The sequence below is a fragment of the Topomyia yanbarensis genome, chromosome 2 (genome assembly GCF_030247195.1).
Source record: "Topomyia yanbarensis strain Yona2022 chromosome 2, ASM3024719v1, whole genome shotgun sequence".
NCBI classification, from domain to species: Eukaryota; Metazoa; Arthropoda; class Insecta; order Diptera; family Culicidae; genus Topomyia; species Topomyia yanbarensis.
The window spans coordinates 444,193,379-444,265,467 of NC_080671.1; the positions used below are offsets into that span (position 1 = coordinate 444,193,379).

At 39.2% G+C, this 72,089-nt stretch overlaps 3 protein-coding genes across 3 annotated transcripts; 1 reads left to right on the forward strand and 2 right to left on the reverse strand.

Annotated features, from left to right (window-relative positions):
- Positions 1 to 9,580: 9,580 nt before the first annotated feature.
- On the reverse strand, positions 9,581 to 45,611 carry LOC131685684 (rab3 GTPase-activating protein non-catalytic subunit). Its single transcript, XM_058969567.1, has 6 exons — positions 45,405 to 45,611; positions 44,309 to 45,089; positions 21,495 to 24,333; positions 20,956 to 21,153; positions 20,372 to 20,664; positions 9,581 to 9,790 (listed from the first exon to the last, which is right to left on the reverse strand). Exons 1-6 carry the CDS (start codon positions 45,478 to 45,480, stop codon positions 9,679 to 9,681), a joined length of 4,299 nt encoding a protein of 1,432 aa, XP_058825550.1. The 5' UTR covers positions 45,481 to 45,611; the 3' UTR covers positions 9,581 to 9,678.
- Positions 45,612 to 59,831: 14,220 nt separating this feature from the next.
- Positions 59,832 to 66,409, forward strand: LOC131682105 (putative nuclease HARBI1). The gene is made up of 4 exons (XM_058963327.1): positions 59,832 to 60,053; positions 60,105 to 60,244; positions 60,302 to 60,479; positions 65,708 to 66,409. The coding sequence occupies exons 1-4, from the start codon at positions 59,850 to 59,852 to the stop codon at positions 66,296 to 66,298; spliced, it is 1,113 nt and encodes a 370-aa protein (XP_058819310.1). The 5' UTR covers positions 59,832 to 59,849; the 3' UTR covers positions 66,299 to 66,409.
- Positions 66,410 to 66,489: 80 nt separating this feature from the next.
- On the reverse strand, positions 66,490 to 67,666 carry LOC131682106 (uncharacterized). The gene is made up of 2 exons (XM_058963328.1): positions 67,407 to 67,666; positions 66,490 to 67,343 (listed from the first exon to the last, which is right to left on the reverse strand). Exons 1-2 carry the CDS (start codon positions 67,508 to 67,510, stop codon positions 66,593 to 66,595), a joined length of 855 nt encoding a protein of 284 aa, XP_058819311.1. The 5' UTR covers positions 67,511 to 67,666; the 3' UTR covers positions 66,490 to 66,592.
- Between the last annotated feature and the right edge of the window lie 4,423 nt (positions 67,667 to 72,089).

Sequence of the window (72,089 nt, forward strand, 5' to 3'; positions counted from 1 at the left end):
ACCAAATAAACAATAGTAACGATAAATTTATTTGATTAATAATTAGAATTATTGCAAAACTCTCAAAAACGCTAATTTAGTTATTTTACAAGTAAAAAGTCATTTAGTACACTTAACTAAAAGATATTTGTACATACATCGAAAGGAAATTTTCTTAGCTTTCCAATAAAGCCTTGCAAACAATGATATAAAACATATTTTTTTAGATTAGAGTCTTTTAAGCATTTGCAAGTCGATTACAGGAAAAGTTTAGTAATGAAATTACAAAGAAAAGAGAAGTGATAGGAATATGATGTTGAAGAACAAATTGTGAATCGTTTTAAAATTCAACTTTTGGAGAATAGATATTGCTATAATCATAATTCATTATATTGAGAAAATTAACAAAAACCTCATCAAAAACACCAAATTTTAACTACTTTAAGCTAAAAAATCATTAAAACTGTTTAACTGAAAGATATGAGAACACCATTCGATAGGAAATTTTCTCACCTTTCCAATAAAAGATTTAAAATACAAAGTATACTTTTTGAGTTAGAGGCATTTTAAGATAAATAAGTTTTTCACACAATAAGTTCAATAACTCTGTAACGGTTGAGATTTGATGGTATGTGATGAACTTTTTTTTTCTCCAAATATGACAGTAAATCACCCCTCGGTAGGTTCTTAATCATGAACCAAACACCCTGTATACTCTATCAAAATATTTAGCTTAAGTGAAATGCATGCCAGAATCTAAAATGTTATATTTTTACTCTGGAAATGGAAATATATTCGCAAATAAATTTCATGCAAGGCTAATGATACATGAAGGCGACCTCAGAATGTACGTGTAAGACCAGTCGTTTTTGAAATGGGTCCTTCGATGTATAATAGAGCTATCACCTTTCATCTCCAGGGCTACAAATGTTGGCATCTTTAGATAATGGGGGTTATTCCGAACAGTCACTTTAGGTGAGGTGACACTCTTTCTCACTCGCGCGATCACCGAAGTCACCTAAGGTGAGACGAGTCACTCACATGACTCTCTGTCACGCTATTCTGGTGTGTCACCGCATTCTGTTAGTCGTTTCAGGTGACAGCAAAGTGAAGAAAAAAAATGAGGGATGACGATGGTAAAAATAAACATTAAATACGGAATCGTTGTCCGTTTAAATTTTGATCAACTGGTATTCGCCGTATTTGTTACTTTTTCAAGCAATTGCATAACATATTACAACTGTTCGTAGTAGCGTTGTTAATTTAAAAAAAAAATAATACGGAAAAGCTGACTAATAAGTTTGTATTTGTAAAAATCACTGGCAGCATTATCAAAAGGCGGCATGAATTTTTAAAAAGTATAAAGTTAAACAAGCTTATTGTGTATTACAAAGATTTGATTTTTTAATCGAATGCGGTTCGATTGAATCCGACTTGTGTCGTCGTTATATTGAGAATGCAAATTGAAAGTCATGCGTCGTAATGCAGAATAAGCTTAATAATAATGATATGACTAATATGACTAATCTACTCTACCATGAAGCTATTTTTCACAGGTTTCGTAGATACTGTTTCATTGGACACAGAAACTCGGGAATAGATTTTTCTGCGTTCTTAAGTATATTTAAATATTATTTTATTCACAGTTCCATGTACACTAGGATGATATGTAATAACTACACTTTTTTGCTTTGATGTTACTAATGTGGTCGTTAGCCTGACATCCGGTATGATTTCTTCGACGATAGTTTGTTCTCATGTAGCTTAAATTCTATTTGGTAGAGTGATTGAACACGGGATGCCATTCAATGAGGGTAAGGTTTTACTGCGTGAGAATTCTATTGATTGGGGATCTGTTTTTTCATCGGGAAAACACCGTCTGGTCTGTTATGTTGAACGACAGACTAGATTTTTTTGGTGAGACCGAAAACAGTTTATCTAGAACCGTATAATAATGCCCAATTTTCATTAATTGGTCGGTGTTAGGTCAGACCGGACTAAGTGACAGTGCATTGAATTCGAGAAAAACGCGTTTAAAGTTTGAATCCCAGCATCCTTTACATTATAATAGGAAAATAATTTTTACCATAATTCTTGTTTATTGTTTCATATTTCAAATCTGGTAAAAGTAGAATGTAAACGAAGAAATTCTTTATCCAGTGCTATCATTAACTCATTTTTTGATGTTTTGCGACTTGGTCCGGTCTGACATAACACCGACCAATTGTGAATAGAGAACCGCTCTAATCTAGGTCGTGATGTGTGATTGAGGGCTTTAAATTAGCAATTGGTTTTGAATTTGATCATACAATGGACAGTGGTTCAGAATGACAATTTAAGGGAAAAATGTATTTTCCGCAAAAGCTTTTCAATCAAATTTTTCATTTTCAAAAGAATTTTGATACACGATTTGAATTTCATTTTATTGTTCCATTCCATCAAACACCGAACTCAATACATTTTGCATGTGTGTCTGCAAACTTAAACTTTTTTTTTATAAAATGATAGCTGTTAAACTGTTTCCGTGAGTGAATGGAGAACAATTAGTCAATTTATGTAAGCAATCCAACCTAGGCTCAATGGAACTATCCAAGTCAGTTTTGGACAGCCCGGGGACAACTTGACAGCTCCCATATATTGAACTTATAAGCAAATTTTGTGGTGGTTTGGTGATGTCATGGCGGCTCGAATAGAGCAAAATTTGAAAAAGGCGCATCCCATTTATTATTTTCCATATCTGTAAAAAATAAACGATTTAAGTATTTCTATCATCAACTTTATTTCGCTGTTCAAATTAGAAGCTGTTCTCACTTCTCCATACCTAAACAGAAACAAAGATTCCATTTTGAATTTAAAAAATCCAAAATAAAATAAATTCGATTTTCGAAAATATAAGATGACTTTTAAAATCAAGCCACTTCCACTTACATTGGCATTTCCGAAAATCTTCCGGATCGAATCAACATTTTCCCAGACATGAAATCTTCGGGTAGATGCCATTCTTCTATATTTCTACCAGACTGGAGTAAAATGCCAGAATAATTCTTAAGGGATCCGTACCAAAACCATCGCAATATCTGCCGGACAGAATAATTGCAAAAGTCGAACAAAACTCTGGCAGGAGTCGAACAAAATTGTACATTCCTGGCAGCATTCTTGCTGAAACCGAACACTACCGGTTTGCTGCCACAATTCTGATATAAGCACACAAATTCTATTCAAAGAGAATTTTGCCAAATAGGTAGAAAATCCTACATATGTATATTGTTTATTTTCCCGATCAAAATACTAGAATTCTTGACGTTCTTAACGAACTTGAAACAAGATGTCGTAGGTTACGAACTGTTAAACTTGGTGATTTACTTCCATTTGCCAAAATGTTTTTCATTTATATTTCTCGAGAAAAAAGCACCAATGATTTATCGATTACAAACTTCACACAATAAGAAAAGCAAAACCTTTTAGGAAGGAAGCGATCCGGTTGCTAAAAACGACTTCCAGCTAAATTTATGATAAAATTTATGTAACTGTGCTGACGGTTTCCAGTTAGGGATAACTTTATTCTTTAATAATGGTTTTCTTTATTCACATTTTGGAATACGCTTTTTCTAAATGTTGTTCTAGCCGCATTAACGACGTTCACAACACACGTAACGAAACACGCTTTTCTCTTGAAACTTTTTCGTTTCGTTGTTCGTGGTAGTCATACAGAGAAGGCATACTAGCGCCACCATCGAATCGGTGGTACATATATGAAACAAGCACTATCTGTCAAGTTGTCCCAGGGTTGGTTTTGGATTACATATATTTGGAAGAACATCAGATGTTGCTTCAAGCTGTCCTCAACCCGTATTCGGCAGTTTTCACTCCGTTGTCTGACGTATTCTTGATGGTCACAACATTAGCATTTCTGCATTAGAATCGGTAGACAGCCTTTGTCGATTATAGGATTAAGGAATATATTAAGGTTGCACAGAGAAAGCGCAAAATTCGCAAACGAAAAAAGCAGTTTTTTTCCACATCGTATGTTAGATCTTCATAAAAATCAATCAGCGTATGTAGAATGTTGTTACAGTACTGCTGATTGATTTTTATGAAGATCTGACCTACGGTGTGGAAAAAAAACTGCTTTTTTCGTTTGCGAATTTTGCGCATTCTCTGTGCAACCTTAAAAGTGATAAATAATGCCTTTTTCGCGCCAGCAAAGTTCCTTGAGCGTCTCATATGCGAATTCCGAAGGAAATTGAGGTTTCGATAAAACGCAGGAAGAGATGAGGAGCGGTAAGCGAGTTTTACAAGAGGGACTAAGACACTTGCTACCAATGAAATGAAATCTGTAAGTGCACTAAAACATACAATTTGACGACCTGTACAGGATGCGCACGGGCGCTGGGCCTGTGATGATCCTACTCGCAAGTGGATAGATTAATTCCAGGCATTGTAATTCTCTCTCACTCACGCGAGAAGAGGCTTACCGATGTCCAACTTTTCCGAGATAAGATGAGTCGCAATATTCCCGTCTCCACAATTAGCGTGAGAATAAATTTTCCGGATAAAGTTTATTTGATTTTTTCCTTCTCACCGGAGAAGGTGATAATATTTTAATTTCGTTGAAATAAATGAAAGCGTCAAAATATAAACTTAATTTCAAAGGAATTTTTTTTCGTGTTTTGGAATATCGACAGCAAGCCAGCGAGCACAAAAAGGATACCATGATAAACTCATTCTCCGGCGGTTTTCTTTATCCGGAGAAATAACATGTTGTATTTATCCGGTGAAGTTGTGTGAGTGCCAATAACTTTTCGTGTGAAAATGTGAGTTTTTGTTGTCGCAGTAGCAAATTATCCGGACTCATTTACTCATATGAGCGATAAATGCAATACCTGATTAATTCACTTGGGTTGGGGACATATGGATTCTGCTAGTTGTCGACTCTTTTGACCTTTGGTATGAAGCTAATTCAGAAAAGGAGTGCAGGACTGGCACCTAAGAGATAGGTCAGTATTCAGGAAATTGTTTTATGGTTATTTAGCTCGACCAAGTACAGCAGCTTCTAGAAATGCTGTGTAGCCTTTTTGGGTCGGAGTGATTTCTTCGAGCCGAACCAGAATGACATTCGGTTCGAGAAAACTTTATGGGGAATCGCGGATAAATATTACCCAAATTCTTTATGGGCTGAGATTCTTTTTGTGAAACTTTGAAGTGTCTTAAACCGTCCAGTTAGTCAAAATAATGATAATAGAAAAATGAAGATTTGCCTGATCCATATCCTAATAATCACTGATATTGACTAGAACAGGGATAATCGAATTCTGTTTTAAGATGAAGGTGAAACAGCACAGTTGTACGAAAAAGTATTCGCAAGTAAGTACTAACACTGCTAGTATTTTACCGCATCCATAAATAGTTGATTGACCTAGGAGACAAAAAGGAAATTAGGAAGAGACAGAAGCGGATTTAATGAAAAATTCTCACTATTGTTTGTTTTTGCCTTTCTCATATAGAAAGGTTGTGCAATTGCCTCAAAAACCGAATTTCTAACCGAGGCTCGGAGGGCCGAGTGTCATATACCATTCAACTCAGCTCGTCGAGATCAGAAAATGTCTGTGTGTATGTATGTGTATGTATTAAGTATATATATATATGTGTGTATGTGCAGATAGGTTAACAAAATGCCCACATCGGTTTCTCGGAGATGGCTGAGCCGATTTTCACAAACTTAGAAGCAAATGAAAGGTGCAATAGTCCCATCGGCTATTGAATTTCATTTTAATCCGACTTCCGGTTCCGGAGTTACGAATTGAAAAGTACAATCACATAGAAAAGCAAGTTATAGTTTGTCCACATCGGTTTCTCGAAGTTTTCTGCACCGATTTACACAAACTTAGTCTTAAATGAAAGGTGCAACGTTCTCATCGGTTGCTAATGAATTTTGTGTGAATCCTACTTCTAGTTACTAAATTAAAGGGTGATGAGTACGATCACGCCGAAAATCCCGATTTAAACGGAGACTGCGATGAATGTATAATAGACCTCTCCACATTTTGAAAAAGTTTTTAAATATACATGGGTCAGCTCAGATTTTTGTTCTACGTGTGAATTTAAGAAGTTTCGTCAAAAATTACTTAATTTGGACATGATTTAGAGGTGTCTCCAATCAAAAATCATGTTTTTGCTATGTTTCCATAGTAACATCACTTACACTCTGATTCAATAGGCCCTACATGCCCACATATCATCAAATGTTGTTCCTTAGACATATCTTAACATGTTTTAACAGATGAACATAGCTCAAATCGCAAGAGAAAACTTGTTAACTGGATTTTTATATAGAAAAGTATATCAAAATCAAGAAAAATTAGTAGTATTTTTTCTTGGTTTTGAATTTTTTTCAATATAAAAATTTAGGTAACAATTTTTCTATTGCGATTAAAGCTATGTTCACCTGTTAAAACATGTTAAGATATGTCTAAGGAACAACATTTGATGATATGTGGGCATGTAGGGCCTATTGAATCAGTGTAAGTGATCTTACTATGGAAACATAGCAAAAACATTATTTTTGACACCTCTAAATCATGTCCAAATTAAGTCATTTTTGGCGAAACTTCTTAAATTCACATGTAGAACAAAAATCTGGGCTGACCCATGTATATTTCAAAACTTTTTTAAAATGTGGAGAGGTCTAATGTATAAAGGTGTATTTTATTTTAAATATGACCACAGCTGCTTGGATTTGTAGTTCTAGATCCTAGGGTAGTCATCCAAAGAGGGGCACATTGACCACCATCGACGATTCCGGCAGAATTATCCAAATTTATAATAACCATTACATCGGTTTCTCGGAGATGGCTAGACCGATTGTATCAGTCTCAAATGAAAGCTTTGATAACTCCGTAAATCGCAATTAAATTTCATTCCAATTCGACTTACGGTTTCGGAGTTACGGGTTGTGGATCATATAGAAAATTCCGATTCCAAGCGATACCGCGATGAATGCACAAAAGTAAAAATTTGACTAGAATGTGTGTCAAACTACTTGTGTTGTTCTAGGTCACTGGCGGCCAACCGAAGTCTTCCGGTCACATATAAAATTCCCATATAACCCGGAGCTAAATTTTTTCAAAGGCATGATCCCATGAAACTTCGGAAATCGAATTCATATTTTTGATGCCCAATATCTCTAAAATGAAAAAAACGTCGAGATTGTCTCGAAAACATTTTTTTTAACAAAAATCAACTTTTTGGCCGGATATAAAATATCCGTCCTACACAAGGGACCATTCATAAAATACGTGACGCTTTTAGAGGGGGGGGGGGGTACGACAAATTGTGACACGTTGTGACATATGGGGAAGGGGGAGTAAGCTAGATCGTTACGTAACATATTTTTACTGATGGAAAAAAAATCCTGGAATTTGTTACGTAATAAGGAAGGGGGGTATAGAGAAATTTGTGACATTTTGTTACATGGGGAGAGGGAGGAGTCAATTTTTAGCAATTTTTGCGTTACGTAATTTATGAATGGTCCCCAAGGTGCAAACATTACCCTTCTTCTCCCACCAGCCGATCAAGACAACAAAACTATGTCTTAAACCGCCCATTGCTGGTTATGATGATTTAAGTTTTCGATTTGGTCTTTTTTCTTTTACAAAATTTTAGTAATCGCATACGATTTTTTTATACAGTTGTCATGTCGTATACATTAACCAATTTATGCTAAACATAACCAACCATGAAATCCTTGTGTTCATGCTTGAGAAAGGCACAATTGCACCGCTAGGTGGATTAAAACAGTTTTTTTGTATTGACTACACCAAAATATGCAGTTAAGTAAAATATGCAAAACGAAAAACTTGTTGCTACTGAAATATGCCAACAAAGATATACTTACAGCCGCGAACCCACAAACAGTAACACAAATAGCCAACATCTTACATGTAACGAATAAGAACAAAAGTATACGATTATGATCCATGCAGTAATGGAACATGCTGTTAGATCCCATCAATACATCACTTCAATTGACTTTCAATGTCAAAAAGTAAAGACGCTTTACCAATCATCTATATTGGATTGATGGCCTAAACAAAATGTATGTTACAAAATGAAACCGATTCCATGTTCCAATCACATTGTGAAAATTGAAATCAAAAGTTTCATTTTCAACTGGCAAATACTATCCACAGACCAACAGGAGTGCAAACAAAGCTTATCTTCAACAACCATTTAATTGTAACGAACTGTTTCAAGGTTATCCTGAAACTGTCACTTTCCTTATTTCCCGTTATTTCTATACCCCATGTCTAATAAAAATGACTTTTTGTTTGACAATTATTACTTATAAAAAACAACAGTTATGTTGTTGTCAACTTTTATTTCATCAGTGCTTTTGTGGTCGTTATCATAGCTAAGAATAATATAATGGAGGAGGATAACGTCCAAACCTTTAACACATTCCCTCTGGTAATATTAATTAATAATTAATATAAAATATAAAAATATTAAATATAAAAATATAATATAAAAAAATCGCCGTGCAGCAGATAGTTCCATTAGTCTCACCAATCTCGAAAGTATTTCATATGCCAGAGTCACTAAAAAACTGGTTAAATTCATTTCAATTGGTTAGCGAAATTATAGAAACTAATACTTCATTACAAATTTCTAACAGATTTACAATATTTTTGTAGAGCTTCCACTGCTAAAATGTAAAAAATAAAATCAACCATTAAAATTAAAATTAGTTGCATCGTTTTTCTTATTCCAAAAGTCACCTCATTGAAGTCACTTTCCATATTCTCTTAGTCACCTAATGTGACAAAATTTGTCACTTCAGTGACATCTCTCACTTTAAGTGAGGTGACTCGAAAATTTCCGATCACCTTAGTCACGTGAGATTTGTGTCACCTCACCGAAAGTGACCGTCAGAATAACCCCCAATAACAAATACGTATATCACTGCATAAGAACTGCCAGTCAGTGGGAGGTAGATTTTATACACACACACTAGATGAATAGACAAAGATTGAGAAACTTAATCATCCTCCGAAACAGAACCATGATAACGATTACGAGGGGAGTTGGAAAGAATGATCAAGAATTTTATATTAAAATGATGAGAATCTTGAATAACGACAAACCAACTTGCGGGACAGGCGGAATTCAACATTCATGGATCCAAATCGTTAAATACACATATTGTGCGGAACGTAGAGCGGGTGAATTTACATCCAGAAATCTCGATTGCTAATGTATGACTAATACATTTTGACTGATGATGAGACAATCTTTTGATGGATGGTAAATGTCACTATGTTTGCTATACATTCAGCATCAAATCGCTTGAGCTTCTATTACTTCTTGTACGCACGCAAGCGTTTGATGTTGATGTTCATATTTACTTACGTCTAATTTAAATTCTTACCCGTATCGCTTTATTTACAAAGTTGAGTACTTACCGTTACAAAGTATGTACGGGCAACTAGAAACATATTGGACAGAAAATTTAGCTGCTGTCATCATTTTGAGTCCGTCCCCAAAAGCGGCCTTCTTTCATCCTATTCCATCCGGTATAGTTGCAAGCAATCACTCAATTAAATAACAGGATAATACATGTACATATATTCAATTCTTGATGTGCCTGATCTGCAAAGCATGCTATGCATCTAGCAACGTCTGTATTTAGTTAGTGAAACTTTAAGCTAAGCTTAATTTCGTCTTCTTCTGGTTGGGTGTGGTTTCGAAATCCTCCCTATTATTGGTACGTTTCATATTGCTGCTGTTGCCGTTGCTGCTTTCGTTGCCTGTACTGCCCATTTGCGGGAGGTAAATAAAAACTTAAATTGAAATTAACGAGCCGTGAACCACTGAAGGATTAAGGACTTGAATCGTGGGTACTGTGATTGGTTTTCTGGGTTTGTGCTATTTATACTATTTTTTGTATCACTGTTTTATTTAGCCTTCGGGTTGTTTTCTTCGTTTTGCTGTGTAGATTTATATAGAGTACCAACAAATGTAGGTACAAATAAAATTCTTACAGAACTGACTCAGCTGACTGAGAATGAAAAGCATACGCTTCCCGATCCCTGCTGCGGTCATGCGATTGTGTTCTTCTGCTATGATCCTTTATTTGACTAACAATTCAAGACGTCGCTCTCTTGCGTAGGATGAAACCGGCCTACTTTGATATTGCTTGTTTATTTACATTAGTTGCACAGATAACAGATGTTGTTCTGCTGTAATTTTTATGCATTGGACATATTCGGTCTATCCACTTATTGAATGCTTACTAGGAGTATATGCATGAAAAGGCATAAAAATCACAGCAGAAGAAAAGAGACGGGAATAGAAAGTATTCTAACTATGCATATTTTTGTTTCTCAGTGTAGCTGGACGGATTGCGCTTCAATTGTATTGAAATATCTGACGTTTAAAACACGTTTAGATCCCACGTTTTTATACAATTTTATGCTATCCCAGAAGTGGTTTGTTTGTCTCCAAAACCATCGATTTGTGCTCCTCAAATTCAAACGTCAAAACGGCTCAATACTAATGCAAGTAGATAGGTCTATAGAAGGTATAACATCTATCGCTGCGCCACCTACTCGCTGAATGTGTTAAGGTCGCTCGCTTTATTTGATATGGTAGGCGTTAACACACATTTCACATGCGACTCTAAACGTCTGTTATCTATGGTTGGAGCTTCATCCTGTTCTAATTTCGAAAATTCAATATTGAATAGCACTCGGTATGTGTAACTTCAGTTTTAATCATTGAACATATTTCTAGAAGAGATATAATCACTTTACGATTTCATCGAGACAGAAACAAATTATCCAATCTTAATAAAGTCAATTTGTATAGCTGGCTCAACAAATACAGTGTCGAACAAAATGAGAAAATTTTCGTGGTATTAGAATTCCCATTTGCTTCAATTCGCAGGATATGGTTCAGTTGATGCCAACTTTGTGGTATGAACGACATTGTGATTCCAACCGACATGAGTTTTAACGCTTTGCAATGCGATTTTTTTTCATTGCTAATAGTGGCATTGAAATAGAATACTTCTAACGTTTCAATATGGGGGTCCCGTTTCAAAATATTGGCTGTGGCAGTCGCGTCAGATTTTGAACGTTAATAACTTCCATCGTACTTAATAGAATGATTTGAGGTATAAGGCAATTTTATCGAAAATATGTTGCACAATGTAGTATTGAAATTTGGAGTATGTATAACATGCATTAATACCAAAAATACTGTGTTTTAAAAAATCTTTCAAAAACTACCAAAAATCGAGAAAATTTTAGGCTCATCTCGGTCAGAGCCGTCAATATGGCGCACCAACCGAACACTTAAATGATGAAAAGCGAACGGATGGCTGCACCATACCGAGAAATATTTGTGAGCTGTACACGATTGGTCGATAGTGCTACTAGCAGAGGCCATCATTTTCATTTCTGATGAATGTAAGATAGCACCGAGCCGCAAATCTTGATCAGAAAGAATTGTCATTTCAGTCGGTTTCAGCAAGTCCACTTGTCAGATGTCCGCAAACTATATGTCAACACCGGGAGAGAAGGAAGGATTATTAGGATTCATCTCCGTGGATTAATTTGTGCAGCTCCGTGTTAGAAAGTAGGAACAATTGTAACAAAAATCTCCCACCCGGAGAATATTTTTGAACGTGAATATCTGCCATTGTACTGAATGGAAAAATAAGATTATTGCGATATCTGATTGAAATTATGTACAACAATTTTGTATCCAATTCTGTAGGATGTACAATTACCAAAAATAACGGAAATAATGGATTGCTGATATTATGATTTTTGTTGATGATTTGATACAAGTTACTACTCGGTTTTACGTATCATCATGCTATAAACACAGTTAAATAACGATCCATAAAACCAGATTAATTGTATCCACATTAAGCCCGGCTTATTTTATGTGCGGCTAAATGATTTAATGTGAATTTTACTTATTTTGTTTGTGAATATCGCGAATACACAAGTGAAAAGCTCCATAAAAAGTCATGTTCTGGTACTGAATTCGTTGTCGATTATCATACGTGACAATTGCAGGGTTATTGTGAAAATTCCATTCTAAGATACCTGCTTGGTTAAGGTTTGAGTATACTAATATTTATGAAAACATGGGGTAAAACGTGCCCTCTAGGAAATATGATCATAGTTTAGATATAGAACATTAATTGGGAATATCTAATAAATATCATTCAACCAGCATTTCCCCTGTAATCGCCATCATAACGCTTTGCAAAATGTTCAAAAACATGTAAAATTTGCAATGCTTCAAAATAACTACATTATGAAAAATGGGCAAGGCAAAAGGCACTTTTGCGGGAGGTAAACTTCACCACATCAAGGGGGCATAATTCACTACAACAACGAAGCTCGTTGGACAAAGACGTAATTTTGTTTTTTGTCGGGATTTCACAAAAGTGTAGCTTTAAATCGCCTTAGGTTATTTAATTTCTCCGGGGAATTTGGGTAAAATCAAAACTCCGCTGCGGTTTTCTCAAATTAAGTAGGCTCCACTTTTCAAAAGTCGTATATTCACGCTTCAACTGTAGGTGTAATTCAAGTTAGGACAATTCATTAAATTTAATAAGAAAAACTTACAATTTAGTGCGCCTTACTCTTAGCCTTATCCTCAAGACTTAAATTAATCGTTTAATTTTAATACATACGACCAAAATCAACCACGTTTTATTTCTTCTCCCTTCAACCTGACAGTTCCTGCTTTATGCTGTGCCTGACAGACTGACTCGTATGTATGAGTATCGTCATGCCGGCAGGGTTGCCGAACCATCGGCTGCGTCAACATCCTCCCCCGGGTGTATCTTGCCACCAGTCAAGACTGCACGTTCACTTCCTTCGACATCCAGTAGCGCTAACTTGGATACAGGACGACGCAGCTGCCCATTCGGCGTTTGTACGATCGCCTGGCGCACTCTACCCTCGCTGTCCTTCATAACGGTAACCACACGACCAAGGATCCATCCGTTTCGCTTCGTTTCTTCGACGATCAGCACCAAATCTCCTTCGGCAACAGCCTTTACTTCACCGAACCATTTTGACTGTCTGCGAATCACCGGCAGATATTCCGGCACCCATCGTTTCCAGAAAACGCCCAGATTCTGTTGGATTTGAACACATGTATCTCGTAAGATTCTAGTCTGAGAAGCTACGGGCACTACCGGCTGCTTGACCCCGCTCGAGTTTCAGAGCAGAAAGTGATTTTGCGTGAACGCCTCCGATTCCTCAGAGTCAATCGGCAAGTACGTTAGAGGCCTAGAATTTACCAGCCCTTTCGCCTCCACGACCATCGTAGGCAGTCCTTTATCGTCAAAATTCCTGCCCAAGTACGCATGCCCCATCGCGTTTTTTACCGATCGTACTAAGCGCTCCCACGCACCACCCATGTGAGGAGTCCCTGGCGGAATAAACGTCCATTTTGTTGATGCATTAGTAAATGTTGCTGACACTCCCTCACTGATCTGCTCTCGTAGAATGCGCTCCGCTCCCTGGAAATTGGTCCCGTTATCGGTGAAAAATTCAATCGGTGAACCTTGTCGAGACACAAATCTTCGAACGCAGGAAATACAGGACACGGTGGATAAGCTGTAGGCTATCTCCAGATGTACTGCACGAATTGTGAGACAGGTGAAGAGAGCGATCCATCTCTTTACGCTCGACCTCCCGACTCTCACCAGCATTGGTCCGAAATAATCAAGTCCTGTATATGTGAAGGGACGATCATGGGCAGCAAGCCGGGCTGCAGGTAACGGAGCCATCAGGGGTATTTGGCGGTGAGCTCTTCGGATTTTACAGACTTGGCACACCCGGGAAATTTTCCTCACCACAGTCCGGAGCCTCGAGATCATATACACCTGCCGCATCTCGTTGAGTACCGTTTCATGATTGGCGTGATAATATGCGCGATGGTACCAGTCGATCAGAAGCAGTTTTACAGGATGATCCTTTGGCAATATTATAGGGTACCGCGCATCAACAGGCAGTTGTTTAGCCTTCCTGACCCGACTACATTGACGAAGCAATCCGCGATCGTCCAACACCGGCACGTATTGGTACAGGTCACTACCGGTATCTAACGACTTCCTTTGCTCCAGTGGTAGAGCTGTGTTTCTTGTTAGCGTTATCACTTCATCCGTGTACACCAGTTGTCCAGAATACTTACGTCCTGTGCCTCGGGCGTTGTTCCAGAAACGGTTCACGTTAGCTATCGTTCGATGCAATCTCTCCCAACGGGAAAAGCGGTTGTAATCGATCAAAGGTCCGGCCTCCACGTGAAGAAATACCGAAGGACGCATTTCCTCGGTGGTTGTTACCGACGGTTTCACTGACTTCGGCCAGTTGTCTTCTGAAAGATGCAAGAAACGCGTTCAGTTGCTGCAGTCCCGGTTAGACAGAGGGTATTGCAGTCCTCGGTTCTGGGCTCGCCCAGACGATCAAGGATATTTTCGTTGTTTGATCGCCATCCACGCAACGTGAAGCCGCAATTTCGATGTACTAGTCGAACTTCTGCTGCTACCTGCCGTGCTTCTTCTTCACTTCCAAAGCTTTCAAGATAATCATCGACATAATGGCTGTCGACAATACCCTGCACTGCTCTCGGAAACATCTCGGAGTGCTCCTTCGCGTTGAGGTCCTTTATATATTGAGCTGAGGCCGGTAAACATGTGGAGCCGAACGTAGCAACATCCATAAGGTAGATTACGGGATCTTTAGGAGAATCGAAACGCCATAAGAATCGCTGCGAGTGCTTATCGACTTCTCGTGTTGCGCACTTGGTGAAACATTTCTTGAATGTCGGCGCTCACGGCCACTTGGTACAATCGGAAACGGTAGAGAATGTCGGGCAATGATGCTAGTCTATCCGGACCCTTCAATAGCACGGAATAGAGCGATACGCCGTCTACCTTGGCTGCCGCATCCCAGACAACACGAACCTTTCCGTGTTTTTTCGCATTGGTTACCGCCCCCAGAGGAAGGTACCATACTCTGTACGGGTCCGCTCTCGATAACTCATCTTCTGTCGCTCGATGTGCATAACCCTTCTCGCCATACTCTCGAATCTGACGATGAAGATTCTCTTTCAATACAGGGTTGCGCTCCATCTGTCGTTCAAGGCACTTCAAACGGCGCACCGCCCGTTTGGTGGTAGTCTCTAAGAGATATTGTGCGCGTTGATCTTCATCCGATATCATTGAATCCGGTACCTTAACACTCGCTTGCTCGAACGCAAAAAACTGCTTCATTGCTTCATGCAACTCACCGTTAGAAGTACATTCACATATATGAAAACTATGAATCTTATCGGGTTCGTCCACCTGGCGACGGAATACACACCACCCAAGTCTCGTTTTTACTGCTACAGGTCCAGTGCCGTCTCCTTCCTTCACCTTCAAAGGCAGGGCTAGTCGTAGGTTATCGATTGCAATTAAAAGTTTTGGTACGACGCTCGCGTAACTCTGCAGTGGTATTCCTTTCAGGTACTTGAATCTACTTTCCGCTACTTCTAGGTGGAAACTCTGGCTGGGCAGGTTAAGGCGATCGACAGTTCGTGCTTCTGCTATTTTGAACTTTTGGCTGTGTCCTGTTCCTGCGATCTTGAAACAAACCTTTTTCGAATCCGTCTCCCTTCGAGACACGTCGCCAGTCCAATGAAGGCAAAGTGGCTGCGGACTTCCATCAAGACCAAGCTGCATTGCTAACTCGTCTTGAATTAGCGTCTGTGTAGATCCCTCATCTAAAAAGGCAAACACATCGATGGCTTTAGAGTTTCCGTAAACTGTAACAGGAACGATCCGAAATAGCGAGCTTGAATCTAGGTAACAGTGAGCGTGGTTTTCTGCAAGTTCCACCGTCGGAACTCTCCCGGCCTTCCTCGTCGAACGTAGGAGAGGATGGTGGCGATATTGACAGCCATCGACAGTGCACCGACTGTTGCTACGACAGCTTCGTCGCCCATGCCTGAAGAGGCAAATCTGACATAATCGTAGTTCACGAACTTTTCGCCATCGATCATCCTCGCTGAGGCCTTTGAACTCGTTGCACTCTCGAAGACAGTGACCCTGCTTACTACAATAATGACATCCAGGCGATGTTGTGTCCTTACTGCCGGCCGTGTGCAAGTTCACGTACCCTTTGCTTCTCGACTTGTCTCTGCTCGCTGTTTTTCCCGCATCAGGTTCGTAGAGTACAACACTCGATGCGTCGCGAACGATGTCAACCATATGGTCGCAGAATGTTCGCAGATTCACATTCCCTACGCCACGTTTGTATCCAGCCCACAACAGTTTTTGATCTGCTGGTAGCTTTCCCACAAGCTCCTGTAAAAGCGTGGGATTCGCCAAATGCGCTTGTTCGTTCGCAGCTTCTATGTGATCACACAATGCTTGCACCGCCATCCCATATTCAATTAATCCTTCTAGTTTGTCCGAGCTGGGAGCTGGAATCGATCGCACCTCTCGCAGCAGCGAGTTTATCAGCACCTCTGATCGCCCATACCGCATGCGAAGCGTTTCGATGACGTGCGGCACCGCCTGTGGCAACACCAAACGACTGCGGTTGGTCTCGAGCGCGTGTCCTTTGAGGCACCGTTGAAGCCGAATCATATTCTCACCATATGTATAACCGCAAGCTTCCGTAGTGTAATTGTAGTTGGACATGAACATTGGCCACTCCGACGGATTTCCGGAAAAGCATGGGAGATCACGAGCCAGGGACTGTCGCGCAGCAAGCTGCTGCGGAGTTGGATGCTGTGTTGGGGGAAAATTCACTTGTGTTTTGGGCGGAAGAAAGGACTGATTGTGCTGATTCGCAGTTTTATACAAATTATGCGTGCCGGCAGGTGCGAATATGTGACCCTGCTACACGCGACGAGACTGATTATGAAGCATATTAGTATTGGTCGTGCGGAGATTTGTTAAAAAGGTCTGGTAACTAAAGTTATTTTCAAAGGCATAACGGTTTTCTATTTCAGGGGCTTTCGGACGGGATTTGGCAATAGCACCTGAAGAGTTTACCTGTATACTTGATGTCAGTTGCAGTCCAGTGAGTAGCTTCTTGCATTGCTCCAGCTGTTCCTGTAAATCAGCTATTTGCTGCTCAGCTAGTTTGTGTTTATCAGCATCTAGATTCTCCTCCAGTTGCTGCGGCTTCCCTAACGTTGGTTGTTCCTGGAGAATACTCTGGCCCTCTTGCCATTGCATCGATGGGTTTACTACAATGTCCGCTACTCTCCCTGGTGGCCCGAGTTCGGTGTGGGTGGATGCTAGTGGTACGCGGTTTCCTCCCACTGCGCCTTCTGCTGTTGAACCCAGCCATTCGTTCACCCGATTTTGGGTAGAGCGGCGACTCACACGGCTCTTCTGGGACCTTATCTCATCCTCTACGGTGGCATTGAATAGCTTTTGTTGCTCATCCAGAAACTTCCTTTGAAGCTCTAATTCGACGCGGATCCAAAATGGCGACTGTGTTTGACTAAATTTCATGTTTTTTATATTGGCCTAAAACGGATTACAAGGGGGTTTTCGGGGTCGCTGATTCTGACATCAGAATCGTAATCAGCGACCCCATCAACTCTCGTAAATCGAGTTTTATGCCCATTGTAACAAAATTCGCAAATTTCCGTCTCTTCGAGGTTTTGAAACTCATTATTCTTTTGTGTGTGTACGTTAGCCATTATTCAACCAGTAGAGCTGTGGCAGTGTTTGTCATCCTGTGAGCTGCCTGGATATCGTTAGAAAAGATAAGTGGCGCTATTCTATTACGTTCTTATTTCTCCGTTAACCCACTAAAGTGCACTGGGCAGGAGGCCCGTGCAAAAATGACTTTCCCTGACGATGGTTCGCCTCAAGATGAGATGGATGTCGAAAAAATCGACTCCCCGGTTCCAAAAAACGGAGACACAATTTGCGTTCCTGAGCAAACCTCTAGTCAAGCGTAATGTCCCGCAAGAAAAAAAGCTCATTTTAAGCTGATGAGAACTAATGAAATCGAAACATTTGGTTGGACTTGGCAGGCCAATGCAATATGCACTATGCAATATTTCTCCATAAAGGAGAACAAAGAAAAGAAAAAAAATAGTTTTTACCAAAATTGTTCTCTACTAAGGAGAGCGTAGTACATTAGAGTGACAGGAAAAAAATTGGCCCACCCCTGGCCCACCCCTGATTCGATTCCTAGTCCCACCATAACCTGTGCGTACACACAAATTCGTGGCACCAGTTTTCTCTTTCTCACTCTCATCACCACTAGCGTTGACCCCGGTTGCCTTGTGCGAATTATTCTCGTGTACGCACCCGGGGTTCGTACATGGATGTTTGAACTAGAGTTCGCTTGGGTTCGATGTTCGAGACGAACCTGTACATCGAGACGAAGCATGTTTGAGGTTGAACACGTGCACGAAATTTTGTACAAAGGTACAAACTTGTCGACGTTCATGAGAAGTCTGGCTAATAGTATTCTGTGCTGCAGTGGTAACCATTAGATGTTTAAGATACCGGCTTACACCTAGGGGCGACCAGCCCCAACAGCACTGGGAAAGGCGAGTACTTCCATGGCAGTGGAGATTGGAGAGTCGGATCTCGAACAAACGTGCCGGATGTTACGCGAACCACGCTTATTGCCGGATTTCATCACCCGTGATACCACAACTCTCCTCCCCATGGACAGCAACACGTCCAACCCATCAAACTGCAGACCAATTACCTGTCTAGCAATGTGTCAACAAAACCTTAATATAGCCAAGGTTTTGGAGATGTAATAAGTTGATCCTGTAGTCATGGGGTTCCCGCGGCAAAAGATGGAGAGGTGTACGACTACACTGTAGCTCAGAAGTGAGGAAGACGTGTTGCGGTCTAGAACGCTCCGCATCTGCCAGGACATCCCAAGGATTCCTTTAACCCGCTTTGGTTTTGTTTGACGATGTACCAGCTCAATGGGACACTCAATCGAAACGGGCATGGTTATCAGATAAAGTATAGAGAACACTCACCGAATGAGGTAACCCATACCTTCTACATGGACGATCTCAAGATCTATGCTGACTCTGAGGAACGGCTGGGTGTAGTAATTAAATTAGTCGAAAGGAGTAGTGGCGATATCGGCATGAAGTTTGGTTCGGAGAAATGCCGATATGTGGCTAGAAGATCGACGAAGCAAGATGATTGGTGGCGAATCGTATAAGTATCTTGGATTACGGCAGATCCTCGGGATTAGCCACACCGACCTCAAGCTTGAGCTCCGCTATGAGTAGCGCAGGTGCGATGACTGCAAGAATACTTTGTGAAAAATGTCAACCGACATTGAGTATATTATGCAGTTTGTGCTGTGGACAGTAGCAAAAGCGCACTTCACCTAGCACAAGCAAACTACAACCTTAACCTTGACTGAGGAGGAGAAGATTGCAGAGTTGGAGCAGAAAGCTGTGTATGGTGGCCACTCCTACCAGTTGAAGTAGACGTACGTCGACAAGGCGGCATCGAACCTGTGGCTTAAGCGAGGTGAACTCTCCTTAATAATCTTTAATGAGGCAAAGACCTTGGATTACTGTCATTACCTCATAAAATAAAAAAAAACATATACCAAACACCCCCACTGTTTTTTTTAAATCCTGTTGACCTAATTAAAAAATTCAGATAAATTCGCAATCGACCCAGTTTGCAGTTTCGTTAATTGCCGCCCTTAACCTCTCATTATTATGCCGGACCACGTTCCACGAAAATTAAATGTTCATTTGGGCACTTTACAGTGGTCATTCGCTGAATTGGTCATCGTTTTTCGTGTTGCCTTATCGGCATACTAATTTGAGGGAACGTTGATGCTCAAGCCAGCCTTTTGTTCAATGTCACGAGTTGAATTTAAAGACTTCCCGGTGTTCGTTTTCTGCCATCCTGAGGAATATTATGACCCTTTTCAAAATTTTGTTATGTACAATGTATACACGAACAACATCGAACATGATAACAATTCTACCTAGTTGTAGCATGACTGATTAGCGTAAACAACGGGTAATATCCTAGTTTGGACAGACGTGATGCAACATCAACATTGGCGAATGAGCTTACATCCCAGGCAGCGTATGTGAAATTCAGTTCCTTTTTCAGGGTGTGTTAAATGATGTACCTATTTTGAGAAGGTTTCGCCCAATGTAATTAAACACGAAACATTACTTTCTCCTTACAACTTAATTGTTTCGAAAGTTTACCTATTACAAACCCGAAGACTAAATTGCGTGAAGTGTCAATTGTTCCCACGATCAAAATCAAATTTGCCACCGCTGTCACTTATACAGATTAATCTGTTGCTACACTAAGAGCAAACAGTCCCGACAAAATTACCTCAGCTCTTTAATGGTGGCACAGGCATCGAACAGCAGACCAGCTATCCGGAGTTCTTTGGTTTTATTTGAGCTACTGTTTCGGTTCGATGATGCAGTGGGTGGTGCGGCCGTTCCCGCCGTCATCGCTGTCGCCGTTGTCATCGTTGCCGCCGCTGTAGAAGAAGAGGTCAGACAGCGAAATGCTTTTTCCACCAGTTTCGACAGCTTGCCAATGGAAATCTCTCCAGATGCGTTGGCAGCATCGTTACCTTCAGCAAATCGCAACTGTGGGCCATGATTTTCCGACGAGATCTTTGCGCGGATGGAATGGAAGAAAGCGGGGGAAATGTCAGAACAAAGATTAGAGGTTGGTCCACGAGGGTCTAATTAGTGAAGAAAGATATTAAATTAAGCGGCTAATGCGTTAGATTGAATGATTTTCATCATCTGGCGAAAATGGGTGGTAAAATCAGTGTGACAACTTCCCACTGATTTTGCCACCAAGGTCAAAAAAAAACGCAAAATTCCTTACCCCTAGGGTACACAATCGAAACGGTGCGCCTCGTGCTACTTGTTAACATAATAAACTTTGCCAACACTTACGAGGGTATCCAGGTAGTCAGTCAGCAGGGGACCGACGGCTGCCACTTGACTCCACACGCGAGGGTTGGCCTTGGTGTAAATGGCCAACCGGCGACCGGCGATTGCGAGCAGCAAATTCCCGAGAGCCTGATCCGGAACGATGTTCTCCAGTAGCTCTTCGGCGTACGTGTCCCATCCGTGGGAGTACAGTTCCACAATCTGGAGGAGGGGGAGAAAAAATATATTGGGTGTTATTTACATGAGTGCTTCGTCGTTTGGCATACAAATTGTTCGGCTATTCTGTCATTTTTTGAGCCTTATTGCCTAAAAGTTTTGCGGAACGTTTGTCAACTACAACTGCGAAATTTCATTAGTAGGAAAAAATGATATTCGTGTGTCCTCGTAAGTAGCTTTCAGCTGATTGTGCCACCAAATCCGAAAATGATACACCGAACCTGTGTACAGTTGAAACGACTAGTCGGGTCTGATTGTTAAAGGAGCTTTGATTGTATATTGACAAAGACCAAACTGAATCGAAACACAAATTAATTATCGCTCACCTGATGTTTTTTCAGCTCCGTCGTACTAATCTCCCACACCTCGGACAGCTGCTCGATCCGTTCCATCCAGGCGATATGCTCGGTGTAGAACACATTCTCCAAATCCTCCCGGATCAGGTCCATCGATGCGGTTATGGTTTTGCACAGAAACTCAAACCGGGCCCGCTTCAGGAGCAGATCGGCCTTCGGCAATGTGTACGGTAGCTGTCGGTTGATTTCAGCAAAAAAGGACTGGTTAGCCATTCCGTCGAAGAACTGCTGAATCGGTTTCTGGTACTTTACGTTGAACGAGGTGAGAATTAGCAGTACAGTAGCCAACTCGTGATGTAGTTTTAGAAGGGCCATATTGGCGGCATTCTGTTGGATTGCCAGCGCTGTCAGAGGGATAGGTCCATCCTGAAGTAGTTCCTCGAAGCGTAGCTCCAGCTTGTCGTGGTCAATCGATTGGGAAAAATGGTCGAGGAACTCGAGACAGTTTTCAAGAAACTGCGGAACCAAAGCATCGGATATTCCAATGTCTTGGAGACACAGTTTTTCCTTCGGCAGACGACCGACTTTGTTGACGAGCTTTCTCGTTGCTTCTAGTGGAATTTTTAGGTGGGCGTTCCAAATCATACAACACAGACCATGCTTCATAGAGTGCTGGAGTCGCGGTACGGCCTTGAGGCAGGCCAGACCAGCCGACAGGCAGCTGATGTTTGCCATGTTTTTACTCCAGTCGCAAATGTATTCCCATGCTAGGTGACAGAGAAGTGTGCCACTGTCCAAACTGAACGGGAAATGTCGTCGAAGAATGCTCAAATTGTACAGCAACGGATCCAATTCGGATTCAATGCTTCCGCCGTACTCGCTAGTCTGCAACAAGTCCTGTTTGATCATCTGAAGACGTTTTCGTTCTTTTCTTTCACTGGCAGCAGGTTCCTGAACTCCAGCTTGTTCGTTTTCGACAGCTTCGTCGGGAATTTCGATCACCAACTTCTCCGGATCGATTCCACTAGCGGCGACCCACTTCGCAACCATTTCGGCAACAATTCCCTGACCACCTTTTAATATCTCCTTTAGACTGACATCCGGTTTTTGATACTTTAAACATGGGTATATGACGTTTGAACACTTTAGGCACTCGGAAAGTATCGTTCCCAGGACAGCAACATCGTCCAGCTCTCCTATCAGCAGGGTCCACTGGCAAGCCTCCTGAGAAACTTCTTCGAACTGATAATCTTCTTCGTCGCTACTCTCTTCATATTTCAGCGCTTCGTTGCGACACATAATCGCCGCCAAAAGGCCCCGAAGAGCACACGGAGACTCCAACAAATATTCTCGGGCATTTTGCCACCAGAGACAGATTGTGTTATTTTCGTACCTTATCTTATCCTTCGCCAGTTGACAAATTCTTCGCAGAACTTGGTTGAATTTGTTCAAACCTTCGACTAACTCGGCAATGTCACGGTAGGCGAACGGAAGTCGCAACCAAAATGCTAGAAATAGTTTCAACAAATCTTCATGAATGATTTCGGACGCGGAAGCAGCTAAAACAAATCCAGCCAGCCGTGCTTGACTGCTTTGATACACTTCTTCGAAGATGATCTTCCCCAGTGAACTGTACAGACTAGTGGAGTTTTCTTTGAGCAAAATAAGGCCTTCATTAGAAACATTAAAATATGACAGATATTCTTGGAACGTATTGCTTTTGGCTGTGGAATCCTCAAAAGTAACTCGCGTTGGTACTGGTCCTTCGAGCGATCCGTTCATTGCTAACAGTTTCTCGATCGAGGCCAGTTCCAGTTCGGATAATTTGACTACCTCTTCGGCTGTGTCTACCGCAGAGTTTTTCAGACTGATCTCTTCACTATCTTTCCTTTCTTCGCCTTCACCGGATTCAGTTGTTTCCTCCGATGGCACGGATTTTTCACATGCAATTTCCGGTTCACTAACATCCCTCTCACCAGTCAGGAATAGGTAAAACATTGTTAATTTCCTATAATTTTCACACACTGACCTCAAGTGACTTACTCGGTGTTCTTCTTCCGACACTAACGTTTCCACTTCCTCATCAAAACCTCCGAATATTTCAACTGCTCTAAGAAACAACCTTGCCCTAATCTTCCGATGCTTGGCCAACATCTCCACGCACTGCAACTTAATCTCATCCGTCTCGAAACTCCTAAACATCTCGATCTCTTCCTGCTGCTCTTCCAACTCACTTCCATCACCAGATTTCAAACAAATCTTCAGTCTCTTCAATAAATGCAAATCTTTCGCCGTCTTCGACTTGGAATCGCTTAGCGCACAATGAAACGGTATACTAATCTCCTTCAGCGAAAAATCACTCGGATCAAAAAACGTACAACCCTGTCCGCCGTACTTCACCTTGCTGTTTCCCGAACTGACCCCCATAAAACTATGCGTATTGTAGATCAACTGTCCGTTCTTTGCGGCAGCAAATGCCGCCACCTTCGGTCCATTCTGCAGTGACCAAACTTCCAGCATGGACCTCCGGGGTGCATAGATCACCAGAAACATTGCCTTCCGTCGATCCTGCTTCGTCGTCGTCGTCGTGCCCGAATCCTTCGCCAATTTTTCGGTCACTTCAACGAAACCACACTGAGCATCGCGGTAGCCCTTCCAGATGCGCAGTGCGATTCCTTTGGTGCAATCGACCAGAATCACCCGTCCCAGATTGTCGGCTACGGCTGCGAGGATGAAATTTGGTGCGACCCACACGGAGTAGGCCGTACGTTGCAGATCGCACAGTCCGAATCGGCACACCAGTGGTTCCGAAGGGGGTAGTTGTGGTTCTGCTGGGGCTTGCGGGGTCGATGATCCGCCGAACCACGATCTGTAAGATAGAAGTTAAAAAATCGATTACTTTCGCTGTCAAAATCACTCATTACAATTGCAGACGAGACGGGAAATGTCATTCACTAAAACACAGCTCAAGGCATTCGTGTCTGTACGCTCATCGCGTCCGGCCGACTTTAAAGGAGTTTGATCGGTCAACATAAACACTACCACGACCAACTCATTGGACCTGTTTCAATCTCCACCTAACTCAACCCCGGATGTTCGTGGCACCCAGTCATCTCCGGACCTCGACGTACACCAAGCGACAACCGAAGCAACGATTTCCACCTTTTCCTCAGCACAAAGTCACTAAAAACGACAATCGTTCACGCAGGGAAAAAGCCCTCTCCTGTACCGGCCCTAACCGTACCGGACCTCTGCGATGAACCTTCGGTGGCTGCCAGGTACAGGAGGCCCTGCTTCCACTAGGTACACTCAACCACATTCTTACCCAACCATAAACAGACGACGAACTTTTTCAAAAAGCCCGCGCGATACCTCCAGCAACAACGACTCAGAGCACCCCACCGACACAGCGCGGGTTGACCTCTTGCCATACCCATCGCGGTCACTGCAAGGGCAGTACGTCAGTCCATCCAACAACAATGTCAACACTAGACTGCCCAGAAAAATAAAGAATTTTTGAAAACATAATCGGCCCACCCCTGAGTCGCTAGTCCCACCAGGAGTACTTGCACCAAATTTGAAGCAAATCGGACAAGTCTAACTACCGGACCAACGTGCCTGAAGTTTGTATGGGATTTTTCAATAATTTACATGAAGAAAACCCACTAGTTCGTATTTTCGCTACTAGGTGGCACTGTATGCATCGTATTATCACTATAAGTCTACAATTGTCTACAACTTTGTAGAAGACTGCTAGTCAATCCGGCTTTATTAAAATAAGTTATTAAGGGACCACTTCAAATTTTTTTATTTTTTTTTTTATTTTGATTATAGAGGTTTTAACCTTAGGGTCATTCGCCTCTTTGTCGGGTTAGAGAAATCTCTTTCAGAAAAATCTCTAACCCTATGTGCGGGGTTGGGAATTTAACCCAGGTGATCTGCGTACAAGGCAATTGATTTACCAACTACGCTATCTCCACCCCATCGTACCACTTCAATGGAAAAAAATATGTTGACAGCGAAAATATTCTAGGAACACTGTTGGTTACTATAGGTCTGTTCCAGTACCAGGAGAAACTGGAAGTACTCCGGAGAAAATCGTTCCTGTACTCTCTTCTTCTCTTTTTTCTTCTTCTGGTAGCAAACCGGAGTAAAAAGGAGCAACGATTTTTTGCTCATGTTTACTCCGGAGTGACTTCCGTGTACTGGAACAAACCTTATGATTATTTTGACAAAACATGCTAGGCAAAAATCTAGCGTTTCATTTGAATAAGTCGTTTTTGACAAATGTTTATACAATGTTCAGCAACAAACACGGCACGAAAAATAATTTGAGTACTGCGTAGCTGACACCGAACGAAGCATCATGTGGCTCATACTTTGTTACTTATTTTGTTGGATTTATACAAGGCAAAGTAAAAGATAACGGTATACTGAAGAGAGACAGAGAGTTCCATCAGTACACGCAAAGAGACAGTAGAACTTTTTCTAGAAGGGCAAAGTAATACTAAATACCAAAAATACAACCTTTATTTTATTACTATACGAAATCTGTAGTAAGTTTGTATTTTTCTACGTAGATGAATTTAAAAATCAATCACTCAAAAGTGACTAATCTATTAAATTCATTTCCTCCATTCAATTCATTTGATCCTGGTGGCCTTTTCATTTTTTCTGCTGTCAATTGTTTCCATTTTCGGCATTCATCTACCATATTCTACTATTCTCGCAAAGTCATCGTATTTTCACATTTGTCTGCAAAACTATTCGTTTTGTATTTTACAAGAAAAGGGAGTGAAAATTATAACTCGTTTACCTATGACACGGTGAATTGCTGATGAAGTTTTTTTTATATTCAAGGCTCGAGAAATTCAATAAAAACCTAAAGAATAAAAGATTCGCGATTCGAAAGCATATTTTTGTAACTGTTTTTCCACAAATTTCAAAGATTTCATTTTACAAACCCTAAAAAATTTGAAAGTCAAAAGTGGCTGATCAAATAATGTTGTTTTGTTTTGATTCGATTGCTGCCACAGCGTTTTCAGTGCTAGTGCCTGTTCTAGTTATATCGCTATAGAACTGAGCACCGGGCGAGGCTCTAGTATATTATCACTATCGCCCTTTTTGCAAGGACCTAATTTTGTTTCATGGAACACTTATTTTAAGAAACTGTCATGGTTTTGTTTGGCGTTTTTGCTTGACCCCGAACCTGAGTCAGGTTCTAACACCAACTGTTGTCAGTGCATACATTTTGACAGCAGTTGTGTATAGACACTGACTCAGTTTGGTGGTAAATTTTGACAAATTTTACGTTTACCACCCGTTAGTTAAAAAACTCAACTCGTTCAAATAAGTATAACATACATGTAATTTATCAAAGATATCGTAATAATAATCAAAGATATGATAAAATCAGTAATATACTTGGAATACATAGAATCACAAACATGATAGAGAAGAAGTGTGAAGAACGTAAACGTAAATCATGAATCCTAATATATTAGGCACGATTCAATATCAGTGCTAGTTCACAAAATCAACAAATATTATTCATGTATTCATGAACTGGTTCATGATTCCTAGTATAATAGATAAATCGTGAACATAAATCACGCTACTCTGCCAGAAAAATCCGATAGTGAACTCATGAGTAAAATATCTCGGCAATGTTATGAGAAATTGCGAAAATCGCGACTAAGCTCCTGAAATCATGAACATTGTTCACCTGTCGGCTCTTTTAGTTGATGTAGTGTATCTCCAAATTTTGAACAAGAATCATCACAAAAACTAAACATGCCCAAGAAACAATCATAGTTACCCAACTAAACGTTCGAATGTTACGTCGTTTATATATTCGGAGCGAACTAGTTTTTTGGAAACACAATTAGTTTCATGAGTACGAGGTTTATTACTCATAATTTAATCAACTTGGTCACAGTATTCGTAATTGTTCAGCTCTGCACAAATCCTTGCCTAGGAACGATAGTAAGATCATAATCCTTGTTCGTCGTTTTCAACCCGTTATTAGATTCGGTGTAGACTGCCACCCTCTATTTATTTATTATTGGATATCAACAATTTTGAGCAGACTGAATAGTCAACTATTTTCATTGAAGTAGTACCTTTAGGACCAATTTATTGTCGTTACAGATGAAAACTATAAAATCCAACTAGCAGGTGCGTAGTAGTGATTTGATTGCATAGAGTATAAAAAATACGATTGTCACTAGTTGGATTTCACAGTTTTCAACAGCAACGATTATACTTATATCTGAATGAAGTACTTTGATTATTTGCCCCCATTAGATACGGGCGCTACCAAAATCTGAAATATCGTCTAATGCATTTATTCATTTTTATTCGTATCGGTTCCCTGAAATTGAAATTTTTCAATTAGCTAGCTAAATAAAATGCATGACAGCAATGCAAGTGATGCTATTAGTGTCAACAAACACGAGAAAAACTAGCTAGATGGCCATGGAATCAAATTTTAGGCAAAACGTTTTCACAATGTAATAAATGATCTACCATAAATGGCCAGAAACGCAAGTATATTTCACTCAATTATTGAGCGATAATTAAAATGAATGTGTGTCAAAGCAGTTTTGTTCAATATAAAGCATGCTGTCTAGGTTGTAGTATACAAAAATACTTAATTATGCTCTAATAATCATGTCTTGACGTATTCAATATGGAGCTCTGACCAAATTACTACAAAATACACACAGTGCATGCACATTTCATGGTGTTGCCGATATAAAGGTAAACATTGAAATATTTTCATAATTTTCTCGGATAGGAAAAGCCGACTCTAATGCCGTTTTTGTAGTTTCTATAAATTGGAAAAGCTTTCATCGGTTGTCACGAAGGGATCAAGGTGAGTTGAGTGCTTTCTCTAGGGTACTAGTGAAGATAACCTGTCTAGAAAATAGCAGCGCACGATAACGTCATACTATATGAACCTGTCATAGGTCTCCAATGTTCTCGACAGGATATCTTCCGTACGAATGAATATACTTATTTTATATTCATTCTAAAATATTTGTTATGCTTTGCTTTAGGGTATGAAGCGAATTGAAGGTTGCATCTATCATATGCACGGTGAAAAAAATCGTTCTCTACACTAAGGTAATATCCACAGTTGACTCTGAAGTGGTCCGTTAAACATTTAACGAAGTGATGTCTGAGTCAGTTTTGCATGGGGCCTAGCAGTGCATGGTTGTGTATCAGTACTCGAGTCCCGCGAACTATACATTTTTGTCAAATATTGGTACGATTTAGCTGAATAGTATGTTTAAAACAATTGTAGTAAATAATACGTGTTATGTTTTGATTAGAAAATTTTAGCTCCACTTGTGACCGCATAGAGAGCGCCACCACTAACTTTTTATAGAAGAGAGATAGAGTATTAAGATGTTTGGAAGAAATACTGAAAAATGCCTGTTCTATAACTTTGTAGAATACACCAAATTTCTATCTCTCTTCATTGAAAAGTTAGTGTTGGCGCCCTCTATGCGGTAATATGTGGAACTAAAATTTTCTAATCAAAACATGACTCGTACTATTTACTATAATTCTTCTGAACATACCATTGAGCTATACCTAATGATTATTTCACATAAAGGTTTAGTTCGTACGAATCGAGTACTGATACTTTTAGGCCCCATGCAAAACTGACTCAGACATCACTTCGTTAAAAGTTTAATAACTTCTTTTAACAAAGCCGGATTAACTAGCAGTCTTCGACAAAGTTGTATGCAATTAAATTTTCTTTCTTATTTTGACATACAGTGATGAGACGATGCATACAGTACCACCTAGCGGTAAAAATACGAGCTAGAGGGGTTTCTCCATGTAAATTGTTGAAAAATCCCATACAAACTTCAGGCACGTTGGTCCGGTAGTTAGACTTGTCCGATTTGCTTCAAATTTGGTGCAAGAACTCCTGGTGGGGCTAGGAATCGACTCAGGGGTTTGCCGATAGGGGTCATTTTTTTCCTGTCACTCTAGTCAACACCAACACACCCAGAAATCTTCCGAATCAGGAGACCCTGGAGAAAGTCCTATCTTCTGCACCGGCCCCACTGACGAGCCTGCCAAACAACAGCAACGGCTCCCGGGACCATTTCGTCGAGCAGTCTCTAGACCTGGCCGTGAAATACCAACGGGCTGAGACAGAACCTAGGGAACCTCCAGCCAGGCTATCATCGCCCGATACAACCCCTTCGTACTTGCCATCCAAGAACCTCATATTCCCTAGGGCACCAACGTCCGATGACTCGGAAACCGCGACACGTGAGAGTCCCTAACCGGAGTAAACATCTTCCATACCGTCGGATTGGCCAGTCGAGCCGAGAGCTCCGGGGAAGATTAGGGACACCCAGCTACTGGAGTTCGCTAGAAGAATCCGTACATCCATCCCGTGCACAGTAGAGTCAGTGGACATACCCCAGGAGGTCCAGGAAGTTGGAAAGAAAATAGACTAACTGATACGACAAAGCCCGGCTCCTTTTCTTATCATAAGCGATTTCAACGCACACCACCCTGCCTGGGGATCATGCCGACCCGGCATCGAAATACTAAAAAGCGTCACGAACCACGGAGCCATCATCCTCACCGACGGAAGCACGACCTTCTGGCCCAGTTTCCTGGTGATCGACTGACTCTGGTCTGTGTTCCTGTAGCAGCGATCACTCCCCCCCCTTTCCTGGTTACACACAAATCTGCTCCCCACTGCCACTGTCGAGGAATTTCGGTTCATCCTTTCAACTCTCACCAGCATTGGTCCGAAATAATCAAGTACTGTATATGTGAAGGGAAGAACATGGGCAGCAAGCCGAGCTGCAGATAACGGAGCCAACAGTGGTATTTTAGGGTGTGCTTTTCGGATTTTACACAATTGGCACGACCGGAAAATTTTTCTCACCACGGTCCGGAGCCTCGAGATCATATACACCTGCCGCATTTCGTTCAGTACCGTTTCATGATTGGCGTGATGTTACCAGTCGATCAGAAGCAGTGTTACAGGATGATCCTTTGGCAATATTATAGGGTACCGCGCATCAACAGGCAGTTGTTTAGCCTTCCTGGCCAGACTGCATTGACGAAGCAATCCGCGATCGTCCAACACCGGTACGTGTTGGTACAAGCCACTACCGGTATCTAACGACTTCTATTGCTCCAGTGGTAGAGATGTGTTTCTTGTCAGCGTTATCACTTCATCCGACTACACCTCATACTGAACTTGTTTGAAAATAATTTCCTGGGCAGTCAGTAATTCTTCTTACTCGTGTTGTCCAGAATACTTACGTCCTGCGCCGCGGGCGTTGTTCAAGAAACAGTTGACGTAAGCTATCGCACGATGCAATCTCTTCCAACGGGAAAAGTAGTCGATCATAGGCCCGGTCTCCACTTGAAGAAGTACCTAAGGACGCATTTCCTCGGTGGTTGTTACCGACGGTTTCACTGAATTCGGCCAGTTGTCTTCTGAAAGACGCAAGAAGCTCGGTCCTCCAAACCAGTTACTCACCTTACTAAAATAAGGGCCACTTCCCCACTTGGTTGCTTCATCTGCAGAGTTTAGCTTCGACGGGACCCACCTCCACTCGCTAGCTTTAGTTGGCTCCAGAATTTCCCCTACTCAACGCGCTATAAAGGGTCGATAATTGCGTGGATCCGCTAGAATCCAGGGCAACGCAGTTGTAGAGTCGGTTCACAGTACCTGTCTGGAAATGAGAATACGAAGGTTCTCCAGAGTACAGAGTAAACTTCAATAACCGTGTTCCAAGCACACATACCGACAACTCCAGTCTTAGCACGGACATTGGTTTCAGCAACGAGCACGAATTGGGCGTTGCCTCCGAAGTCTACCGTTCGTAAGTACACAGCACAGGAATAAGCGGTTTCACTAGCATCCATAAACAAAAGGAGTTGGATTTCAGCGCACGTCTCCTTTGAGGCGCGAGGAAAGTAACAACGTGAGATATACACGGTCGAGATAAATTCGATCATCTTTGTCTATCTTCGCCACGTCACGTGAATTGTCGTCGACTTTATCATCCCAATCTGCGTCAGTTCTCCAGAGGTTCTGTATAAGCACCTTGCCGTGGATCAAGAATGGTGCCAATAATCCTAAGGGGTCAAAAAGTGATATAACACACCTCCAGTGATCAAGGATAGCACGTCTTCACCCAGTTGTGTAGAGAAGCTCAACTCATCCGTACGGAAAATCCACAGCATTCCTAGTACGCGTTCGGTTGCCGCAGTTTCGGTTGGGCAAAGGGTTTTACAGTCTTTGCTTCTGGGCTCGCCTAGATGATCAAGAATATTTTCGTTGTTTGATCGCCATCCACGCAAAGTAAAGCCGCCATTTCGATGTACTAGTCGAACTTCTGCTGCTACCTGCCGTGCGTTTTCTTCAGTTCCAAAGCTGTCAAGATAATCATCGACATAATGGCTGTCGACAATACCCTGCACTGCTCTCGGAAACTTCTCGAAGTGCTTCTTCGCGTTGGGGCCCTTTATATATTGAGCTGAGGCCGCTGAACATGTGGAACCGAACGTAGGTAGGTTAAGGCTCTTCAGAAGAATCGAAACGCCATAGGAATCGCTGCGAGTGCTTATGGACTTCTCGTGTTGCGAACATGGTGAAACATTTCTTAAATGACGGCACACACGGCTACTCGGTATCGGAAACGGAAAAGAATGCCGGGCAATGATGCTAGCATATCCGGACCTTTCAATAGCACGGAATTGAGCGATATGCCGTCTACCTTGGCTGCCACATCCCAGATAACACGAACTTTGCCGGGTTTTTTCGCATCGGTTACCGCCTCCAGAGTACCATACTCTGTGCGGGCCCGCTTTCGATAACTTATCTTCTATCACTCGATATGCGTATTCCTTCTCACCATACTCTCGAATCTGACGATGAAGAGTATCTTTCAATACAGGATTGCATTTGAGGCACCGCCATCGGATAGCTGTTTGGAAGTACGATATCATCTTGCCTCCATAGAAGTCCTATCTCAAATCTGTTCCCGTTGGGTGGTACTCCCTAAAAGATATTGTGTGCGTTGATCTTTGATCTTGCTCGAACGCAAAAAACTGCTTCATTGCTTCATGCAACTCACCGTTAGAATTACATTCACAGATATGGAAACAATGAACCTTGTCGGGTTCGTCCAGTTGTCGACCGTATACACACCACCCAAGTCTCATTTTTACTGCTACCGGACCAGTGCCGTCTCCTTCCTTCACCTTCAAAGGCAGGACTAATCGTAGGTTAGCGATTCCAATAAAAAAAATTCGGTACGACGCTCGCGTAACTATACAACGGTATTCCCTTCAGGTACTTAAATCTCCTTTCCACTACTTCTAGGTGAAAACTCTGGCTAGGCAGGTTAAGGCGATCGACAGTTCGTGCTTCTGCTATTTTGAACATTCAACAGTGTCCTGTTCCTGCGATCTCGAAGCAAACCTTTCTCGAATCCGTCCAATGAAGGCAAAGACCAAGCTGCATTGCTAACTCGTCTTCAATCAGCATCAGTATAGATCCCTCATCTAAAAAGGTAAAGACATCGATGGCTTTAGACTTTCCGTAAACTGTAACCGGAACAATCCGAAATAGCGAGCTTGAATCTAGGTAACGGTGAGCGTGGTTTTCTGCAAGTTCCACCGCCGGAACTCCCCCGGTCTTCCTCGTCGAATGTAGGAGAGGATTACGCTTCGACTGTGGATGTAATTCAAATTAGGACAATTCATTATATAGAATTAGAAAAAAATTACTATTTAGTGCGTAATCATTTAATTTTAATACATTCGACCAAAATCAATCACGTTTTATTTTCTTCTCCTTCAACCTGACAGTTCCTGCTTTATGCTCGTATGCATGAGTATCGTCATGCAGGCAGGGTTGCCGAACCTTTGGCTGCGTCCACAACCACCTCTCGCTGGCGATGATGGTTCTACAAAGAAACCGATTGGACCCACTTCGACGAAGTCTTCAAGGACTACTTCAACCTACAAGAGGCATACACGCCCAAAGAATCCCCCCCGATCATCCACCACGCCACCGAAACCAGCATGCCCGGAACCACCGCCACCCCCATCCGCTGAGAGCAATCCACAGGTGATGCACTGAGCTATTGCCGAAGCCAAATCGATCGTTTCTAGACGGAATCCACCCCGACTCGTCCACCGACGAAATCTGACGAGTAAATGCACTCAGTGGGCACAACACCCGGTTCTCGCAGGCTCTCGAAGGCGTCACAACCTTAGAACCTCGCCAGATCGCTGACGAACTGGAATAGTGCTTCCCCTTTCCCTCTCCGCAACAGCTTCGCTTCCCCAGAGTTTTAGCTCGGGAAAATCCTATTCAAGGCCGCCCCATGATATTCTCCCCCGATTTGTCGCCAAAGTGGAATCAGCCTTTCTCCAGATCAGAGATTCCGGATCTCCTCACCCAGGGGCGAGTAAAAGCCACTGGGATGGACAACATCGGATACCTGCTACTGAGGAACCTGCAACCGTCAAGGAAATAAAACTCACCTTCAGTACTACAAACGGCCCTGGTTATCTCGATCTCCAAAAGAGTCCAGAGGACTGGCAGAAGATTTCCGGCTCATCAGCCTTCTCCTGTGCATCGGAAAAATCTACGAGCAAATGGTCAACATAAGGCTAACCACAATCGTCGAGGAACACCAGCTACTGGACAGTTGGTAACTTCCGGAAAGGCAAGGGCACCGGGTCCTACCTGGCATCTATGGGGGAAACCCTAGACCAGCCAAAAGGGACGGCCTACATACCGACATCGCCGCACTGGATATTGACAAGGCATACAGCACCATATAGCGAGAGGGCGTACTCCGGCGTGCCCTAGCGGTCCTCCGAGGAAACCTTGCTTTTGCATACAACGTTTTCTTCAAAACTGTCAATTCCAGGTCGGAGTCGGCGGCAGCGAATCCGAAACTTTCACTGAGGAAAACGGAGTACCCCAGGGATCCATCCTGGTGGTCACCATTTCCCTGATCAGCAAGGAATCTATATTTGCCACCATCCCCAAGGCTATATTCATCTTTGTCTACGTCGATGACATCGAGCTGGTTGTTACGGGAAGGACCAAGGGCCGAACCCGCATAAAGCTACAAGCAGCAGTCAACGCCGTTCTCAGGTTGCCTCTGTCGGCTTCCGGCGCTCGTACCTCTAAAAGCTATTACACCCACCTCAGCTCCACCTTCCATCGAGCCACCGACCGCCCGATCCAAATAGCCGACTCCCCAATACCCTACGAAAAGGAACCGATTATTCTCGGAGTCACAGTGGATCTTATAACTACTTTCGCTCCACACTTCCGGAGGCTGAAGATCGACTACGCCAACCGCAAAAGACCATATTGTTTCCGAAGTGTAACCGGAACACCGCACTGAAAATAAGCGAAGTCCTGTTCCATAGCTGGATTTATTACAGAATCGAGATCACCGAACAAAATGTGAAAGTGATAAACCATATCCTGGCCCCACTTTATCACAAATCAATCCGTAGAGCATCAAAGTAACTGCCCAGCACACCGGCGGAAAGCGCCTGCGTCGAGGTCTGCGTCCTTCCATTCCGGAAAAAAATCGCCCTATCAACCCTCCGGTGTGCGCTGAGGCTCCTTGTACGGACATCCGGAGATTACGAATCGGCAACGATGAGAACAGCTCGAGAAGTATACGCGGAATTCGCAGGATCCGCGCAACTCCCTCGCCCGACTACATCGGATGTGGCCCCCTTCTTGGAACACGAAACCTCCCCACATTGACATATCTCTGTCCCAAACCCTTCAGGCTGGTCCGAAGTCGTACGGTCAGCCTACAATCAGCGACGCTTCCCGAACCATACCCGCACGAACGGATTCAGGATCGATGGCGAAGTAGGAAGTCAGTGACGGCGGAACAGGCTTCCCTCCGTTACCCGCCAGTGCGTTCGGTATTTTCCTGCGGTAAGCCGCAGCCATCGGCCCGGCTCTGTCTCAGAAGCCAGAAGACGCTGAAACTACGATTCTCACCGATTCCATCTCGGTACTCCGCACACTTGGCAGCAGCCAGTCCCGCTACTCATTCGTCCAGGCCGCCAAGATAAACGTCGATCCCCTCGCCACAATTAGCTGGATCCTGGTTGAAGCAGATACCCTGGCAGCCCGCGATCGGGGAGCCAAGAGGACCCTTACCAAGGAAGTGCCGCGGGCATCCTCCGGCATTTTGCTGAAGCCCTTAACCACAATTCCATCGGCTACTGGCAGACGTCCTAGCGACACCTGCAGAAAATCAAAATACTCTTCGTAAAATGGGACGCCAGGACTGGAGAGAACAAAGTCCTTCCCAGACTGCGGACAAGACATGATAAAACATCACATGCACATACAATCTCCAACCTGTACCACATGCGGGACCCGAAAAACAGTAGAACACCTCCTCTTCAACTGCCTGGAGCTCCAGGATCTTCACGACCAGATAAGGCACGAACTGGTTAACGACCCCTTAAGATCATCCCAAACTGCACCCTTCGGTCTCTTCGACAACATTCAAACTGGGGCCCACCACGACCATTCCCGCAATGGGCCCTCTGCCACACTACCTACCGGTGCTGGAGAGGGCGCCTACGGCCCAGCAGGACCATCATACAAGAGGAGCCCCAATCCAAGACCATGAGCTGACCTTCCGCCACACTTTTCTCGAGGATGGAGGCCGCCTGTCGCCAACCCTCATTTTGCACCAATAAACACCAGTAATTAACGCAACCAAAGCATCAGCAAACGAACGCGGGACCCCGCCACACGCCCTAGATTCGTGGATTGATCCCCCGTGGGCCACCCCAAGCCAGAACTACAAGACTGCGTCAAGGCCACAAGAACCACCACCACCAAGCTCCACCAATGGATCCCGGCGTGGAAGAGGTCGCCCATGGCCCAGTACAACAATATCAACACCAAGCCAGACAACCCCCAATACCGCACCTGAACGACCAACCCGGTTAGCATACCCGCACTCAACCCCTCAACCGTGGGTCATCTGCCACTTCCGGATCTGGTGTTAGAGAGGTTTTCTGCGGCCCCAAACAACCGTACATCAACCAACTCCCAGTATAACCATCACGAACTAAAAAACTTCTCATATGTCATTACCACAATTACATGTGATCATAATTTTTTGTAGTTACCTTTTACTTCCGATGGGCGAATGACCTTTAAGGTTGAAGTCCACAAAAAACAGCTTAATGCAATATTAATTCCCAAAAGGGAAAATTGTATTAAACCAATTTGCGCATTAAGGGCACAGAACCTAACTTGAAATTATTTCAAATTCGAAACACAAAACAATGAAACTTTATTTTAAGTTAGGTTGTGTGCCCTTAATGCGCAAATTGGTGTACATAATCCAATTTTCCCTTCTGGGAATGAATATTGCATAATGCCAGGCGTTATGCAAATTAGAGCTTCTGAATTTCCTTCTCGGGACATCACTCGAGACAAGTCAGTTGCTTTGGACGGCTTTGTGAACTGTTTGGATTTTTTTGTGTCTAACTAGTAATTTGGGTCTTAGTTTAAATACATTGTCTAACTAGACACCCAGATGGTGGGCCGGGTTTCTGATTGTGATATTGATGCGGTTCAGATACGCGGGTATAGGGACGTCATGATCACGTGAGAATGAGCGCATTTGTTGACGCTTGAGACTACGTTAATTATATTATGAAAGCTGTACCATTCATTACATCCTCGGGACGATTTGGTGTTTGCGAATATTTGGGTTTTAGGCATCATCGCGAAGGGCGCGGACATTGAATCTCATGCTTAATTTGGGTGTACGTTTCAGATGTTACGTTTAAGTTTGTTTGCTGCTATAATCAGAACATTAGTAGTAAGAATAGAATGAGTTCCCGGTCATATCTAGTCTAGTCTCCTGAAACCAAGGATAGAAACATTCGGAAATGACCGGGTCATGATCGTGCGAGCGCGGGATTTTTTAGGTTCACTCTTAAGACCGCGTTTGAGAATTATCGTTCATCTTATCACCGTGATGTTTGCGAAATCGCAGATGTAGGTATCGTGAATGTTCGCGAAGGGATCAAGTATTTGTATGTTAACGTGTTTGTTACGCGTGTATAATTTCGATTTTATAACAACGTGGCGTGTATTCCTGAACGATCGCGCGCGTACCATAAATCTGATGGTTAATTTTTAGTGTATGATACAGATGGTAGAAGAGAGTCAGTTTCCCCAAAGCACAAGAGTTTCCGGTCATGTCGCCATGAAACGTGTGTCTAGTGAATATGAGCGTCATTTTTTGAATGGTCCAACTAAAAACATGAGTCTGACTGCTAGGACCGAGTATACTTCCGGACGTGACCGTTTTATGATCGCGCGAGTGGTGGGTTATTGCTTGAGACCGCGTTTGTAAGTTTATAAGTGCTATAACGTTTACTTAATTACCGGGGTGTCGACGAAATTGCGATCGTAAGTGTGTGTAGATGATTGGAATTGCGTGGTCGCGTTTGTGATCGCGAATGCCACGAGTGTTTATACGTTTGTACCTATATGAGTATAGACAGAATATAATATAGAGATATAGTAGTAAAAGGAATCATAACATGCCAAATAAAGAAAATAATGATGCAAAGAGATTGATTAGAAGTGTATAAATTGACCAATACTGTTTTGGTATACACGAGTAATGGAAAAGCAAACTAATAGAAGTAGAAAAACGTTTTTAATCCACCTAACAGTGTGATGAGACATTTCTTATAACTCTTTTCACTCTCTTCTGATATTATATCGATTGAGAATATTTAGAACTTTATGTTACGCGATGTTTTTGATAACACATGTAGGGAACTAAAAACTGAATTTACAGCTCTTGATATCACGCTACCTCTGAAGTGCATGCGTACATAGTTCAAACTTTATTTCGATATCGACTTTTTCCAAAAGTGACTTGCCAGTAGTATCTTTGATTGAATTATTATCGCTCATCCTAATGCCAAAAAACAAATTAAAAAATTTCGAAACCCGTCAAAGAAAATCATCATCACTGGAATTTTCGTGTCCACGAAGCTTTTCGTTAACCTTCGGTCACTAGTGTTAGTGCAGTGGGTGCACGCTGCTCTGAAAATTTAACGAAATCGTCTTAGGGCACCAGCGGGTCTCATTCCGAGCCATTTGCGCGATTTTCGGCGGGTTAAATTTGTAAAGAATTCTAAAAACTAGCTTCTATTCCATAATTTTCAATTCAGCAATTCGAGAAATCGTGCACACCGCAAGTCATGGAAAATAAACTGCGTTTTGGAGCGATGGTCACTACCCCGTTTACTAAAGCTATACATAATTCTCAAATGCTTTTTAATTTTTACAACCTTATTAGGGAAAGTTGTTTAATAAGCAACAATATTACAATATTGTGTAGGAAAAAAAGCTGAAAATTTTTGTATTTTGTTAATCCGCAACATATAAGCCCTTAAGTACACCAATTAATTTAGGAAGCCCTTTTAACAGAAACTATCGCACGAATAGGAATAGGTTCACCAAAATGTTGGAAGAAGTCGATCAAATAACCCCTTGAAAACTACCAGTAAAGACCCGTTATTATCAGCCTCATGGTGTGTTTCAAGCTGACATTGACTAAAAAGGGACATATTTATTTCCTTCTTTATAATAAACTGAAGCTGTTAAAATATTTTTCCCTTCCCTTGATCTAGTCTGATAGCTATTTCTGATTATATAATATAAAATTCTCTTAAAGGGGCCTTCTAGCGCAAATTTAAAAAAAAAACATTTTTTATTTTTGCATATTTGCATCTTTAAGGTACGAAAAATAAATTCAAGAAAGGGTTTACTCAAATTCATCCTTGTCCGTGTGCTAGAGCCCATCAAACATATTTTCATATGAGACTGACAAAATCGGGGGCTAATCAAATGGGGTCTTCACTGTATTGTAATAAATAGGCAGTATTCGAAGAAGTTTCTTGTGTACGAGTGTAAAACGACTTTGTTTCTACTTACTTAGGGTCAGCGGCGTAGCTAGAAATTCGGTTTGGTGAAAATCGAACTTAATCTCCAAATGGCATTATTCCGAAACCGTCATATTAGAAGTTTTAAAATTATGGAGAATTAATTTTTCAAAAACTAGTAACAGAATTCGTTTCATTAGCGAATTTGTTGAGACTATCATTTAAAACAACTTTATTTGCAGCAATGAATACTACGTGTAGGGAGTATATCAAGTATTAAAATGATGTTTACGAAATGTTCCTTAATCTATTTTTTTTTATCCTAAACAACTTTTTATTGCGAGCTTCACAAACTCAAGCTTTGGATAAAATGTAAAACTTATTGTTTATAAATAGTAGAAGATCATAAACAGTAAAACATAATAATTTATTTTAAAGGTGCAAATATCCTAAAATATGTTGATACCCTGTACACACGGAGCCTTTATGTTTTCAACCAAGTGGTTGGTAATAGCACTCCCCAAAATTTTTCTGAAGACATTAAGTCTAGAACTAGATTTGTTTGAAGAATAAATTCTCCACAAATACTTCTTAGGGGATATAACGCCAAAGTTATTTTATCACATGATGTGCTGTTTAACGTTTGTAAAATTCATCGAAGATAATAAAACTTCCGGAATTGGCGGTAGCAAATAATGTAATCTTGACGTTAAATTACTGTTTGCGAACATCTATTTTACCTATTCGTATAATTGGTAACACAACAAAAATTAAAAGCTCATCAAAATTGATCAGGGCCTGCTAGAGTCGAACGGAAAACACCACTTTTCATAAGTTTTACTCTTGTTTCGGAAAGTGTTATCCTCGTTATTAATCATATTACGTTTCCGTCTCAACTCTACGCATTCCCAAAATAAAGACATGTTCAGCAAATGTTGAATGCTGTGCAATCTTTCAGTGAGCAGATCTATGTTTCATGTTTCTATGTTTCCAACTTCACTTCCTATTAAAAAAGACCCTAATCCATTCAAAAGTGAGCTCAATATGATAGGAAATCTGAGGATTATGATTGATTTCAGAACTCTAAAATTTTCTATTGGAATGTTTTCAAGACCAATAGATCAGTTACAGGTCAGTATCCCATTCCCATAACTTTTCAAAAGTCCTCATGATGTTTAAAACGACAGGTTATTGATGTAGTGATTTGATAAATATTATTGTAATATTGAATGAAGTCAGTCAATCAATGAATCATTCTCATCAATCCAATTTTTTTTGGGTGGGTAGCAAGGGGTGGGGTTGAATCCTGAAGCCTTCTCTTGGCGACGCCGTTGCTTGGAGTTAATTATATATAGCTTTTCATTTTCTAAGATATGTTTCAGATCGATCCGATGTTTGTAACTTAGAAACTTTGCAGTCATCAGGTTTGCGCAAATGAAAATTGTTGCATCGATAAGTGATCAAGTTCCATGTAGACAACTTGGAATTGTTCGGCGTTTATTGCTAGCGATTGTAGATAGAAAAAGGAAATACAAAATTCGTTTTAGCGAAATATTATTTGGCTAATTTAAATGCTTTGCTACTATATTGAACAATAAATAGGCGACAAAGGGTAATCCACAAACAACAAGCTATAACTTTTAAAGTATTCAAAATAGATATTTGATGTCTTCAGTAAAGTTATTCTCAAAAGTAAGAGCTACAAATTTGCTAAAGACATCATTTCAATACAATCGCGCCCAAGAAAATTTATGAAAATATCTCACTCGTAGGTGGATTTATCAGTAAAAAAAAATAATTCCAAATGAAAGGCCATATTGCATCCATTAAATTCTCCGATACTATTGACCGAAAACTAGCCATTTTGGCGTTAAAAATAGATTGCATGTGTTTGGTCTTATTTGTAGCTATAAGAAATGATAAAAATCTTTCGTCCATATTTAATGATAAATATCTATTTTAATAATAGTCCGATTTCAGCAATCCATAGCTTGTTCGAAAGGTATTCGAATAGGCTGTTCGAAGATATATGAAGCGTTTATCTATGTCGTCAATTTCGTCAGAAAATGTAAAAAAACTGCAAACCATTTTTACGCTTTCAAACGTTCATATCTTGGAAACTAATCATTATAATCAAAAACAAATTAATAGCGTTCTGTCTGGCTGATACGTCTTTCATTTAAAATTGGTTTGAATTAGATCGGTTCAGCCATTGCTGAGATACACGAATGAGTTTTCCGTTACATACACACACCCACAGAGACAGACGTTGTCCCAAATCGTCGAGCTAAGTCGATTGATATATAAGACTCGGCCCTCCGGGCCTCGGAAAAAATCTTGAAAGTTTGAGCGAATTCTATACATTTCTTTTATAAGAAATGGAAAAAAAACGGACTAATGAAGTAGAATAAAAAAACTCATATAATACGCAATCAAACTACTTTAACTCGTTTGCAATTTCATCATGCTATGCTGACCGGGAATGGAAGTTTCACGTGCGTCGGTTAGTCCATTGTACCTTAATTTATCCAATCCGACCTTCCGGAATTAATAGAATCGAATGCACAAATTGAACACTGGAAATATTACCCACAATTCTATCATATACGCCACTTCTGCATCCACTACCTAACTCACAAATACTCAGATAAACACATGCACAGATAGACATACGATTAGCACATAACAATTGTACAACAGTTCTAAAGACTACAATTGTTACAAAACAACCAGTAATATGCTTAGGTTTTTTTTCTTTTTTTTTTATTAGCTTGTGAACGATGACGATGTCGATCGAAAAATGGAAACTATGACTGACAATGACTCCCACTATGAGCACGGTCCACCAACACTGCCGTTAAACTGTGGAACAATGTTTGCAAGCACGACCCACAGCAAACGTTAATCCACGTCGACCCGGCAGCGCACACAAGCTAGTGGTTGAGCTTAAGTCAGGGCTAGTGCAGAATATGAAAAACACAAAACATAAAAAAGGCCCAATGGCCCTTTTGGTCTCCTCGATGCATTACTATGGAGACGTAATGCAATAACTGTCTTAAAGCAATTGTCTGTCAGAGGTTCTTTGAAACTGATGTACGCAATATACTTGATGATGTTTGCAATATCGTCAAACCTCTCTACCTAGGGCAGAGAAACTGAGCTCGATATTGTCTTATTTTTCCAATGATATTGTGCATAGGTGAAATTCAGTCCAGTGTTAACCACCAATCGAATTGGTTGAAAATAAATGTTAAATGTCTGCTGTAGAATAAGTGGAATAAGAGGGAGTGCTAGGCAGAGATACGTTGAAGACATTATTGATTTGCCGTAAAGTGATGCTACCGTAGCTGTCCAGAATACAATTGGCATTGTGAATAAGCGCAGATCATAGAAATATGTCTGAACTTGCCTGTTACCATGTTAAGCCAGATTAGTTGAAGTAACCCATAATCGGGACGGCGATAGATGTCACAAAAGAAACGTAGGAAAGATGTACATCGATAATGCTACACATGAATTATATCAGGTGGGAAGTACACCACACCCGTGCATCATGGCGAACAGTGATTAGCACACCACCACCCGATATCTTATGGTTGATAAGGGCGTTGCGGTCCCAGCGGTAGACATCAGATTCACGTCTAGGTCAAAGCGATGACGCCATAACAGCAGCCCTTGATCGCGTGCAATTAGCTGTCGGTTGATGAATTTAAGCCACCGACGTTTTTAGTTGTAAACCTCGATGCTGTTAGAAGACGGATCAGGTTCGGATGGAGTGGAGTCGACTGAAGCAACAACAGTGAGCCTAGGAGTGTTGTTTTGAGCGGATTGAAAAATCCTTTCATCAATCCCACAAACAGCATCGGAGCGGATGACGGTCGCTGGTTCGATTATGGTGGGGGATTCGAGGCATCCTGTCAGTCGAGTTTTTGTGCTCCAGAATATGTCGATTGCTAGCAGGAGAAATGATTGACATCAGGTCACAAGATGTCGGAGCATAAGGCAAATTAGCCAAGCGGAGAATACATCAGCGCTTGAGGTGTTCGTAGCATATATATACTTGCCATTTGTGGCGGGTTGGTAACACTTTCACCTACGTCACGACCAAGACGACTAATGATCGCTGGCTACATTAGCTCGAATGTAGCGGGGGAGGGCTTCTATAGTACCAAATGTAGTGCGTCTCAGTATGGGATAAACGCGCCCATTCCTTTGCAATTGTCGTTGCCAATAGTCACCCCCGTTGATGGTCTGGATTGCGTAAGCAAATTACAAGCTTTTTCTGAAGGCAGAACAGCGATCGGTCGTTTGATCGGCAACAAGAAATCGTCATACTCGTGACGACGTCTCTGAGGTGCTCAAGAATTACCAGGATTTGGCCGTCTTGGAGTAGCTGTAAAAACCTGATTATTTTTGGATAACTCGCTCGTTAGTTTAGCACAGACATCATCCATTTTCCTAACGATAGCACAACCAAGTGAAGGCACGGGGCTCCGAAAATTAGAAATTAACAACTAAACTTAACACATTCATAACGTGAGAATTCTCACATTCATACATTCATAACGTGAGAATTCTCAAGAACGGTTTGTGGATTTTTTTTCCCGCATTGCTTATGTACCACATTTTTGCAAAAGCTCTAGAATTGAATTGCAGAATTGCGTTCTTTTGAACCCAAGAATTTATTAGATTTCAATTTTTGTGATAATTCAAATCCTAACATGTCTAATCACAGTCACGACATCCGTTTTCCTCATAACAATCAATCAACGGCACTGTAATAATATTCTACATAAGTAATTAACGCCGACAGGTTGTCGAAAAGTTAACAAACAAATACAAATTAAAATAATACTCACGGCAACGCCGACTTGATTTTGCTAGCAACCGCTCGCGCCACATCCGCCAGCACCGGTTGCGCGAAACCCTCCTTCGCATAGTGGAAGCCAACGTACGGCTTTGTACCTGCCGCAACGATCAGCGAATTCTGCGGTGGTGCATGACGGTACTTAGCGAAGAAACCACCCTCAACACTGGCCGTCAAAAGATGATCAAAGGTACAGGTTTTCTGCGGTCCAACAACTGCTGCGTCCTGTACCGTTATGTTCTTTCCGTAGTTCCACTTTCGACAGGCAATTCCTTCCTGCGCTTCGTTCACTCGCGCACTTCCAGGTCCGTACCGACTGATCTGTTGTTTCAGGCTTCTCAGTAACGGAAACAACTGAGAACCTTGAATCATCACAACACAGGACCCATGAAACACGTAAACTTCTTCATTGATATGTTTGCCACTTTGCGCTTTAATCGCCTGCACTGGTTCCTGGTGGAACAACTGAGAATGGACCAACGTACCATTTTCCCCGTAGAACAATACTTGACCACTATCTAGACCCACTATGATATAACTATAATCCACACTGGTTTGAGAGCTACCTTGACCAACCAAGGGCGTACAGAGTACACTAGTTATCAAACAGTTCGGATCATCGATTGCACCCTTCCAAGCGATTTTGTACACATTTAACTGACGCTGGCGATCCCATTTGGAGGTCAAAATTACAAGAATGGAACCGTGGCCGAACGCGAGGATGTCACCGGCTGGCGATAAGGAGTAGGAGACCGCGTTGAGCCAGTTTTCTTCTGTAAGAAAAAAGATGGAAAGCGGTTATATTTTAGAATAACTTTTCCTTGACCCTACAAGGTATGCAAATGTAAGCTACTAAATTACAATGATAAAACAAATTTGTAATTTTATTAGTGCTAACGAGAACCTGGTAGCGAAAACTGTTTTTCAGGTCAAGGAAAAAGAGTTAATATTAGTTTATTTTGTAAATTTACCAACATGACTTATTTTCAATTAAAATCAACGTAACAGTGTATCAAACATGCAATATATACAATATTTAATATCCACGCGATCACTATAAAATTAATCGCAATATGATGAAAACAAACCTGAACTCAGTCCAAACTGCTCCTGCACCTCGCGTAAATCGTCCACATTCGCAAGTAATTTCACTTCGCACGACATCCCGAAAATATGATACACATGGGACGCTACAATTGGTTACCGAATCACTACAAAAATCGACTAATTTAATCAAATTTTATGTAATTTCAACATGAAGAAACCGATGATCGGAAGATTTTTCACTAATGCTGATAAACATTGCCAGCAACGTCAACAAAGAAGATCCGTCAGAACAGAAATCACACGCACACACTTTTACATACGTTTCTGTCCGTCTGGTGATGTGGCAGAGGCGTCGTTTCGATGGGGTTGATACGAAACTGTTATACAAGCATTTTGCAATGTAGCACTGAATGGCAAAGAATAAAATTTATAATTTTTATAATAATTTAATTATGATTTCTATCACCTCATTTACGCAACGTTCCGAAATCCAGATTAAATTCAGTGGATTCCAGCTCAAATGCAACAATCGATTCCGACTCCGGTCTCAAAATTGGTTGTTGCATTTTTTCGGGTCATCGAGTGAAAATTTAAGTAATATAAAAAGAACTTCCAAAATTAATAGAATAAATAAAATCGATTCAAACAAACAAATTGGATGAAATGAGCAAAAAGAATGACTGAACAGAATCAATAAAATTAATAAAATGATACAACTCAATAATATATATGAACTGGAACAAAATTAAAAAAGCTAATAAAATTGATAAAATAAATAGTATGAAGAAAATGAATGAAATCTCGACAAACATAGGATAATGGCTTAAAAGACAACTGTCGAAACCAACCACAGATGTTGGGAGTAAACAATAGAGAAAAATTTTCACTTTGGCCAGAAACGGTTTGTCCGGAATTTCTTTTCAAAGACAATTTTGACAGTTGGATTTAAAGCCGTAATTATATGTTTGTCGAGAAATGAATCAAATGAATAAAATTAATGGTATAAATTAAATAAATATAAAATGAATGCGCTGAATAAAATGAATGAACTAAAAATATCAATAAAACGATTAAAATAAACATAATAAGTAAAGTAAATGGATGTGGTAAAATGTATTAAAAGAAGAAAAATTAACAGAAAGAAATGAATTCAATTGGCGATGCGGCAAAACCAAAATTAGTCATGCGACATCTATGATTCAGCTCATGAAATGGCATACAGTATGTTTTTTTTTCACCCGCAAGTGAGTCGTAGCTAACAACAAAAATGAAACGAGCAAGAAATTTAGTTTTATTTGCGATTATTCTGAAATTACAGCCATTTGCAACTATTTGGTTCATATATTTCTACGAAATGCAGTCGGGGTATTGTTGTGGTTATAAAAAATCGTTTCATAAAAAAAGTTCAAACTCGAAACCGAGAGCCAATTGGTGCCAATGTCAAACTCCTTCATATTTTGGACTACGTAGCAGATTCAGTGAAGACTATCAGAGAGAAGGGACTGTGTATGATACACTTTCCTATTAGCCTGATACATTCTTTCCTCGCGTGATCTGAAGAGTTTCATGAATTTACACAATTTCATGAAGATTTAGCTTGAGGTTGGACAGAGAATAGGCAAAAATATAAAACGAAAAAAGCAGTTTTTTCCAAACCGTCTGTTAGGTCTTCATAAAAATCTATCAGCTTATGTGGAATGTTGTGACAGTACTGCTGATTGATTTTTGTCAAGTTCTAACACACAGTATGGACACAGAGAACAGACATCCATGATCGAACAAAAATATTTAAAAAACGTGTGTAAACATTTGAATTAATATACGATAAACACTAGCGCCGCCACATCAACTTATCCTAACTACCCTTCAAATCCATTCCAGATCCGGTTCGAAATCCTGAATGGATTCAGTATGGAATCTTGCTCAAAGAAAACAACCGATTCCGACTCTATCGGTTGATGCATTTGAGCTGGTATTCATACTGGAAGTCCAAACCGGTTCAGGACTAGTTTGACTGGATAGAGGAACTGTTAAATCTGTCGAACTCAGCCACAAAAAACATGACGACAGCAGCGCACCTGGTTTGGATATCCCAACTACCTTCGAAACCGTTAGAGATTTTACACAAGCTAAATGCTGAAGATGGACGTCTGTTCTCTGTGGTATGGAGAAAAACTGCTTTTTTCGTTTTCGATTTTTTCCCATTCTCTGTTCAACCTTAATTTAGGAGGGACGGGAAATGATGTTGCGGCGGATACGGTGCTCATCAGATACCATTTCGGAACAACACACATATAGCTCAGCGAATAATATTAGAAACCACTATGTTTTACACCCTTTTCGCAAGATTTTTACCCATCATCTTATAAAATGATGGTTTTCCTTCATTTTCATAAACAATTAACAATAAATTGATCGGTGATTTGACGTTTAAAAGTTATTTTTTTACCAATGTTTACAGAAAATATAACGACGCTGAATCCCGCTGGATAAAAACTCGACACGTCAATCGTTTGTTTACCATTTATCTGTCAGTGTCATTCCAATCGAGCGCGAGACCTGTCAATGGTCCTCGTTCCAGAAGGATTTGAAGCGATTTTCTTCGGAATGAGGGCTTTTGACAGGTCTCGTGCTCGATTGGAATGACACTTACTGATAAATAATAAGATAGAGATGGCGAGTCTTTATCCAGAGCGATTCAGCGTCTTTAAGAAAATATATGCTCTATGGCAGAACAGAATCAAATCAGCAAATCCCAGCACTATCTGTGAGCGGTTTCAACGTAGAATCGCCAATTGTCACTTCTTTTGTCTTAGATCAATACCGGCGCCGGCCAGGGCCCAACGTAGATCGCCGAAGGAAAGGGAAGGAATGTTAGTCCGATACTTCCTTTTGCCAGAGGCCGTATATACCTACCTACTGCGCACTCCACAAGTATCACGGGAGGGGGAGATATTAGTAAGTATAGAAGTCGGATTTTACATCTTCTTTGCCGACGCTAGAGAGGTGACTAGATATCGATCCATCAAACTCACGAACAAAGGATAAACGGCTTCACTTCCCTTCCGAAGGAAGACGTGACCACAGATCTTTTCACCTCAGAAAAATCTCAACGACCTCGGTTGGGATTGAACCCAGATCAACTAGAACGAGTGGCGGTCACGCTTACCACTCAACCACCGGCGCTGTCATTGAATCAAACTGATAAATTGGTTAAAATGAATAAAAGGAATGACCGAACAGAATCAATAAAATGAATAAAATGATGAAACTGAATAAAGTGTGCACACAGAAAAAAATGTTGGAAAAATATAAGTTTTTTGCTCTTAGCAAAAAACAACAAACTCTTAGTTTGAAAATAAAACTTTTATTTTCATTACAATTCTTCAATATCTAAAAGGAAAACTTATTTTGACTTTTATTCCAGGTGGATTTAAAAGTTTTGCTTTTAACCAAACAGTTGGCGGAACACTTATTTTTACCAATATTTTTCTTCTTTTTGAACTGGAAAAAATTAAAATGTTAAAAAATTGATAAAAGTATGTATATGATGAATAAATGAACAAAGTAAATATAATAGAATTAACAAAATGAATGAAATAAAAAATAAATCAATAAAAAGAGTGAAATAAACAAAATAAGTAAAGTAAATAGAATTGGTAAAATTAATGAAAAGAAGAAAAAGTAAACAATAAATTTAATTCAATGATTAAAATGAATGACTGAAAAAAGTAGTCAGATTAATAATATGAAAAAAACTGAATAAAACGTATGAATTGGAGAAAATGATTAAAAAGACAACAATGAAAACGGTAAATAAAGGAAGTTAAATAGATGATATCTAGGATGATATGAATGAAATTTACAAAATAGGTCATCTAATCAAAATGAATCCAATGAATGAAACGAATAAAATAGATAAAATGAACTCAAATGAAGAAAAAGAAACTGAATGATTTAAATGAAATGATCAAATTTTTAAATTAGGCGTATATTCAAAATGAGCGAAATAAACAAAACGAATAAAATCCACGAAATGCATAAACTGAAAAAATAGAATTGAAAAAAATAATTTAAATAATTAAATGAATAAAACGAATTGTTCGAATTTGAGATCCAATGTTTCAGAACGCTTTGGAATGTTTGGTAAAATTCCAATATTTAAAGAATAATTAAGTAATTTACAATGCTAACGATTCCATTCCTTTCATTTTCTTTTCTACTTTTCTTGATGACGTCGTTTAAGAGTATTTATTGTTACTATTTTATTGATGGATCTTAATTAGTTATCAAGAAATTCGAACGTTCAATTTGTTTTTGAATTCGAAGATGTCAGCGACAGAAAGGGTATGCTATTCGCGAATAAGATATTACCTATCTTATTCGCGAATAGCGTACCCTTTCATATTTCAAAGTATCCATTTGCATTGAAGTAAATAGAAAAGAGTGTGAAGTGTCGCTATGTTGGCGATTATGTTATTGTCGATAGCATAAAGGCAGTTGATTATAATGCAATCTCTTTGCTCTCTTTCCTTATCGTTTGCAATTTTTTTATTCGGATTTCTCGTTGCGGAGATAATGAGTCCTATGTACAAACAAATACCATAAAAAAGACTACTAATTGTGATTGCTATAGAAATTTCAATTGACTCGTTCTCAGTCTCAAGTAAATATGGGCAACTGAAACCTTCGCTATAAGTAAGAAGAATCATTAGCGTTCCCCATCGAGAGTTCACGTAGTCTTTGGGAACATACAGACATTGTCCAAATTTGTCGAGCTAAGCCGATTGGTACATGAAACTCGGCTCTCCGGGCCTCGGAACAAGTTTTCAAAGTTTCAGTCACAGAGACCAGATATATAAGCTACTTTTCCCGAAAAATCTGTGTAAACATTCAAATGAAAATACGTTGAAAATCACCTTCGCATACAGGTTCGCATGCATGAATCACCATTGTATCCAATTGTGTAAGAAAAGTCAAAATGATAAAAATGATTGAAATAATTAGGCCACACATTTCATTAAATCACTTTGGCCCCTATCCTTTTGCTGGGTTAATTGTCACAGATGATAACCTATTTGTCGTGCATGATGACCAAGTCGACTAAAGGGTGTCTCACATCAAATTGCACCACGAAAAAAAGCTTTAGAAAATAACCTATTGGGTGTTTTCTGCAAAAAAATTGGGTAGAAGTAGTTTGGAGTGTATTGTTTGCACTGTATTTTTATCACTGTCAGTTTTTGGAAAATTGGAAAAAATGGCGTCGAAATAGTCCCCTAATTGCCAGTCATTTGCTAGAAAATTGAAGAGCAATTTGCACATCCGAGTTGGCAAATATTAGAGCATTTCCCCAAAATTACACGCGGCCTTTCCTGATCGAAAGGAACGACCACGCTTCACGAAACACCGCGCTTAGCCAATCTGTCATAATGTTGCAAATTTGCATAACGAAGGGCTGAATGAGTAAACAAGTTGTTCCAAAATCAGCCCTGCGTTTCAAAAAAAAAATGCGGACGAACAAGGTCAGGCGATTTAAATAGTTTGACGTTTGACTCAATTCGCCTGTGCTAATTGCCCCTAGGAACAAATACAATTTGCGAATGCGATTTAAAGGCAATTTCAACACTTAGACAAATTTTCTGGCGGCTGAAATGGACTTGGTTGTTTTCTGCGTTTTTCAAACATGGCGGATCATGTTTGGCTTAAGTTTAAGCTTAAGCTTAATTGTTTTTTTTAAATAATTGGCGTGTTCTCGCTTGTATTTTGTTTGTCTAGTGACAGTCATTTAGCCAACGAATGTGGGAAATTGTGAAATCGTATGAAAGTATATAGTGGAACAAGATCTCTGACCTAAAGTCTTAATGAAAGTCAGATTGTGGTAAGTTATGTAAGTTTATTATGGTTTTGTTACTGAACATTTCTCTTCGGGCACCAAGAAGAGAAATGTTCAGTAACAAAACCATAATTATCACTGTGACAGTACAGTAATTTTACAATAATTAACAGTAAGTTTTAGTGTTATGCTACAATACAAAAACAAACTCTAACGTTTTTGCAGTTAATTTCAATGTAAAATTGACTTTTACAGTAAAAAAGAGGGGTGGTTATGTATCTTAACATTAAAAAATTAATTTTTCTCCATGCATTTCTTTCTCGAAATCAGTAAAATTTAATGTGAATGCACTGTATCTACGGTGAGAACCAGGCATCGAACAATGTTGAAACAGTAATAACTATAATATTTATTGTTTTATGAATGTTTGTAAGGTAAATGCTATTGTAAAATTCTATCCGGGTGTGCTATACTAATTTCACCATTGATTCTTCTTATAGTTTGGTGGTGATTACCTAGTATACTGATAAGTTTATGTGAGTAGATAATGAGTCCGAAAATAAGTATTATTTGTAATTTTCATATTAAGCAATTAAGGGCGATTACATGGCGCGTTCCGTGGGCGATTTGGGGACGATTTAAGGGCGGGTTGGGCGGTAAAAAAATGACGGCGGCAAATCGCCCAAATGTTATAATTGAAAGAGCGCCCTAATTACCAGCAATTTGCTGGTAAATTGAAGGGCAATTAGTGCATCCGGGTTGTCCAATAGCCCCCCGTTAGCCAGCAACTTGCCCTTTTTGGCTGGATCGTTCGAGAAGGATTCGAAGCGATTTCTTTCGGATTGAGTGCTTTTGACAGGTCTCGTGCTCGATTGGAATGACACTGCGAGATAAACACGGAAAAGTAAAACATGCCACAGAATAACTGCTTTTAACTTAAATTTAGGTACTTTTGAGTTTTGTATCGCTTTCGCACTTCTTAGTATTGTCAAAAACAAAGCGAGAGATTCGACTCAGTCGAGGTCTTCCGTGGAATAAGGTACTTTTGAGTTCTTTGAGATATACTCAAAATTGGGTAGATTCAACTTAAATTTAAGTATATTCAACTCAAGGTTGAGAATGAAAAAACCTATCAATGAGTTGTGATTTTTGCCGTCGTTGAAGGGAAACTGCCTTCAACACGGTTTACCTAATTTTACCTTATTCCACGATACCCCGAGATTGAGTCAAGAGAGCTCAACTTTTGGTAGTTTTGCGTATCCGTGAATGGTAACAAACGATAGAGATGCCGAGTCTTTATCCAGAGGGAATCAGCGTCTTCAGTAAACATGGTTCACAGTAAAAGTAGTGGTATAAGTAAGAGTGTCCGCTCTTAGCAAAAAAACAACCAACGCCTACTATTAGGTTGAAAGTAAAACTTTTAAATTAATCAAGAATAATAATCAAAATAAAAGTTTTCCTTTTAAGCTAATGAAGAATAGTATTCAAAATAAAAATTTTATTTTCAAGCTAAGAGTGCGTTGGTTGTTTTTTGCTAAGAGTGAAAAACTCTTATTTTTGCCAACATTTTTTTTTGTGTGCGTCGACTTCGTCTAATTCTTAATTAATTGCTAAAAATGATTGTATGTCTAAGATCGGAACTGAACCGAGAAGTTGCAAACCTAACTGCTATTAACCCTAGAACGTTGCACTGCAGTACAAATGTACCCCACGCTATCTTTTGAGCCGCAGTGAATTCGACATTTACCGACCTGGGACCCTAACCATAGTTTAATTTAAAGTTCATGGTAAGAGTAGGAAAAGATAGTAACGCCAGTTTGCTTTTGGTCATCGGGAAAGCAGGAGTCAAAGTTTGTTTAGGGTGTAGTGTGTGTGTAGTGTACGGTTGCCGTTAGTGTTTCGTTCCGTCTGTGAAAATGTGTGTGACCAATGTGTTACTGGCCGGAAATATTCTTTCATTTCAATTTCCACTCCATTTCGTGGTATTTTTCAAACCCCAATTTTTCAACTTTCACTTTTCCAAATAATTGCACTTTTTCAAAAATCTCGAAATTCCATTTTACAACGTTTCTAGACCATTTTTCAACTTTTGGAATCATTTAATTTTTTTCAATTCGTTGAAAATTTGAAAAGTTATAGTAAATTTTGTAAAAAAAGTCGAAGCAACGATTTTTTTTTTGTTTTTTTTTTTAGGCCAATTTATGTATCAGTAATTCAATAAATTCCGTACTTTCACATGCTCTGCTGTTTTTGCAATTAAAAAACGAAGAAAATGATATATTGGACATTTCTTTTGTTTGCAGTTTTACCTGCGAAAATTGTGATCAAATGTGGGGTACATTAATACCCCAGTGCAACATTCTAAGGCAAGAAAAGTAAGGGTTAAAATTTAAAATCTTTGTTAACAATATAGCTATATCATCAATCAAGACTTTTATTTAATTTTTATCAAATATTCATAAAAACTACAATCGCCGTGAGTTAATAAGTAACCAAAACCTTTTGCTTTCTGAATTCTCACTTTCCAAACTAAGTATTTACTGACGAATACCTTTTTGGTACTTGATTCAATTCTTTTATCCTTGATGTTACCCAGACTAGGAATTATGCAAATCTTTATTGCCTGTTTGGAAATGTAAAATCCAAATCACGCATGCAATGCCGACAGCGAACTGCTAGAAAGTGAGGCATTGCTTGCTTTTATGTCAAACAATCCGATAAAAATTTTGCTAGCCTTGTTTAGTACACTAAACCAATCGACAAAAACATCGTCATGTAATCATATTGTTTAACTAGAAATCCTACAAACAAACCAACTAAGTGTGCAGGATTGGTCAATAAAAAAGACGCGACACATGTTTACGATATAATAAACTAGCTCCACCGTCTACTTATACTTCCAACATATCAAGCGTACGAGACGGCGCCAAAGAAACCGCAGCACATTCTCATTTTTATAATTTAATGCCGGGTAAATTATCTCCGAAGGAAAATTTTTGTAGATAGGGGAGGTCTTAGATGTTACCGGTGGAGAAAGACATCATCCTGATTTTATCCATGTTCTTCATGATTAGCAAGTTCTCATGCTTATAAATTGGTCTTTACAAGTAAGTGCCATGAGATAGACCTTGTTCATCATATACTTTTTAAGTACAAATTATACCTACATTTTCTGTCAAAGTGACTGTGCCCAAGCGTCTTTTCCAAGAAGTACGCATAAAAATTCTCTAGCAATACTTTATTTGAACGACTCAGCTATAAACCATAACAGCAATTGATTCTATTTCGTGACTTCCTGCAGTTATGAAAAAATGGTACGCCTCAGACGTCGGTACGTGACACCCCTCTCAAGAAGCAATGTGCACAGAGATTAATTAAAAGCTGGTATAGTACTAAATTATATGGCGACTGAAGCGGGTTAAAATAGGACATGATTGGGTTCAATTGAGATTCAACAGCAGACGACGACGACGACGACAGCGACCGCATCCTACATCAAAAAACTTGTCGTCATAAAACCAACCCTGGGGCCCCTAGGACAAGCTGCGGCATGTTTTCTAAACCGGAGATGAATCTGTTCTGTTTATGATCCCAATGGGAACATTTCGTCAACCGAGCAGCAGCTCATCGTTTTTTCACGGTTATAGATGTTACAGTATAAAGTAGGTACACCTACCTACATCATCGCTTTCGAAAACAACTCCGCTGCCATTTTTGCTTGAAGCGAAACTGAGTCAAGTTTTAATCCCAACTGCTGTCAAAGTGTATGAACAGATTGCTGTTGGGGCTGCAACCTGACTCAGCTTCCTGTGTCCGTTAAGTTGTAGTAGGCGAGCCTATTAGGGGAACTGATCCGACACCGGACTTTTCACAGAAACCAAATTTCAAATCAAATATTAAAGACATGAATCAGGGCCGTAGCGTGGTCTTCTGATGTCCTTGATGGATTCACCATTTTGCTTTCCTTTAGTAGTTCCTCTGGCTTTCTTTTTCAGTTCTACTATCGAACAATAATTTAATGTGTACATGGAAATGGCACACTTATCCTGATTTATTTTATGACTCATCCTCACTTAGTTTATAAAGTAGACGATCATTTCAGCGCCCTCCTAAGGCTAGTGTTCTTAGTGGGGACCAACCCGACTAAAATGGAATGAAATTGTTGGAAGCAGCGGACCTTTTTATATAAGAATTTATTTGGACGACTCAATGTGATAACTTAACTGAGCCGTGGGTCTCTTATGTTTTAACAATGTGAAACTAGAAGTAAAACAACATTTCTCTTCCAATGGATTCTGTAAACGCAGTTTGCAGCTGCGTGTTCATATTATTTTTCTCGGCGGTGAATCATTGGCTGCATTATTCACTATAACTCAGACTGTTTTTTGGCAGCCACATCCTTGTCGTCATCGCCTTCTTGTTGTTCACAGTTGGATATCCGTATGCACAACAAGTGCGACCGTTTTTTTGGGTATATATAACACCATTGGTTTTGATTCGGAGAGTCAGATAGGGGGAAGCAAGTTTTTGCCGGACAAGTTTTCACGCCACGAACAACGTTGGTAGCACCTGGGAAAAGTTCTTTCAAGAAACTTCCCTTACAGAGACCATACCTCCGCAATTTAACATAAGTTGTTCAATACAATGCAGCTTATTGTTTCCCCATTTATAGGAATTAACATCAGAAGTTTTGCAAGTAGATTCGGTGGGGATTGACGTCCCTTGCACACCCCAGGCTTATTACTTCCTTAGACAATGTGCACAGAGAACGAAATACAGCGATGGAAAATCAGTAAAATTAATTCGATAAAATTTAAAACTATTTTTATTCAATTTCGAAGTACGTATATCTTCTATCAAGGAATGTGGAAAACAATTTTCTGAAAATATCTTGAAGGCGACGCGTAAAACCGAAATTGCTAGGCCTAGAGCACTAAAGTTTTGTGATTTTTTTTTTCTTTTTTCTTTTTTTATTTCGTCACATTTTCTTTTTTTACATTTTAACGACTATCAATTAGCTATAGATTACTGGATAGGCAAAGTTATGAAACTTAGAATCATAGTACCCAAGTGAGAGCAAGGATGTGAAGTATACAGATCGGAAAACTAGAAGTGGCAGGGTCATTAGAACAGGCTTAATATCTTACGGGCTCAACTTTTGTCTTCTGCTGATGAGGGTCGAGCTTAGGCAGCATAACTACGAATCACCCGAGTTCACCGGCATGTGTCTTGGCATAGACATCGAAATCGAACGAGACATTTGCGACCTTTGATAGAATACGAGAAGTTGGGGTTCTAGAGCATTTTGCCATTCATATCAAATTTAATCATTTTCTCGTGCGTATACAGTATGTAAAATAATTGAAGACACCACCGTCCTTTTCTTTTATGATTTGTAACCACTACTCGACTACCACTCTTTACCACCGCATAGTGGGACGGAATCAAAAAAAGCCGGACATTGATATTTACGACGAAACTATTGGCTATAGCACTTTGATGTCTTCGGAAAGGTTTCTTTATTTTTTAAGTAGTTTACCAAGTGTTGAAAAATTTTGATTTAAGGGGGTATATACGCAGATGAAAAAAATAACTTTGCAAGTTGTTGCCAAAATTGAAAGTCATGTATGGAAAATTTGTAGACGAAATGATTTTATGAAACTTTGTTGAAGTAGCAAAATGGCTATCTGTTAAGCGAAAAAAGTTATTGGGTGAAATTGAAGTACAGGTTGGAATACCCCCTTAAAAAGTGTTATTTTATTGTAACTTTTTTATTTGATTTTTTACAGTTTTTAAATGTTCTAGAAAGTTGTAGATGCTTTCAAAACACACCTTTTTGTGGAAAAGGCCAACCCGCTATCTCTTCGTTTTTAGGATGTATGTTTGTTTTTTTTGGAATTTTTGGGCTAATTTTAAGGGACTATGGTTTGTAGAGTAGCAGGTTGTAGTAGCTAAATTTATTTTTTTGTTTTTCAGCAAGAAATACCCTATTGATACAAATATAAATCAAAGGGGGATCTTATGGGATCCCTGGAATAATGTGGGGTAAAATAGACTAGCGTTTCAATAAATTATTTGTATTATGAAGCATGAAAAATAAACTATTAGAAATTAGTAAACATGTGAAATATTATAGTTCATTCCATATATTCCGACATTCAAAGTTAATTTTTTGTTATTAACATGCTCATAAGTCATCAGTGTCGTACCAATTATCTTCTTCGTCATTGGATGAACAAGATATAAATATAACCGAATATTCTAAGCAACGAAACACCTTGTTCATCCAATGACGAAGAAGATAATTGGCAGGACACTGATGCAGTGGCGTAGCCAGGGGGGGGGGGGGGGTTTGGGGGTTAAAACCCCCCCAAACCAAAATTAATTGGATTGAAAAAAAAATTGATGCTGACGAATTTAATTTAATATTCCACAAAATATTTTTGGAAAAATATTCTCTGATCACTACATTGAGAACTGTGTTTAAACCGTCATGAGAACTTTTGGAAAATTGTGGGAAGGGGATCTTGTAACTTATCTCTTAGCCAAAATCCCATAGTTGTCAAATTACTTCAATGTAAAATAAAATAACTGTCTGAATTATTATGAGCTCATTTTGGAAAGATGCTTCAAAATATGGATTAGAGACAATTTTTCGAATGGGAATCTAAATTTGAATAGGTTGATTGCATATAAAACATAAGCTTGATTACCGAAAACTTACATACATTTCAACATTTGCTGAAAATGTATTTTTTTAGATTGTGTAGAATTTAGACAACAATTTAATATGGTTAACAACAAGAATAACATTTCAGAAACTAGTTGAAAGCTGATGTAATTTTGTCTCTAGCAGGTCAGAATCGGTTTTATGAGATTTGGATTTTTGTTGTATTATCAACTATATGAATAGCCTCTTAGCAGGATTCAATGAATGGCGTACTAAAATTTTGTGTGCTACGTACTAGTACTGCAAGTTGTGAGGTTGACTAATGAAGAAAAGTTAAATTAATGCTCGATAAATTTTTAACGGTCACGATCACATTCATTCGAAACTGCCAAATTTCGATGTTAAGTAACATTGAAGAATTTCAAAACGTAAAACTGTTCATCTGCTGATAGAATAATTTTGACGGTTAATCCTCCTAGAAGTAATTATAGACAAGAATTACTCTTCAACCAAATTTGGGTCGAGACTTAATGTCTCCAGCAAAGTTTTCGAAAGTGCTATTTCAAACAACTTTGTCAAAGACATAAATATCCCACATATTCAGAGTATCGAAATATAGTAGTAGAAAACCTTTACAACAAGCTATTCTGAATTTACTGTGTTTGATAAATCTCTTCTGCGGTAATTAAATAATAAATTCACATTGCGTTCAAGGTGCCTTTGAAGCTTACAAAAAAAATAAGGGAACTGGATTTAAAACAAATAATTCCCAGATATTAAAAGGACTCAAAAACACATAGAGTGATTCCATTTTCAGGAGCTAGCATCAATTCGGCGCAAGCTTAGTCCGCCCACCAAGTTAGTGTCGGATTCTGATGAGATGAAGTCGAAACGCAAGTTTCAGTTCCATCCATCCATAATTTAGTTATTGGTTTTGTGTTCTCAACTCGCAATGATTGCTTCAAACAATTTTATCCGTAGCGCAGAAAAAAATAGTTCTCGCCTAAATTTTTCTTCACTAAGAAGAAATATAGCAGGCCCAGTCCATTTACATCCCTATATGTTGAATTCATGTAGCCTTCATATTTTCAACAAAATTGTTTGAAATGACATTATCAAAAACTTTGCTGAAGGCACCATGTCTCTTAATATTTTTGAAAAATTAATTCACCATAATTACCTCTATGAGAGTTAATCACTAAAATTTCTAAATCAAAGCAGGCGCTGTTTTATGTTGATAACTTCCCGAAGTTGTCAAACCTTCAAAGTCAAGGATTATTATATTAGGTGATCTTGAACGTTGAAAATTTTTTAGATCATTTATCCCACTTTAAAAGATCGCAATTTTTGACTTCATTGACATATTATACAAGAAAATAATCTATAGAGGTTTGAAAACTGTTCCATGTTGAAACTTCTTGTTTGTAGACTGGAATGACATCTGTTAGACTACTTATGTTTTTGAGTTTTCAATAATTTATCAAACTCATATTAAATTTTAGCATTGTTTCAAAAAATTTGCGATTTTCATCAAAACCCCCTCCAAATCAAATTTCTGGCTACGCCACTGCACTGATGACTTATGAGCATGTTAATAACAAAAAATTAACTTTAGATGTCGGAATATATGGAATGAACTATAATATTTCACATGTTTACTAATTTCTAATAGTTTATTTTTCATGCTTCATAATACAAATAATTTATTGAAACGCTAGTCTATACTAGTGGCGTTTTTCATTGATTCCACTGGTGGAGTTTTTTGCACTTTTTCTGCATTTTTCGTGCAGTCGAGCATTCAAAATAAGTGCCCTATGTTTCATTGATGTGCACTGCACGAAAAAAATGCAATCCTGGTGCAATTCGCGAGCAGCAATTTTGCACTCAGTTTTTTTTCAGAGCAGCAAGCGAGCGCACTAATACCAATAAAAGATCAACAAAACAATAAATAACAACAACGTCAATTTGAGAGAATATTTTAGGATGAATACTAAAGATTTGATTGCCGAAATTTTTGATTCGTCCAGCAGTTCCGACGAAAGCTCGTGTTCCAGTGAGTCTACATCTTCATCTGAAGATTATTCTTCGGATATTGGTGCCTATTTCACTGAACGACTTGTAAGAAGCAAGCGAAAAAAGGTTGAAGATTTTGTTGGTGATGTGATTTATAAGTACTCGGATCACGAGGTAAATTGATTCTAATCTGGATTTAACTGTGAATAAGCTAATAATCCTTAGTTCAAATCTCACTTCCGGCTCACGAGAACGGCTGCATACGCGCTGATCGAAGAATTTGAATCGTCGTGTTTCTTCAAAGTTAAGAAGCGCGGTGGAAGACATGTAGTCCCTGCTGAGAAACAAATGCTGAGCTTTTTGTGGTAATTCACATTATTTGTAAATTGTAACAGCAAGTGCCCTTAATTTTACTATTAAAGGTTTGCAGCAAACAAGGACTCGTACCGAGAAGTTGCTAATTTGTTCAACATTACTCAATCAACCGTATATCGAACTTTTGGATATATTTTGGACTTTTTTTCTCAAATTGCTCAACGATATATAAAATTTCCAAATACTGAAGAGGAAAAAAATCAAACGTCAAATGATTTCCAGCAGGTAACTTTTAGCTGGGTATTTTAATTAGCAATTGATTAATTGAAATTAATATTTGAAACCAATTACTGCAAAGGTACCGTTTTGCGGTAATGAAATCAAACAACATACAACGGTAATTGTTTACTTTAGGTACTTATTTCACTGCCAACGGGATTTTTTTTCTATTAGAAAAATGTTATTTTAGTTCTGTAAAGTGTTATAGATTTATAAAAAACGGCGGAAATCGAAAATTTAGTAGTTTATTTATAAACTTAAAAAATATGTTGTATTTAGTAGCTAGCCTTGCTAATAGTGTCATTGTGCCCTCGAAAATTAAATTTTTTTGTGTAGTTAGTATGATGTGACTTGACCGAATAGCCGAGTCCAAAGAATCGCCGGACGTGGTGGATGCCTGCTCGCCGTCGGAAACGCAATAAACTGCGATCCACTCGTTTACCCGGTATACTCACACATAGGATCTAACCTTCATATAAAAGCGATGTGGCATAGCCACATTAGGTAGTGGCAATGTTTAATTTAGTTACAGTAGGACAATATTTAGTAATAACAATGAAATATTGTATCTTTTTATGTGAGTGCTAAAACTAGCCACAGTCGCTAAGTTTGTGTACACTAGGCAATCTTGCGAATTACAGGTTTGCTTGCGTTTCTGACAACGGATATGCGACCACCTCGTCCGGTGAATCCTCAGCGGTTTTACGCTGCTTCGGGTCCTTGGAGTCGACTAAACTTTTTCGAGGCCTTGAGGGCCGAGTCTCATATACCAATCGATTCAGCTCGACAAATTGAGACAATGTCTGTATGTGTGTATGTATGAATGTATGTACAATTATCTCAGCAATGGCTGAACCGATCCTAACTAGGCCTAACGTTACCATTTGACACTATTATTTTTGGTTTTTCGATGTTGTTTACTTTATGAGATATGGGTGATCTTATCAATGTAAAACGGGTTTTTAGCGAATAATTTTCGAACAGAGCAATCCTATCGCGCACTAGATAGAAGTAAAAAGCTTATGAAAATACTTTTCGAACAAGCTATAGATTGTCAAAATCCGTTCACGAGCGGCGGAAATATTAAACATTTTGTATTTTCATTCCTCGCTTACCAATTTTCACTAATTAAAAAGGAGACCTTTTCATACAGAGTATTGTTTTACTGGTGTTTAGGGGCAAAACTAAACCGCTTTTGAATATCGGTGTATGAAAACACATCTACGTGATTCAAGAAATTCGACATTAAAAAAATGTTGAATTACCTCTATAATAAATGAGCTATTTCTCAAAAAATAATATATAAGTTCATTTCAAAGACAAAATAATGTTTATAATGAATTTAAAAAAAAATTATAATTTTTTCTAGATTTCATGTATTTATCCCTTGAATTAGGCATTATGCATTCAATCGTGAGAAAAATGTTGATGGTATATTAATACGTAGATCATCAAGTAAATCACCTAGTAGTGAGATAAAAGATTTCTCATATAATTATACTCACGGCATCACCGAAAGCAACTGTATTTTTGAATCCCAAAACTCTAACGAAAATTTAGCTCTTTTGCAAGATATATGTTATTTATACTGGTTATGGCGTAAAATTACTATTTACATTATTTACAATAAGGATGTAAGGAATCAATATATCGCATATATACCTTTAAATATAAGGTCACGGCACTAAACATCATTTTCCATTTCTCACACGCCCCCTCTCCCTTTCTCACTCTCACTGACTCTCTCACTTACTCTCTCACTCTATCAAAATGTTTGTATTATGAGAAAACCATAACTATTTTCAAATGTTCGCACCCTCAAGATGAAACGTGTATCCCTCCGAAATGTGGAACTATGGGTTGGCAGGCGACCAAAATTCAAAAACTACATCAAATCCAATTTAATTTATTTCTATTCAGAGCTTTTATATACACCCTAATTAAGGGAATTCATGGCTATCTAGAAAAATATGTAACTTAACTGGGTAATATGGATATTTGAAGATGAAAATTTTAAGAAGAGACATTCCACATGCGTTATTTAAACTTTTCGTATCTGAATTGTATTTTAAATGAATCATATGCTCAAATATGTCATGTGAAAAGTAATAACATCTCTTTTGTGATGATATGATTGAAAATATATATTCATTGTATTGGTATGAACTATTATGAAGTATAACGGATCAAAGCCCAAAAATATCCACGAATTAGATCCGGGAAAAGAAGTCTCCTAAAGACCCCATTCTCGATGGGGGATACAAGTACAAGAAACATTGTAACTTATCGTTGTTCATTAGACCGGCAACTTTTTTTTAACTTTTTTCGGAACACTCCTTAATCAATTGGTAATTAGCTCTACAAACCATCTGCCAAATATGAGATGTTTCCTTTAGCTCTAGTTCACTCACAAGAGTTTAGAAGTTTCTATGGTGAAATATATGGAAAGTCAGAAATCAAAAATCAAATTCCAATAAAAAATTCCACAGTAATTCTTTATACCTCAAAACTTACGGTGGCGTAGCTTATTTTATAACGAACAGCTTTAGTGAAGCATGCATGTTGGTTGGAGGTTCCCCGACAAAGTTATTTAATTTTGAAGACAAACGGATTTTTTTTTTTGAAATTTCCTATTCTAAGCATGTGCGAGACAGAGAGGCAACGCATAACTTTATATGAGAATATCTTTTTACTGCAAAATAGGATCAATTGGCAGTCTTCGGCAATGTTGATCCTTGCACTTTAAGCTATATATTTACAGATTTTGGGATGCACAAGATGATACTGTCATTTTTTACTGAATTTATTGATTCTTTTGCCAATTTTTCATATATTTCCACATACAAACTTGAAAACTCTTGTGAGTAAACTAGAGTTATCGGAAAAAGCTCATATTTGACAAATGGTATGTGAAGCCAATTACCGTTTGATTTAACAGTGTTCCGAAAAAAAAGTCAAAATTGTTGCCGGTCTATTGTTCATTTTTGCTTTATATTAAGTAAAATTCAATTGATGTTTCAATCAGGCATGCACAAGAACGGTGCTGCTCCGTGTCCTATTGCTGTGCACTGACTCATAATGTGTCAGCGTTAAATTCATTGAGCTAGTGCTTGCGCTGGTTTCCGATGAGCTAGAGTTAGCAAGTAGCGCGAGCACCGATGAGCGAGAGCCCTCGCTAGCACGGTGATAGCTAGCACGCTGCATGGAGCAATAGCTCAGCTATAGCAAAGCAGAATAAAAAAACAACGCGTTAGTGTGAGTAATGATGCCTGCATCGTTTTTCAGCAACCTGTCGCACATTCACCAACGCATAGTTCTTGCTTTGTCCTATTCTTTCATTCCATAGCTTACACTACTGCACCGTTCTAGCTCATCGGACAAGCTTACCGTGCCAGCTCATTGAGTTAACTCGTGCTAGCTCACTGAGCTAGCTCACCGAGCTTGCTCGTGCCAGCTTACCGAGCTGGCTCATAGTGCTAGCTTATCGTGCTAACTCGTTGTGCTAGCTCTTCGAATCCTACAGCTCCAGCACGAAGGTTACCTAGCACGAGCGGGTGTCAGTGCTTATTGCTTTTGGTTCGTTCAAAGCGGCCGCTCAGCTCGTGTTAGGCTCTCGTGCTGTGCTTCATGCATCCCTGGTTTCAATGGCAGTCACAATTAGTAGAGAGGCGTTGGATGTAATGTCTTCTTTTCATGGCCAATGTAACTAGAAACATATTTATTCGCAGAAAATTAAGACTTGTAATGCCAAGCTTGCCTATCCATCAAGGGCAGTTTTATATCAAGTAACACATTCAACGGTGCTTGCGTTTCCAACAAACTAAATACTTATCCTTAAAATTTGAACCATTTCTTTTTCGTAGTATTCGTCTTGTTTGTTTTATTCATTTTGAATATTTGACTAGTTTTAAGTATATGATTTTTGCATTTTAATTATTTATTTTATTCAGAATTATTTTTATTCACTTTGTTCATTTGGGTTCATTTAATCTATTTTATTCATTTCATTCTTTGGAATCACTCTGATCAGTTTATTTTTTCGTGCATTTCATTCATACCATTAATTTAACTTATTTCTTTCGTTGTTTTCCTTCTAAGCATGCTCTTTGTTTTTTTCAGTTCATACATGTTTTTAGTTTCTTCATTTTAATAATTTGACTATTTTTCAGATTTATTCATTTCATCCATATTATTTATTTGACACAATTTATTTTTTCAATTAATTTATAACTTTTTAACATCGCCTTATTTTTCATTTTAATCAATAAAAACGGGTCTTCACTGTATTAGTAAGGTTAGTTGGTAGAATATATTGTTTAGGTTTATAAAACAAATTATTACAATTTTTACTTTCCGCCCCTATAACACTAAAATAACATATTTCTAAAAAATCCTCTTATAGAGGAAGAACCTAAACAATTACCCATACAGCTTATTCGATGGCTGCAGACAATATTAATATCAGCGCCTTGCCATTCTCTAGATAAAATCTTAATTTTGTAATTGACTGTAGAAGCTACTATAGCTCTAAACTTTTCCAAACATTTCATTTGTGTTAACGTAGGTACCATTTAAAAATCTTGACCAAATTTCCCAACATTAGTGCTTACGTTTTCTATCGTGCAAATTTTAATATGAAATGGATTGCATTATTTCAATTTATATAAATTAATTTCTCTACTTCATGAGAAATAAGAACCGCAAAAAATATTATTCAAAAATGGTTGAATTTCTTTTGGGAAAGAACTTTTTATTCCAAATTTTTAAAATAACCTCGAAACGTATAACAATATATTTAAGAATAAGTCTGAGGACTAAAACACGCTATTGCCAATTGTAGAATCTCGCGCATGGTCAACTCTACTTTTTTCTGGTTCCGCAAATTACTGGATGAGTATTCAATTTACGGCCGCGATCTTGTCAAAAATTTGAATATAATGGTGTTGTACCATTCCAAATAAACCATGAATCATGTCAATATGTAGAATAGTTTTTGAATCTGGCCTCCAAAAGCGGGATTCAAGAAAAAGCACTCGCTTCACTGAATTTATCCCTCCTTACGGGCAGATTGGGCCCCAAACCTGCTCTTTTTTCTCTCCATCTAAAAATACAATTAATTTTGTGTTACTCGGGATTGTTAGTCTTCTTTACTGAAAAACTGATAACAAGCTAATTACAGTTTAAAGTTTAGCCAAATAAACCTTTTATTCTTTGTTGGCCTATGTTACTTTCAGATTGCTCAATTCCCAAATGTACTTGGGTGCGTGGATGGCTGTTATATATCAATTAGGAAACCGGCGCGCAAAATGGCTCATACATATGTAAACAGGCACGATCAGCTATCGATAACGTTGCAAGCAGTATGTAACGCCAAGAGAGAGTTTATAGATGTCGATGTTGGTTATTCCAGTCGCATGCATGATGCACGCATTTTTGAGAATTCTTTTATAAGTGAGAAACTTCCACGAATTTGCGGTCAGCAATTTCACATTCTTGGAGACGCAGCATACCCTTTGCGCGAGTTTCTTTTGGTTCCGTTCAAGGATTACGGAAATCTTAGCAATATGCAAAGAAACTATAACTTGAAGTTTAGTCAGACGCGAGTAACAATCGAGAATGTGTTCGGTTTACTAAAGACAAGGTTTAGACAATTGATGCGACTTGATTTTCATTCTGTGGAGAGAATGGCTCTGTTTGTACTCGCTTGTTGCGTTCTGCACAATTTATGCGCAGGTGACCACATGGCTACGTCCGAAAGCAGTAATCAGTCAACAGAAAACATCCCTGAGGAAGGTGAAATAGGAGAACGAATTATCCCAGAATGATCTCGTCGAATGGACAATCGTGCTGCGGCGCTACGAAGATTGGGAGAAATTAAACGAAATGAAATTGCCAACTCACTATAGAAAAAATATAGCTGCTAGTAAACTAGTAATATTTTACCTCAAATTTTAATTATTTCAAATACAGTATCGTTGTACCTTTTATCCATTAAAGAATTACAAAATATGTCCAACATTAGAAATAATTTATTGTGAAATCATTTAAGAAAATTATAATAATCGAAACAGAAATCATATAATTCAATGGCAAATTGATTGACCTCAAAACCGATCGGTTTAAACAGTGCCAATGTCTTTGCAGGCATTTAGTTTTTCTAGGAGCATTTCCTGTAATAATATTTTCTGCCTCATCAATACAAGTTTTTCCTTTTGTATATCCATTTTTTCTTCGTGTCTTTTTTTCTTTGCTTCCATTTTCTCACGATGCATTCTCTCTCTGTCTTTTAACAACTCAGTCATGAATGAGGACTTTGAGACATTGTTGTTTCTAGATTTTGGGACTTTTGCGGACATTGAACATGTTTCCAGGGCTGGGGATTTCCTTGCAATTTGATCCTGACTGACGTGAACCTCGGGTACAATTGAATCATCTCGTTGGATTATCGCCACCATTTCATCTTGATATGGATCAACCGATCGCTGCGCTCCACTAGTTCGGTTGTTTGAAAGGGTGTTTTTGGTCCTCTTTAGCACCGTTTTGTAACGGTTCTCTGTTTGAGGTCCTGTATAACTGGTACTGCAGGTTTTATTGATATCCGCAGCCAGAGCACTCCACATGTCTTTTTTTCTCTGAAATTTTTTCATCGGACCAACTTGAGGTATTGCATGCTTGTAACCCTCCAGCAAGCACTTGGTAGCTCCGTCTGTCCATGCAGCATTTCCAACTTCTGCTTTAGAAAAACCCTGAACAGAACTCGCAACTGTCGGTAGTTCACTGTTCTCGCTGTTATCTTCATCATCCGGAACATGCAACGGTATGCCAAAAAAGTCTGCTACGTCGATCCTTCTAACGTTGATGATTTCATCACTGAAATATTTTAATTAAAATTGTATATTGAATAATACGTTCACGAATAATAACGAATTTTACCTCGTTTTGTGTTGAATGAAAACATCTTCTTTCTCAACCAATAGCTCATTGGGACTTTTATAAACTAGATCAAAATCATTCAAATTAATTGTCGCCATTTTCATAAAAATACTTTCCACTTTTTTCGAAACTGTCCAGCAACAGCATATGCCACCAAATTAAAAATTCTGCAACTGTCAGATGAGAAAAAAATCGCAGCAGGCAGAAACGCATACATCCAAATGCACTCTGAGTTGTACAAAACTGTTTCATTGGTAAAGTTACAGAGTAAAACACTGGCACCGAGTCAGAGGAATCAATGAAAAACTCCATAGGTATACATCCTAAAAACGAAGAGATAGCGAGTTGGTCTATTTCAAAAAAAGGTGTGTTTTAAAAGCATCTACAACTTTCCAGAACATCGAAAAACTGTAAAAAATCAAATAAAAAAGTTACAATAAAAAACACTTTTTAAGGGAGTATTCCGACCTGTACTTCAACTTCACCTAATATCTTTTTTCGCTTAACAGATAGCCATTTCGCTACTTCAACAAAGTTTCATAAAATCATTTCGTCTACAAACTTTCCATACATGACTATTAATATTGGCAACAACTTGCAAAGTTATTTTTTTCATCTGCGTATATACCCCCTAAAATCAAAACTTTCCAAAATTATATTAAACTACTCAAAAAATAAAGAAACCTTTCCGAAGACATCAAAGTGCCATAGACAATGGTTTCGTCGCAAATATCAATGTCCGGCTTTTTTTGATTCCGTCCCACTGTGCACCGCATCAAACTCATTTCGTTTTTTGATTTATTGGCTCTGAAATGGTAAACTAAGCCTTTGAAAATATCCCCAGTGCTGTGCATTTTCATGAAGGTGATTGAATACAAACGGTAAACGATGAATTACCATCACAAATCTCAAATGACACAGCCTGTTATTCGGATACAAAATGTATTTATCAGTCTACCATTTCTTGTGAAAACAATGCGAGAGAATGAGAGAAACTGACAGTATAAATACTGAGATATCATTCTCACTTCTCACCGTATTGCGAGAAAACCAGATACGCAGTGTTGCTAATAATTATATTGAAGTTTTCCCGAAACGAATTTAAATTGACAAATACATTTTTCGGAAATAGTAGGCCTAAGACGAGAGAATCGAAACGGAAATCCAGTTGTTCTAGATTATTTTCCTTGTTAGAATAAAACATGCTATCGTGGACGATAATGTGTTTCCAACTATAATATTGGCTTCAATAAGTCTATAATATTGTCTCAGTACTGCAATTTACTCTGGTTGCAGTTGAAAATCGACGTATTTTACTTGCGCCTTTCTATTTTTCTTCTATTTTCAGCGTGCGAAACTAAGCTGCGGCTTGTGTGCATTATTCACATGGGGGTGCGTTACACAAGATGCGCATTGCGCATGCTGAAATATGGGACAAAAAACAAAATTCACTTGTCGGTACTATATTTCGGTTTTAAATTGAAACCAGAATATATAATCATAAGTCATACGACTTGAATCGAATCACCCAGATTGTGTGATCACTTGGACATCTCTGTTCAAACTGAAATTTTGGCACCCCTGCAATCATATAATCAAAACAAATCGGCGACGTGCAAGAATATTCTGAAACCTTCAAAATTTTAAACGTGTTCCGAAACAGTGAGCGAGCCATAATGAATACAAATGCTGGTCCATCGACAAAGCCAATCGCGCAGCGGAAAAGGCGGACGTTTGCTGATATTGCGTGGGAGTTCGTGAAACAAGAAAGTGGAAGGTTCATTTGCAACATTGAACCGTTATCAAAAACTACGATAGCGGCAATTTCATCAGGCACGTCCGAGTATTGCAGCCGAATGCAGCAGTTTTGTATGGACTGATCACGGAATCGGAAAACCTTCCGCAGAAAAGGACCCGTGTTGTGGCCAAGCGATTAGTGGCAATCGATAGACAACAATTTGTCGAAGCGTGCATTCGGTTGATAACAAACCATAATCTTCCTCTTAGTGCTATGGATTGGAAAGGTTTGCGTCTGCTTACGGGTCCAATAACGCAAGCTCTTGGTATTTCGTTGAAGCGACGAAATATAAAAATCTACCTCAAAGAAATTACGGAGAAAACAGTGATGTGCATTCACCAACAAATGAAAGGGCGCCTCATATCTATTAAAATCGATTCTGCGCAGCGACACGGTCGTCACATATTGGGTGTGAATGCTCAACATGAATTGAACAGTTCGATTGTGACAAGAACACTAGGTAAGATGAATTATGGTTTTTAACAAATAATTGAACTAACTGAACTTTTTTTTTATTTAAGCCATGATAGAAGTCACCGAAAGCCAAAAGGCAAAACATCTCAAGGTCAAAATACTGGATGTATTGAAGCGCTATGAACTATCCATCGATCAAATACATTCGATTACAACGGATAATGGAACTAATATGCTTGCGGCAGTGAAGCATCTGCGACAGTTGTTTACTGAGTCAATGTTAGATGAATATTCCAGCGACGATGAGTTTCCCATGGAACTTGAAGCAGAATTAAGCGACCAATTCAATATCGTGCGATGCGCACTGCACACGCTACAACTGGCACTCAACGATGTTGTAAAGAACACTAACTCTAACATCAAAAGTATTACAGATTTTTCAAAGAATTTGAGAAAAATAAAATATAAAAGTTATATGGATTTCCATCAAGCATCATTCCCTCCCCACCAGGTGGAGCGGCAAGTACAAAATGATAAGGAGCATCATTAAGCAAGAATCGTTTTTCTCTTCGATGCAAGATCATTTTTCGGAGCTAAGTGAGTATCGATACCAAATGTTTGTTACTTTATGAGTTGTGCTGTACTAAATAGAGAAACATTCTATTTCAGAGTTAACCGAAGATGATTGGACATTCATGAAGGAATACGAAACTGCATTTCTTCCTCTACATAAAATGACTAAACTGCTACAATCGCAGCATCAAGTATTTAGTAAATTCTACATGCAATGGATACTAGCACTAAAGAATGTACGTGAGCTCAAAGACAATCGATTTTCAAAACATTTGGCAGATACACTCGAAAAAAGACTTGAAATGCTTAGAGGAACAATGTTATTCAAGGCAGCGCTTGCTTTCGACCCCAGGTTTAACTATTTAGATTCCACATTCTCCAGTTCAGATGAGAAATTCGAAATCCAGGTAATTAGTTTTATTCTGGATGCTTCAATGCACCAATACTGTTCCATGATATATTTGATGTATATATGCGAAATATATCATCCTTTTTTCAGAACTATATATCAAACGTATGTAGGAGAATGCAAATCATCGGTGGTTTTGCTAAACAGAACCATTCGTTGGAGCAGGCAAATATCTCAGTAGAGGATCAAGACATAACCGATTACCTAACGGAGCTCTTTGGAGGAAAACTGGATCCCAAAACGGAGGCTACGATCGAAATAGATATTCAAATACAACTCAAACTCCTTGAAGTTGAGCATCGACAACGACACGATTTTGATATTTGGACTCATTAGATTTCTAGAAAAACGTCACATCCTCAACTCGCAATTCTGGCAACAACAAGTAGTCAAGTATCTATGTTATATTTCACCCTAAGGAGAAAAATTTGGTAAAAACCAAAATTTCTCACTAGGGTGAAGTCAAGTAGTAGTCCATCTATGTATGATTGGAAAAATTTGAACCGATGAATTAGTGGCGATTGAAATTTATATTGATGTTATGAAAATATTGTTGTAACACTTATGAATTATACACAACAGGCTTGTATTATTACCAGATATGCTGACCCAGTCATTAAAATAGTACTCGAAAACAAACAGCATTTTTTCTTTACAAAGTATCCGAAATGAATATAACGCGAAATCACTTTTGAAATTTGATTATATATGCTGGGCATAAAATGATATCTGAACAATATGAGAATTAACATGTTCTCATCCGAAATTCAATTCATAGGAAATCTACCTGAAAGAAAGGATTGGTTGAAGGTGTTGGTTGTTATTCTGAAAATCAAAGAAAATAAATGTATGTCTAAAGGCTACCATATTGCTTCAAAGTACACGACAGTTGTAACGCTAGTTACAATCATTATAGTTACACTAATATATTTTTTCTAATTGAAAATCGAATACATGCTTATAAAATGCACGTATCATAAGTTATAGAATTTCATACTAAAATGAATATTTAATTTGATACGTTTGTCACCACTGGTTTATTGTTATTAATAATGACCGTCGTCACCGTATTCATGCTGCAAATAAAATGACGGTTGTTAACGCACATTCAAGCGTCTGTTGAGGTGTCGGATTTGTTTTTGTAGGGAAAACTGTTTCGGTAGCGGTGGAGTAAAACTCGCGGGTACGATAAACTACTATTGGTATATATTAATCACTTTCACGGACAAAATGGCGGACTGACGATAAAGAACAAACTACTTTACTTAACTTATATTAACGAATGATGAACACACAGTATTGACTAACTAACGTATAAAGTACAAACGTAAGAACGTGCTTGAACTGCTGCGAGCTAGGCTTTTATAGTCCTGCTGTACCCATTGATGACTGTAGATTGGTTCAACCGGAAACCCTTTTCTGACCGGAAACACATACTGACGACGATATATGACTGACAGAAAGGCAAAATATCCTCACTACCACTACG

Coding starts and splice junctions, on each gene's coding strand:
- LOC131682105 (XM_058963327.1), top strand. CDS start 59,850: ATGAATACTAAAGATTTGATTGCCGAAATTTTTGATTCGTCCAGCAGT. Junction 60,054..60,104: donor ATAAGTACTCGGATCACGAG/GTAAATTGATTC, acceptor AATAATCCTTAG/TTCAAATCTCACTTCCGGCT. Junction 60,480..65,707: donor CGTCAAATGATTTCCAGCAG/GTAACTTTTAGC, acceptor TGTTACTTTCAG/ATTGCTCAATTCCCAAATGT.
- LOC131682106 (XM_058963328.1), bottom strand. CDS start 67,510: ATGAAAATGGCGACAATTAATTTGAATGATTTTGATCTAGTTTATAAA. Junction 67,344..67,406: donor TTCATTCAACACAAAACGAG/GTAAAATTCGTT, acceptor AAAATATTTCAG/TGATGAAATCATCAACGTTA.
- LOC131685684 (XM_058969567.1), bottom strand. CDS start 45,480: ATGTCGTGCGAAGTGAAATTACTTGCGAATGTGGACGATTTACGCGAG. Junction 24,334..44,308: donor AAAATCAAGTCGGCGTTGCC/GTGAGTATTATT, acceptor TCTATCTTACAG/ATCGTGGTTCGGCGGATCAT. Junction 20,665..20,955: donor CTGACTACCTGGATACCCTC/GTAAGTGTTGGC, acceptor ATCCGCGCAAAG/ATCTCGTCGGAAAATCATGG.